Source organism: Chanodichthys erythropterus, chromosome 13 (genome assembly GCF_024489055.1).
Source record: "Chanodichthys erythropterus isolate Z2021 chromosome 13, ASM2448905v1, whole genome shotgun sequence".
Taxonomy (NCBI): Eukaryota; Metazoa; Chordata; class Actinopteri; order Cypriniformes; family Xenocyprididae; genus Chanodichthys; species Chanodichthys erythropterus.
The window spans coordinates 30,426,034-30,498,122 of NC_090233.1; the positions used below are offsets into that span (position 1 = coordinate 30,426,034).

The window sequence follows — 72,089 nt, forward strand, 5'->3', positions numbered from 1 at the left end:
ATTTAACTAAATCAATGCCACAGACAGATAGAGAGACAAGCTCAGGATTTCAAACTGATGTGCACTCCAAAACGTATTTGGGAACTTTAAAACCATTCATTTTGATTTAAGGTTCACCTAGCCAGGATATTCAGATGTCACCTTGCTCGTGGGTACACCGCGTTTCTTCCAAGTTTTTCCCTCGTTTAACACGCTCTCTAGAATCTACATGGTTGACACTCAACACATACTTTGAGTGTCCTGCAGCATTCCAGCCGGCTGTTATAATAATAGCTGTAAGTAAGACCCGCAGTAGTGAAAAGGGGGCGTGCCGGTAGCCCCATTGGATCAAACTGAGTTTCTTCCCCCCCCCACCCCCCCCCCCCCCCTGCTCTGGCGCACGAGGGGGAGGAGAGAGAATGAATATCAAAAATAAACCGCGTACGCTGTAGAAGCCCAAGACAGTATAAATACCAGCAACGCGAACATTCTTCACTTATACAGTTAGCCGGATGAGTATTTTCTTACAAGACTGTTTTTATGAACTCTCGAGACTTATTAAGTCAATATTAATATTAGGGGCTTCTTTTCATTTTCAGAATCATCTTTGTTTTAAAATAGAACTATCTGTGCGTCCAGTTTTCCTATTTTACAACATAACGTTTTGAATATTTTCGAATTCACTATTAAAATGGTATCCACAATAGTTTGTTATATACTTTTCTTAGTCAATCTTATGTCTCAGTTTGCTCTGGGTGAGCTAAACGAGGAAGAGGAGACTGTGCCAATAAACCTTGCATTCAGAAGAGGTGTTTTTTGGAGGAATGAAGAGAGACAGCGTTTTAAGATCAATGCCTTTGGCCAGCTTTTTGTGCTTGACCTGACGCCGGACAGCAAGTTCGTGTCTCCAGCATTAAGCGTCCAGCGCATTAAAGCAAAAGATCTCCCCGCGATTCTGGACGCCTCCAGGAGCGGAGGTGCTCTCAGGGATGTCACCCAGTATGGAGACAGCGGTGCGGACCTCAGAGACTGTTTCTACACAGGAACGGTCAACTCTGAAAAGGAATCTGTAGTTGCTGTCAGTTTATGTCACGGCATCCAGGGTACTTTCATAGCGCAAGGGGACGAGTACTTTATTCAGCCCAAAGCAAGTGCCAAGACCACCGGGAAATCTTTTACGCAGGTGCACGTAGTTAAAAGGCGAGTCTTTTCTAACATCCGGAGAGCCTCAAATATGGCCTTTGATCAAATGAAAGTGGACCGTTATGTGAAAGAGAGAAACTTGAACTCTAGTGAAGACGAAGACGGCAAAATGAGACGCGCAAAAAGATTTGTGTCAGCTGCGAGATACATCGAGACACTGATAGTGGCCGACGCTTCCATGACACGTTTCTATGGAGACGAGATAAAGGTTAGTCAACTGTCTTTAGATAAGTAGCAAATTCAACATTTTTATTTTACAAATTGAGTCATTTTATTTTGAATATGGCATGCGCAGTTAATATTACTTGCATAAACAACTTTTCAGTCACCTACAGTTCGTGTGTGTGTGTATGTATATGTATATATAGCCTATGTATATATAGCCTATATATATATATATATATATATATATATATATATATATAATTCTTATTTTTGTGTTTTACAAGCTACTATCTTTAAATAATACCCCTATTTTTGTCCTTAATGCGGACGACTGCAATATTTATGGTAGGAATATTTACAGAATATTTGTAGAAATGTTTTAACTGTTACTTATTTGCACCCGCCTTTGATACGGTAGGCTACCTAAATAAAGCCATTCATTTTACAGAGATCCATTAAGTCTCCTCCATAAGTTTCCAGGTGACATTATACGACATGATCTCTGTCTGAGCATGCGCGGGACGCGCGAGAAAAGTGTGCATTATCCGAACTCACAATTTTCGGCCAATACAGGCCTAGAGTGTTGTAGGGAGCAAGGATTCTGGAGTGAAGAACGGCCTTTTTTAAAAGTCGAGGCATGAAAAGGAAGGAATTTGTATAATTTTGGCAGCAGCAAGGGATGGGTTTTGGAAAGTGAAAGCGTCAAGTGTTTACCACGGTCGCTTGCAGCGGGGTTTCTCTCATTGACTGAAAACCAGGAGTGGTGTTAGATTGGAGTTTCAGAGCGAAATCTGTCTCTCCGCTCAGCATAGTCCGGTTTTCAGTCTGCACGTTGCATAGAGGTGGAGCTAGAGAAAGCCAAGATCAACCCCATGACGTCCAGAGAGGTGGAATTGGACAATAGACATCATTTGGCTCTTTAGTGAGCACCGCTTGCGTTGCTTGGAGAAATGCGAACCATAATGGAAGTGGTGTAGCGTTCTGCAAAGACCCCCCTCGGTAGAGATCGCGTTTCCGTCCAAAACGTAACTGCTTGATGGCGTCTTTTGGAGCGCTTTTGTAAAAAGAAACAGGCAGACTAATTTCATGTTTCTCCGAGATGCACGTTTCTGGATAATAATTACTTAGAACTATATGAAAAACACATTGTGTGTACACGTTACCCTCAAGGTCTGTATTGAAGTAGGCCTAGGTAAACACTGAAAATAGGGAATATGTGTTTATCCCTTTAGCTGATGTGCCACTAACTAAATGTATGAGTGCACTCAAAACAGCTGTCATGTGTGCTGTTTCACATTATCAAGTATTTTAGGGCAAAACTAAAATTCAGGGACACGTATCCATTGCAGTCTTCATTCTTATGCTGCATTCACAAGTCGATTTAAGTATCATAGAAAAGGTTTTAATAAAAACTAAAACGAAGTAGCTCTTCATGTTTGCTCTATGGTTTACATATGAAAAGTAACATAAATCAGGCAAACCACTAAAACTTGTGGTTTAAGGTGACCGGGGTTGGTTATACAGAATGTAACAAAATATGAATCTAGTCTGTGAGAGCAACAAAAAAAGAAGAAGGGGGTGAAAGGACCGTCTGGAAAAGAAGGACAGCCAGGAGTTGTTTTTGACCCATCGTATTGATAGAAAGAAGAACAAATGTTTAAATATTTCAGTCGCACAAGCCTTTAAATTTGGGCTACCCCTTTACTTTCTCCTCCAAAATGTAGTGTCAAGTTTAATGAAGAAAATACTTATTTTGTCTTTACTGAGTCTACTATGATGTGTGTGGCATCTGCATCAATTCGAATGATTGAGATAAAGCATGTGAATATGTCTAACATGGAAACTTATGCCTGTTTTTAAAAATTTTGTCAAGGCATAGTCTCTGTCCTAGAGTATAAGACTGAATACAGTCAATCAGACAACATCCTGTTTAACGTCAAAGAAATGTTGCTACTATATAACCAGGGCTGTATTTTTAATATCTTTGAGATTTATGCAGTGTACCCACAGACCATTTTGGTTTTATTACTAATTTTATATTCTCTCTCTCTTAATTTCTATAGCACTACCTCCTGGCAGTGATGTCCATGGCAGCACAGATCTATGCACATCCCAGTCTGAAAAATGCTGTTAGTCTGGTGGTAGTAAAGATGGTGGTTGTTGAGGATGAGGAGGTGGGACCTGAGCTTTCAAGCAATGGCGGTGTTGCCCTGCGTAACTTCTGCATGTGGCAACAACTTTTCAACCCAGGCAGCCAGAGGGATCCTGAGCACTATGACACTGCCATCCTGTTCACTAGAAAGGTGAGAAACACAAACCATTCCCAGAACAAAATAATCAAATTTTGAGTGAAACACCAACATTAATTGAGATTGCATCATCTCATGCACCATGTAAGTAACCTACATTGGTTCCAATAAAAAAAAGCATGACACAGCTAGACTTTCAATAGCAGATTTACTTTTAATATTAGAAATGTGTATGTTAATTAAGTTTTCCATAAGGAAAGATGGGAAATGTTTCTCTTCAACTTTTCCAGTCCTCACATTTTACAGCTTTTGATTAACTCACTTGGCTACCACTTTTCCAAAACAAGACATAATTTCATTTAGGCAATGACAGGGGTCATGATCGCAATGCTCAGTTGGGAACCCCTTGTCCAGTCTTGGAGACAGAAAACATGAGATTGTAGCTCTGCCAAATCCAGAGGGTTAGCACCACATAAAGTAGATGGAGGAGAAAAGAAAATTTGGCTGGACATCCAGCTGAGAGCAACACAACAGAACTCATGGAGGTCTCAGTCCTGCTGTGGCTAGGTTGAGAAACAGGTGGTTTTTATTTAGTGGAGGAGGTCTGTGTGTCTTTGGTCGTCTCACATGGCTTCACTGAGACGTCTTCCACAGTCAAGGTTATCCCTGTCTGGACAGGGAAGTGCTGGACAGGCTATTGGTCTGTCTGTGCTGTGTGGTCCAGCTATCTCACAGTTAATTTTCCCCTCTTGTTTTTTTTTCTAGTACGCAGTCTGCCTTGTATTTGCTTCATTTTACGATGGAAACACTGACAAATATGTTTTGCTGGCAAGAGCCTGCTTGGGGAAAAAAGGGCTGTCTGGAACTAATGGAGCGATGGCTGGATATCAGTGTCTCAGATGTGTCCCCCTCTCCTCTTCTCTCCTCTCCTCTCTTCTTGCTTGTCTTTTTTGTCTCACATCTCTCTTTCTCATTTGCCCACTTGTCACTCTCTCTTTTTGACCTCAGGATATTTGTGGATATAAGGATTGTGACACTCTGGGTGTAGCTGATGTTGGCACTATGTGTGACCCCAAAAGAAGCTGCTCAGTTATAGAGGACAACGGCCTCCAGGCAGCGTTTACTGTGTCACATGAACTCGGTATGTTCACACACATGACCAGACTCCATGTCCATAGTTGGACATTTCACCCTAACTGACTGTCTGGACAAGAGCATGTGTTCCAGACTTAGTCATTAATTCATGTAAACCAGCTGTTTTCAGCACCTAAAGGACACTGAGAGCTGTGATTAATAGGACCTTTGAGCAATTTCAAATTAAAAATTTAATTCTGATTTAAGTCAATATTTGGTTATATAATGCAGAATCGCATGTCAATATCTTAGGAGACAAAATTAAGATAATTCAAGGACATTACATTATGGTAGTGGACCAATAAATTATTGAATATACCTACTTACATATTGCAGTGGCTTTAGTTGTCAGTCCTTGTAAGTTCTTGTATTCCATCTATTTTACTTAATCGTATTCTCAGGAGTACGCTTAAACAACCCATACAGAATATGCACACACAAATAGGTGTACAAAATACAGGTAAATGTATGGACTCTGTTCAATGAATAAGCACCAAGTTGCAGGAGTGGCTACAGTATTGTTGTCAGTTTGAATGTTTGGTTGTAAGTGACACCCTCTGGAAAATCAAAAGCTTTGCAGCAGTGATAAACCTCAATAAAAAGATATATAGAGCTCAGTCATATGAAGGAGCACAGCAGTATGAACTACAGTGAAGTTAAACTGGCTGTACAGGTACATCTTTCTGTTTTTCTCTCCTTTTTTCAGGCCATGTACTCAGCATGCCACATGATGATTCTAAAAATTGTGAGAAATGGTTTGGACATCTCAATGGACATCATATGATGGCTCCTTTCTTCGTTCACCTCAACAAAACTCTTCCCTGGTCTCCATGTAGTGCACTATACATCACAGAGTTCTTCGACAATGGCCACGGTATGATCCTTTTCTTTTTGTCAGGATACTGTTTTAATCATTTCCCTTCTTTAGAAGTTTTAGGCCAGTGAAAAAGAACTCCCAGGAAAGCAGTACCATTTGTTTTCTCTTGTCTTTCTGAGTGTATCTTTTATTAATGGCTGGTTTTCTCTCGGTTATCATTAGGTTTTCAGTTTTTGTTTGGTTTTGGCCTTAGAACATAATGGTGCATATTTCCCAGAGACCCAGAGAAAAAAACAAAACGATAATAACATTCAATAAAGTTTTTGAGACATTTGGCTTGAATTGTAAATCTGTCATTCTAAAGTTAATGGAAACATGTCACAGAGAATCTCCTGTATAATTTTGATCTTAATGTGTGGTGAAAAATCTCTATAATGTAGATGCCTGTGTTTTATGAATTTACTTTCTTTCAGTGTTTTGCACGTTTCTTGTTTAAATGCCTCTTCTGTCTGAACTTACTCCCTAACCACTAATAATGGGCTGGTGGGACCACACTGTGTAATTTTGCTGAGAGTGTCAAAACTAACAGTCTTTGCAGAGCAAGCTCACTCTCACTCACTTCATCTACTCATGAATTATATGGATATATACACTACTGTTCAAAAGTTTGGGATCAGTACAACACCTGATTTTTAGTGTATCTTATGCTCACCAAGGCTGTATTTATTTGATCAAAAATACAGTAAATATAAAAAATATATATAGTTTATATAAAAACAGTAATGAAATATTGGTACAATATTAAAAACAGTTTTAATATATTTTAAAATGTTTTTTCTTTCTTGTGATAGCAAAACTGAATTTTCAACAGCCATTATTCCAGTGTTATGTTCATTCTAATATGCTGATTTTATACTCAAAAAACATTAGTTAGTTCACACAAAAATGTAATTTTTGTCATTAATTACTCACCCTGATGTCGTTTTTCATCTTCGGAACACAAATTAAGATATTTTTGATGAAATCCGAGAAGTTTTTTATCTCATAGAAAGCAATGTAATTACCATCATTCTAGGTCCTGTAAAGTAGTAAAAACATTGTCGATGTGACTGCAGTGGTTCAACCTTAAGAAGTGACAAGAATACTTTTTGTGGGCATAAACAAAACAAAAATAACGACTATATTCAACAATATCTTCTCTCCTCTGTCTTTCTGCTACGCTGTTTACATCCAGCGCTTCCAGGTTCTACATCAGAACGCCGGCTCATTATTGTCCGGCTCCTGCGTCAGCATCACACGCATGCGTCAGCCAATACTGAGTCGGCGTTCTGACATAGAACCTGGAAGCGCTGGACGTAAATAGCATTTTGTTGAAGTAGAAAACAATTATTATACTTTTGATCAGTTTAATATGTCCTTGCAAGTATCACTTTCAAAAACAATCTGACCCCAAACTTTTAAATGTTAGTGTGTATACATATTTTTTCTATCTACGAAGCTTGTGAAGTTGTGATATAACTTCATCAAGTGAAAGATATTTCAAAAGGGACTGCTTTAGGTTTCTGAAAGGACACCGCCGAGGGGGGATCTGTCCAGACTGCCTATTAGGGATACCTGGTATTAACTGTGGTTCAAATAAAATAGAACAATTCACAATAAAGATGAGCTCAGATAAGAAAAAGTAACAGCTCAGGAAATACGGTTGACATATTTTCTCCAGTTGTTGATTTATCTCTGTCGATATCTCAGTCTACACTCTCTTGTTCCCGCTCTTCCATTGACTCATCTTCAGTGACTCACACATTCCAGGTTTAACAACTGTTTTCCCCTCACAGAAACAGTATGCGTAGCTAAGCACATGCCGTCTTTACCGGTCCGACTGTTGCCACAGGTAGACTATGAACTGATACGACTTCAAGGCTGTTATTTTCCATTGTTGTTATGCCTGTATCCGTTTCGACAAAAGCCTTTCATTACTAAGCATTCATAACATTCATTTAGGTGTGCAAAGCTGTATTGAAACGTCCAAATTCTAAATACTTAAGAAATTAAGGTGTCCTCAATACTTTAAGCCTAATTAGATTTCACAGTATCAATCTTGGAAAAACACAAAGGGAGTCGAGGAGTCTGCACAATTGCTTCAAGGTGTTATACTGTCTCCATATCTTTATCCATATGGATAAAAATATGTTTAGGAATGACTCAGGGTAGACATTCCTTACAGTAAAATTATACTTTCTTTTGTTACTGATTTTTGTTCTAGAGTGAGCTAACTCCACAATAATAGGTTATATAATGGAAATCTCCAGATGGGAGACTATTATGTCTTACGCACATTGGGATTAGAGGAGGTACAGTGAGATCTCTCTGCTATGAAAATTGTCCCCTCAAGCTAACTTGCACACCTGTTTTAGACTCGCTGAATGTAAGAGATTGTTTTATTTGAAGTAAACACGCAGTCAATGGCAACAGGCTTCAAGAAAACAGTCCAAACCACCTCATAAGCATCATTACATGAGCTAGCAATTAAAGCAGTCTCTACAAACATACAGTTAAATAAGACCCTGCATGTGTTTTCCTCAGGTGACTGTTTGCTGGATCCACCAGAGAAGGCCATCCCTTTACCCACTGAGCTCCCCGGTCATAAGTTTGGTCTACACCGTCAGTGCCAGCAGGCGTTTGGGGACAAATACACCCAATGTCCAAATGCTCCTGAAGATCAGGCATGTGCACAGCTGTGGTGTCAAGAGGAAGGAAAGATACAGTGCACCACCAGGAATGGAAGCCTCCCCTGGGCCGAAGGTACACCCTGTGGGGAGGACAGGCGATGTCGTGAGGGCTTGTGTGTGTCGAGTGCACTGGAAGAGGCGGGAGAGGAGAAGGTATGCATGGCCAGGATGTGTATGTGCGTCATCCGGTTTTATCACACTTCACCTGTCAGCACGTATGCATCTAAAGTAAAAAAAAAAAAAATGACTGGAAACACCTCTGTACAGATTTACGGGCACCACTATTAAAAATATCTGACTGTTTAGGTGACGCCTTGCTTATGGGCCCTTGTGCTTCACCCTACTCTCCCTTAAAAACTGTAAACATTTGCACATACTGTCCCAATTTTCTCTTCTGTCTCTCTCAGATTATTGAGAAAGATTATCAAAGATGACACATTCTTTTCACCATACTGTTTACATGTTTGAAAAAGTCTTAGAGTCAGACTGTTCTTTTTTTTTCCACCTTCATAAAAAAAACGTAGTCCTCCTCTTGGATCCCAACCAGGCCCGTCTCTGAGCAGCTTAAAATAATCAATCTACTTTAAATCCAGCTTCTAAATGCCAAAGAGAGGTTTTATATAGAGGGAGCCTTTAAAAAGCTCAATTATTTTTTAGCCTTCCATTTAAGAAGCCGTTGCAATGTATTCAGCAAAGCCTCTTAAAAAGTGTGATTATATTTGGTGTAGTGTGTTTAAAAAAAACCAAGCTTGTGATCCCAGACGGCCTGGCTGTGAGAAGGCATCCCTCAGCCAACTCATAAAAAACTCTGACAGAAATGCAGTGTGGTATGCTCACATTCCGTCAGCACTACGCTTACTGGAAGTGATGTTTAGGAACACTTTGCAAGGCTACGTACATCAGGGGTCAGCATGAGCACTGTGATAGAATCAGATAATACACTGAAACCATTATTTATTAGCTAAAATTATTAGTTATCGAGACATTTGAAGTTTATAAATATGTATACAGAATAAAAATTGTGATTTTACAAACAGTATATAATATAAAAAAATATACATATAAATATATACTGGTAATAATTGTTCCCTTTCGAATGGGAACTCGCACTGCGTCCGAAGACACACTGGCGTTCCCCAATATGTCTTCGGACGCAGTGTCTCGTTCCCCTTCTCAGGGAACCATGGTTATGTTAAAATATAAAATATATATTTTTTTTTTAAGAAATTAATACTTTATTCAGCAAGGATGCATTAAATTGATCAAAAGTGTCAGTAAAGGCATTTATAATGTTACAAAAGATTTCTGTTTCAAATAAATGCTGTTCTTTTGAACATTTTATGCATCAAATAATCCTGAAATAATGCATCGTGATTTCCATGAAAAATATTATGCAGCCAGCCGTTTTCAACATTGATAATAATAGGCATCTTGTTTCTTGTGCATCAAATCACCATATTAAAATGATGATTTATGAATGATCACGTGACACTGAAAGTGGAGTAAAAGCTGTTGAAAATGGGATAAAATACATTTTATGTAAACAGTTTGTAAACAATGTAAACAGTTATTTTAATTTTTTCTTTTAAATATATTTTACAGTGTTACTGTTTTTACTGTATTTCTTGTTTTTTTGTTTTTACTGTATTTGAATTATTTTCTGCTTGGTGCTACATATTACAGTGAAATGTATATCTAACAGCCTCTATTTGTTTTCCAGGTGCCAGTCAATGGTGGGTGGGGAGAGTGGGGCCCTTGGGGGCCATGTTCACGGACATGTGGTGGGGGTGTGGAGTTTTCTCACCGTGAGTGCACTGCTCCAGTGCCACAGAATGGGGGATCGTACTGTGTGGGACAGAGGGTCAAATACCAGTCCTGCAATACTCAGACTTGCCCAGAGGACCATGGTAACATTTTATAAATAAACCTCCATACACACTTTGTGTAGCATAGGTCACATGAATGAAGTCAAGAGGTCAAAAAATCATTCACTTGTTATGATCAAATTATTCTTAGTGGTACACCAGTGACTTTTATTTTTTATTCACAGGAAAAAGCTTCAGAGAGGAGCAGTGTGAGAAGCATAACAGTGACCGTTACTTGGACATTCAAGGGAACATAAAGCAGTGGATCCCCAAATATTCTGGTGTCTCTCCACGAGACCGCTGCAAACTCGTCTGCCGAGCCAAAGGGAGCAATGAATTCAAAGTTTTTGAAGCCAAGGTGCACATCCGTTGAAAACATTTTCTTTACAATCTAATCTGATCAGCGGTAATGACAATATGTGAAAGAAATTTTAGTCTCTTCTGTGTATCTGCCTGCTCTGTTCTAAAGCTTTACTAAGATGTCAGATGATCTCTTTCTTAGACTTCCCTCTTGCCACAGGCCCATTGATATCTTTACACTCCCACTAAACTCTCATGCATGAAATATTTTCCCTGTTGTAAAATGTGAAACCTGAGCCCCCGTAACCTACAGTCCAGCTACTTGCTTAAGCTCTTGAGTGCACCTCTGTAACTGATATTTCAGATACAGCTGAAATGTAGTTGGTTTTTGCGTCATCAGCCCAGAGTTTTGGCCATTCCGCTTTACGTGGAATAGCCATTATGTGAGAACAGAATACACTAGAGCACATAGGCTGCCACTGCAATATAAATGCACATAATTTCTTTAAACATTTGTGTAGTGTTTCTGTCTATTCTAATGCTGATTTTTCATATGTTCTGGGCAGGTAGTGGATGGCACCACCTGCGGGCCAGACACCACATCTATCTGTGTTCAGGGCCAGTGCATCAAAGCAGGTTGTGACCAGGTGATAGGCTCAAATGAAAAGCTGGATAAGTGTGGTATCTGTGGAGGCGACAGTACGACTTGTAGGAAAATAAGTGGTTCACTGAACAAAGCTACGTAAGTAAAAAAAATAAATAAAAATGGTATAGTTAAGCATTATGCAATGTTAGATATGTAATACAGGGTTCCCACGCTTCTTGAAAGTACTTGGATTTCAGACACATGAAAACAATATTGGTCCTTGAAAGTGCTTGAATTAAATTTGAAATAAATTTTGTGAAAATTTGCCCCTCTTAGTCCTAGTAGCCTATATTTGTTTTGGAATATTGTTTTCCATTGCGGTATTTCCCCTTGCTTGTTATTCGGCGGGGTTTGGACATTTGAGCTGTGACACTTGCTGTGTCCAAAATGAACATTCTTATAGGGATGTGCGATTTTGATCGTGGACGATTAAAAGGTCTCCACGATCTGCTTTTGAAGAAATATTGTTGTATCGTGCTATATCGCTTTCTGTCAGTTGCAGTCCTGGCGCCTCTGTCTCAACATACTGTGTAGTACAAAGCGACATACATTCACATCACATGTTAACACAGCGGTAGAGTTATACTCACGGAACACTGCAGTTATTCACAATCGCAAAAGTTTATTATTTTCATGCATTTTAAAGCCTTGCCGGTTAAACACTTTATCTGCGTGCTCGTCTAACACAGGTTTTTCTGAGCCGAAGCGCGCGCACTCTAAAACCTTGTCAGACACTGCATTTGCTGGACAAAGTTATGCGAATCATCTTATTCTGCTAATACTGTCAATATACACAAGGTTTACACCATCGGTTACGTGTAAAGTTAAACAATTGAGAGAAAATCGAATCTGTCAATATATTAAATGCGCGCAAGAGCCTTAAAGGGACAGACAACAAATGCTGCAACTTGTCCTTAAAGGGATAGTTCAACCAAAAATGAAATTCTGTCACTCTAAAGTTGATCAAAACCTGTATTAATTTGTCTTGTGCTGAACACAAAAGAGCATATTTTGAAGAACATGGGTAACCAAACATTTGCTAGTACCCACTGACATCCATAATATTTTCTTTCCTACGGAACTCACTGGGGACCAGCTGTTTGGTTACCCACATTCTTCAAAAAAAAAAAAAACTTGTATGTTCAACATAAGAAATGTATTTGGGTTTTAAACAACTCTTACGGTGAGTAAAAAATGACAGAATTTCCTTTTTTTTTTTTTTTTTTTTTTAAATTTCTTTTCAATTTCAATTTTTTTTTTCAATTTCAACTACAGTAGGTTTAACAAGAAACTCATAAGAATTGTGATATATAAATTACAATTCAGATTTTTTTTTTCTCAGAATTGCAAGCTTATATATGATGTTTTATTAACAAAGTTCGGGAGGAGCAAGTTCATATAATTAACCTAATTAGCACAGGTGGAGAGCATTCAGTTAATCAACTTTAAGCCACAATTACGATCCATATAATCCTTTTTTTTTTTTTCACTCAATTGCAAAATGTATTTTTATAATATTCTCTCTATATTATAATGTTTTTACTGAAGTAATGATAATTAAAAAATGAAAACCAAAACTAGTATGGAATAATTGTTAAGATTAGGGATAAGAAAGTTGCAAACAGTTTTAATATATTTCCAAAATTAATGTACAAATGATTCTGTTCCTCTTCTGGGTTAAAATGGATGCAAATGCAATAGGATGATTAAAATGTTAAGTACTGTAGAGGTCTTTCATGACGCTCCATATGTAATGTGAATTTGATAGGTGCTTGATATAAAATAAACGGTGCTTGAAAAAGTCCTTGAAAGTCCTTGAATCTGGTGTTCATGAAAGAGTGGGAACCCTGGTAATATCAACTCTGGGAAAGGAGTAAGTTACTGATATAGCTGAGCATATTTAGTTTTTGATAACGATGTCCTGATATTAATATTCTGTCCAAAAATTATTCATGTTACTGTATGAACCAAATTTAAAATTCTACCACTTTAAGTGAGCATAAAAGACAGCAAAGGTGGTCTAAATATAAAAGTAGGGGAAATGAGCATATACAATTAAGTATCCAATATGAGTCAGTATATACCGATAAATTCAAAAGTCTAAGCTCCAAAAGGAGGTTTTCTTAGCGATACAATAGAAGAACAATTTTGTGTTCCCCAAAGAACCTTTCAGTGAAGAGTTCTTAAAAGAACCATTTTTTTGTCTTAGTGTAACGTTGTGTAGTAGTCCCAAACCACGGGACGCAGAGATAACAAACAAAGTCTTTAATGAATGCGGAGAATAACATAGGAGAACACTCCAAGTGAACTGAACATAACAGGCAGTATAAATGCAAGGCAAAAATAATGACAGACAGGTGAAAATCATACGTAACCAAAGGAATAAATGACAATATAATCAGTAACCAATGAAACCAAAACTAAACATAGCGGGGAAACAGGAACTAAAGGATACAAAACAGAATATCAATAAATGACACTTAAAGCCCGTTCACACCAAAGATGATAACTATAAAGATAACAATAAAAATGTAGTTCTAAAAGTCGTTCTCAATATTAAAGAATAGCAGAGTTCACACCACAGCTATAACAATAATGGCACAGGAGAAACAACATCGTTGGAATCACTTTCAGATTTATTTTATCCAGCTGATTAACAATAAAAACATTGACAGCCAATCAGAATCTATCCTGCTGTAACGAGTTTGAGCATGTAAAGTGACAGACAAATTGTGCTTAGAATGAACAGAACGATATCATCTGCTGGTGTGGACGCTAATAAAGTTATCTTTATAGTTATCGTTCTTGGTGTGAATGGGCCTTTAGTGTGAAGAAAATCTTAATAAACTAAAGAACCTTTTTCCATTATAAAGAACCTTTTGTACAGTGTGAAGTTTCCATGAATGTTAGAAGTTTTTCATAGAACCATAGATGCCAATAAAGAACCTTTATTTTTAAGAGTGTTATGTCAGCCAGTAACCAATATGGTACTGATACAGCATGCACATCACCCTAGTTCATGACATTCTGTTTGCTTATAATATCTCCACAGTATTGGCTACATTGATATTGTTACCATCCCGGCTGGGGCTACTAATATTGACATAAAGCAACGCAGCCATCGAGGCATTGCACACGACGGTAACTACTTAGCCGTAAAGGCGGAAGGTGGAACCTACATCCTGAATGGAAATTTCTCAGTGTCTATGGCAGAGCAGGATATCCCAGTGCCTGGTGCCATGCTTCGCTACAGTGGCTCTTCCACCACCTTGGAGCGACTTCTCAGCTTTCAGACACTTCGGGAGCCCATCACTGTCCAGCTGCTGTCCACTGCTGGGGACACCTCACCGCCTAGGATCAAGTATACATTCTTTTTGCCCAGGGATGTGCCTTTTAGCAAACCTGGCACAGAAAGCAGGATTTCGGCACATGTTATCTTGCCTTTTGGTGGAGCTGACTGGGTCTTGGGTGAGTGGTCTGAGTGCTCCAAGAGCTGTGGTGCTGGATGGTCCAGGAGAAGCGTGGAGTGTAGAGATGGGCAGGGATCCCTGTCTTACCTCTGTGATGCTGACCTGCGACCGGCAGACATCCAGCCCTGTGGGGATCTGCCCTGTCCCATGTGGCAAATGGGGCCATGGTCAGCATGCTCACGGACTTGCGGACCCGGAGAGCGCCACCGTACCGTGGTCTGTGTGGACTACATGGGCAAGGTTCTAGGGCATGAGAAGTGCAACCCAGATAAGAGGCCAGAGGTAGTTGTAGGGGAATGTTTTTACCAGGACTGCTAAAGCTGTCATTGTGTCCAGTTTTTGAGAATGAGGAGGTGGTGGGATCTGTTGTGTCTGTAGTGACTGAGAAAGCCCTACCAAGCTTCAGAAGCAATCAAAGGAGCTCTTAGGCATAACAAGGGCAGTTTTTATTAATTATTACCTATATCATGGTTTAATCTAATTCTCTGTCTTATTTTGTTTAATTTTATCCACAAAGGTAACCTCCCACGGAGACCTACCTCAGTCAATACAAGCTTCATAATGTTCACAGTTAGAGAGAAGTCCTTTGGAAAACACCAAAACCTTTGAACAAACCTGCTGAAATTCTGTTCAAACATCTGTCAGATACCTCCATAATGCAGTACAGTTGAATGAGTCCAAATTTAATGATATATCTGAAGGTGGTCACACAAATTATTCAAGTCAGAGCACCTTCCTAAAAAAAACGTCCAGGACTGACTTCATTTTAGTGTCTTCACACATGCTAGATGAATTGATTTCACACATTTAATTGCCAGCTTTGTAGCATTGAGTCTGTTTCATCTACTACTTTTAATACTGGTATTACCCTTGAAGGCTTTCAGATTTTTCATATTACAACACTGGAAGAAACAGTATTTGGAAGTGCATTCCTTTACTGGCCACACAATAGCTGTATTTGAACAATATACACAGAGAAGAGCTGTTGGAACAAATGTGCTAATTTTACATTTAAAATGTTACATGGTTACGACTGTTAATTTGGATGAATGATTTTAGTTTGTAATGAAGAATCAAAGTGGAATTGCCTTCTCTCACACACTGTTGTCTACAGCCATTAGTCAACAAGCTACCCCGGTCTGACAGCAACAGTGTACAGACTGCAAAGAGTGCCTTAAATTAGTTACTTTTTCTATTAGCATCCACTGGTGCACATTACTTAAAAGGGGTCATTATAATATAACCGATACTGACATATGTGACTTTACAGGAGAAAATAATTTATTGCTAAATGTTCATTTAGAACTGGATAATTACTGTATATTACTGGACACACATAATTGCAATGATTACTAAAAAGAAAAGAAAAGAAAATACACTATATTGTTTATTGACACTGTATAAACACATTTAAAAATCTATCACCCTCACACCCATCATAAGAATGAAAAAAAAATGTTGTGAGTAAATATATATATATATATATATATATATAATCTTAATGTAATGAAACAAATATAGGTCAAGAGTTTGTTTTAATGCAGTAGTACTGAGCAGACAGGCCTGATATTTATGAAATTTTTCCTTTAGCCAGAAGAACACTGATATTTTTCAATAAGTGCAAGAGCTGTTTCGCATATGGTGAAATGAGATTAGATTAGATATGTAGTTGCAAAATTACCTAGCCTATAATTTAACGGAATAGGACCTGTAAAGGAAAGAAATGAGAGAAAAGATTTGCATTCCATTGAGTCAAAAGTATGCAAGTTTTTGAATGGTGCATATTTGAAACTAAAGCATTCTATCCCTTCAGTGAAGGTCTGCACAATGCTATTGTTATAGCTTCCTTTTACAAGCTATTTATTTTTTCTACCTTTAACACCTAATGTTTTTTTCCCTTGATGCTGCTGTCTGTCTTATACATGATTGATGTATGAAATTAAATCAATTAAATATGTGTCTACATTAAAATTGTTCTTGATTCATTTGTAAGGCTCAAAGAGACAATTATCTCATAAAGAATTATTAATTTTACAAATTAATTATACAAATCATTCATAAAATATTTCACCAATGAACAAAAAAGCTGTATAATGTACATACAATAGAGAATGTATGGATGAAAAGCTGTATCCAGAGTAATAAAAGGCTGGGAACTAAGACAGATCCTGAATGAAAACACAGAGATGCAAATGTAGTAAAAGACTTGTGTGCATGTTTGGCATTTCAGTAGGTTTTGTTAGGGAGAAAGGTAAGTTTTATACTTTAATCAAATCTTATTTTAATAAGAACAGATCAGTACAGATTAGTCACAAAGTAACATAAACAACAGTCAAGTGTTGATTCTAAGTTATTCTGTTATCTCAAAAAAGAGATATAGACAACACTTGACAGAAGGGCTTTCCACAACCAGAAACATAATACTGTAGTCTGAAACAAAACTCTTAAATACTCTACAGATGATGTACAAAATGAAAATCATGCTTTTATTTTGTGTTATTGCGTCATCATAGCGCTTTTCAGGTCATCCCTAAAAAAATGAAAGGTCAGTCGCACAAGCCCCGTGAAAAGCATTCTGGGATACAGTATGTAAACATCAGCTTCAAACCTGTCAGAGGATATACCAATGCATTTTATACATAATGCAATCTTGAACAGGCTTCTTTTTTATGATTTTGCCTTTTAATACAAACGGGGAGCACTCGACTTCGTGATTTATCGGGATGTGACTATGCTTTCAACAAGCGACAGTACTTCTGTGCAAGTGTCAGAATGCTAGCGGCTAAGTAGTTAGCTCGCTGCTGGATCACATTCATGCGCTCATAGTTGAATTACATTTCAACGGATTCGTCCATTCTTCTTTTTTTACCGGTGAGCTGCACAGACATTCATCTAACTCGAGTAATGTTTTGTACACTGTGTTGACACTGACGACACTGTTTTAGTCATCGTCTGAGATTAGCGAGCTAGCCAATGAATGCTGCAGGTTAGCTGGACGTTGTTGTTTTTTTGTTTTTTTACTCTGAACGGTAAAACACGTTACTATTCTTTTTGAGTATATTTTCTGCCCAAGTTTCTGGTAGTGTCACATTGTTAACTCTTGGGTTTTTCATATATAGACCGTAACCCTACTCTCTAATTTACTTTACACACCGCACAATAGCAGGCCACATCCAACCTGTCAAAATACGCAGCTTTGGGGGATCAGGAATTCAATGTGCATCAAATGCGTGAATCTAAATCTTTGATATCGGCGTTGAGAATGATATTGTCACGGCTGCTACAGAATGAATGCTTGCAATTTAATACACAAACAAAAGCAACTCGTGTGTAAAGACACGCCCCTTTAACGTTCTCCGAGGATGAGTTTGACAGCCATCAACAAGATGTCATTTTGCAACGTCCTCTCCATTCATTACTTATGGATGAATTATGTCTGTAATTCTGCATTTTGATAATGACTAAGTGTATCTACTTTTGCTACATTTTCCTTGCACTAAAATATTTTACATGGATAATCCACGGATAAATTAACTTTTTTAATCATTATACATTTCGAAACTGACATCTTTATATTTGTTTTTGGGAAGCCTTCACCCCAAAATAAAAATGGTCTCATATTCACCCTCATGTTTTCCCAAACCAATATGACTCATTTTCTTCTGGGGAACACAGAACATATTAACTGAAGAGAATATTAGTGCAAGGGATCCCTTCTTAATGGCAGCAATGATTTTTTCATGTATGCAATTTTATAAACTGTGCAATACTCATAAATAATAATAATAAAAAAATATTAGTCATAATTCAGTGTTTCCCATTCATTAACTAATCTGTCCCTCCACAGTTTCATAATGAACTGAAAATATTAAACTTTCATAATAACATAAAAGGTCTTTAACGTTGTTTTGCACCATTTGGCAAAGAAATGTACTCTTACTTTCTTTCTTGACTGTACTTTTTTTTTTTACTCATTTCTTTATAATAATGTTAGACATAGCTTTAAAATAAACTGATTTCATGGATTCTAATTATTAATAAGTTTAATTGTCTTGAACATTGTTAAAAGATATATTTTGTAATATCTTTTCTGTTCTTCAAATTTGTTCATGGCCCCCTAATAACTCTTGGGGGTTCCTAGATTACAGCTAAAGTGGTGGTAAGTTTTTATCAGTATTTCAACCGTGTCGTCCAGTTGCTGCTGGAGCAGTAAATCAGAAAATGCAGAGGCAAAGGGGTTTTATGGCTATTTTATAGCTCTGCGCTTTCATTTGTCCCAAAAATCTAGTAAATTCTCTGTGACTGTGGAATGTAGCTTACCATTCTAAGAACTCAAAGTATTATCTTTCTAAGAATTAAGTGAATTTCTTAGATGTTTCTTAGCTTACTTCATCTCCTTGTTTAATTAGACACTGCAATTGTAAATGTTTAACAGTGTGAGTCAAGGACCAAAGATGATCTCTTCCTCTCTAAACCGAGACTCATTTGGACATCTGTATAGTTTAGACATATCTGCTATCACTCTGTTAGCTGTCAGCTAGATCCAAGCAATTCTAAACCAATTTTCTGCAGATGTTATTTAAGGGAGTTTATTTGGGCTTGGAAAAGTTACAAAATCAGGATTCTTCAGCTCTGAATCATTTTAAGTATGCTTGTGCTTTGTGTCATAAGGATCAGTGGAATTGAAAAAGTGCTGAAGGTGTAAACCCTTGTGTCTTCTGTCTGTATATCTAGCTTTGCTAGATCGGCAATGAGGAAGAATATTCCTTGCCAGTAACATAAGTGAGATTGATGAACTATTACTTGGGAGGACTTTTTTTTTTTTTTGTGATGAAGTCATTTTTGCAGTTTTTGTCCACATTATTATTAATATTTGTATTTATTTGTTGGCAATAACATTGGTCCAAGAGAGACAGAATAATAATGTAAATAATTGTACTTTTTATGCTTTTATATTTTCAACTTTAGCACAAATGTATTCTGTAATGATGCTGTATGATTTAACATATTTATTTAAATTATATTAAATCTAATATAATTAAATATGATATTAAATTATAATTTAAAAGTAGGCTGTGTGTGGATGGTATTTGGAGTTCTCATGTTTTTAATGATACTAATGTTTAACGATTAACCTATTAATTGATCGTTGTAGGGATAATTAATCTAAAAATTATTCATGATTTACTCACCCTTATGTCGTTCCAAACCTTTATGACATTCTTTCTTCTCTGGAACATAAAGGATATTTTGAGAAATGTCTAAGTGTTTTTTTTTTTCTTCTTCTTCTTCTTCCATGCAATGAAAGTCAATGGTAACCAAAACGGTTTGGTCATCATTCTTTAAAATATCTACTTTTATGTTCCACAAAAAAAAAGTAATGAATGCAGGTTTTGAATGACATTTTGGTGAGTAAATGATGACAGCTTTTTGTTTTTAATTTTTGGATGGAGTACTCTTTTAACTTTAATGACAGTCAGTTATGTATATTCCTGCAAACTTACACCCCTACTTCAAATATATTCAATTACGAATTCAAATAAATAAAAACCTATTGTAGCTCGCATAAAAATATACTTGCTTTTGTTAGCCATTTTGTGGGACTAATGTATCTTCTTCTTTCCAGGCAGCCCAGACTCCTCGTCCTACTGTGAAGGATGGGTGTGAAAACCTTCACTCACAACTCCCCCAGCCACAGCCAGGAGCTTTTGGATAAGCTCAATACCCTGCGCAGTGAGGGCCACTTCTGTGACGTCACCATTCGCGTACAGGGCCAGCTGTTCTCAGCCCACAAGGTAGTTTTAGCCTGCTGTAGTGACTTCCTTCGAGCAAAGCTGTCTGGGAAGCCGGCTGAAGAAGACACTGTAATCGTAGGCGAAGATAACAAACATGTGCTGGATCTTCAACACGTGACGGTTGCTGGTTTCACTCCTCTTCTGGAATATGCCTACACATCCACCCTGTCCATTAGTACGGAGAATATCATCGACGTACTCGCAGCGGCTAGCTACATGCAGATGTTTGCAGTAGCTAACACTTGCTCCGAGTTCATGAAATCCAGCATTCTATGGAACTCTGCATCCTCGGGAGCAGGAGGTCCTGGTAGCACCCAGCCCCCAGGTTTACACAGGCCCCAAGAGACCCCTGAAGGCCATGCGAGCTGCACCCTCGCCCCTGTAGATGCCCTCTCACCATCTCCGGTCTCATCCGAGTGCAGCGTACCAGAGCGGCCCATCCCTGTGTGCCGTGAATCTAGGCGCAAGCGCAAAGGCTTTGCGAGCCCGCAACCAGCATCCTCTACCTCTCCACAAGTCCCCAACCCCTCTCCCTCCTCTTCCTCATTCCCAGAGAGTTCAGCGCAGGCTCTGGAACCATCTCTGGCCTTCTCTTGGACATACCCCTTTGGTGTGGACCGGCGGTTTACACCAGAGAAGTCAAAACTACCTGAAGGTCTCCTGGAACCATCCGGCACGTCAGGGCAGGACTCTAGTGGACGGGCACTGGTGGAGTATCTTGCCTGCGAGGGCCCACGCAGCCTGGGTGTAGGGGGTGCGGCAGGGGTAGAAGAGGAGGAAGAAGAGGATGTGCAGGTAAAGGTGGAGAGGCTAAGTGACGAAGAAGTGCATGAAGAGGCTTCTCATCCGGTCAGTGCTCCACACAGTTCTCTGAGTGACCAGCAGACGGTTCCTGGGAATGAACATACCCAAGAAGATCTACTCATCAGCCCCCAGTCCTCATCCATTGGTAGGACTCCTTAAGACTCCTTCCTATTTGTTTTTTTTATAATGATGTTAATAATTAATGATATTTGTAAAAAAAAAATAATAATAATAAATAAATAAATAAATAAAAGGTTTTACCTTGAAAAGTACACTACTGTTCAAAAGGTTCGGGTAAGTAAGATTTGTTTTTGAAAGAAATTAATATTTTTGAGTGAAAATTCAGTGCAAATTCACTGAATTCACTGCTGAAAATTCAGCTTTGTCATCACAGGAATAAATGAATTTTAAAATATATTCAAATAGAAAAGAGTTTTTTTAAATTGTAATAATATTTTACAAAATTACTGTTTTACTGTGTTTTACTCAGATGAATGCAGCTTTGGTGAGCATAAGACAGTTCTTTCAAAAACATTTTAAAAAATACTTTTGAATGGTAGTGTATATTTAAAACACTTTTGAAACTTAAGATGTGTACACTTACATATGAAGTGACAAGCACATGACAAGTCATTAAATTGAAAATGACATATTTACCTTATATTTGATCAGATTGTTACTCTCTGATTATTTCATGGACTTTTGAGAACTTCTGAGGCAATATCTGTATAAAGAAAACAACAAAATATTAAGACATAGTTTTACTGGAGAAGAGGTTCAAAAACAACATTCTGCTCTCTCTTTAGGCTCCATGGATGAGGGGGTGACGGAGGGTCTCCAGTCCATGCAGGGCACTCCAAACACTACTGGTCACATGGAGGAGGATGAGAGGTAAGACTCCTTTGGGTGTCTGTGTTGTTTTTACAGAGTGTACTTTTATGGCGTCTCACATTTATGATTGAACTAAAGGGCCCCTCTGAGGAGGGACATAATTTTTTAGACATCTCATCATCGTTCCTCATGTATACTTATTTATAAGCAGTTGAGGCTTCTGTGATATTGTAGTGCTATTAGGACGAGGATTTCTTGCCAAGAGGCCAGAGAAGCTAGTTGGCAGGGTTTCTGGAAACTTCTTGGACCTGAATTTGCCTTTTGGAGTACTGGAAGAGTAGGGAAATGGTATGATGCAAAACAAATGGGATAGAAGAAGAAAAAAAAAGACACTGCTGTCCATCTCAGGACTGGAGTCTGCTTTTATATGACAACTTGATATGCCTGACTAAATGTGTTATATGTTAGCCTTAAACCTTTGTGGGGTGATCTCTGTGGATCTGTAGACAGAGGAAACTGTAGCAGTAGCATGAATACAAATCATAGAAAATACTCAATTCACAGTGTTCTCATTACACTTTCTTTATATTCCCACCCAAATTTACATGTATTCCTTTCAAGAGGTCATGAAGTGGAAAATCATGTTCCTGATATTTACACACATAAGAGGTTACTCTACAATAAAAACATACTACAATTACCATTCTGAAACAGACGGTTGCAATCATTTTAGTTGCCTTTGTTAATTTTCTTCTAAATCGGCCTCAAACATATACTGCTCTGTTAGGGCACAGGCCTTCTTGAGCATCAAAAAACGCATCACACATACTGTGAGGGAGGACATAAATACGGTCCGACGAAGTTCACCGATCACAGCAGTGAGCATTTACATGCATTTCTGAAAGAGGTTTGAAAGATTCTAAGAGAATTCTAAAGATTTGAAAATGCATTTTATGACCCCTTTAACAGATTTTAAAATGTAGGTCTAATGAAAACAAACAGGACACTTGTTAATCGATCTGTTGCACTAATGGTAAGATTAGAGAAGATGGTGACATCACACGTACACTACCATTCAAAATTTTTTAAATGTTTTTGAAAGAAGTCTCTTATGTTCACCAAGGCTGTAATTTATTTGATCATAAATACAGTAAAAAAAACAAAACAAAAAAAACGCTGTAACATTGTGAAATATTATTCCGATTTAAAATTTAAAATATTTTCTGTTTTAATATATTTTTAAATGTAATTTATTAATTTTCAGCATCATTACTCCAGTCTTCAGTGTCACATGATTCTTCAGAAATCATTCTAATATGCTGATTTGCTGCTCAAGAAAAAGATACTGAAAAAAAATTGAAAATTGTTGAGCTGATTGTTTTTTTTTTTTGTAAAAAAAAAAAAAAAAAAAACTAAACAAAAAACAATGCATTTTTTCATTGTATGATGTGTACAATGTTCAAAATAACATTTATTCGAAGTAGAAATTTCTTTTGTAATGTCCTTACTTTATCAAATTAATTTCTTTAAAAAAAAAAAACAAAAAAAAAAAATCTTACTGATCCCAAACTTTCTGGAAGATGGAGACACATGTGTTAACCTTTTTCCTTATTTAGTCACTTTTTTTCAGTGTAGGAATGATCATATGATGCAGAAATTTAAATTTAGAAGGCAGCTGTGGTTGCCAGAAATTTAGCATACAAAATAAGGTAGCTACATTTTAAGCTTTACAGATTTAACTTAAAGGTGCCCTAGAATTAAATATTGAATTTACCTTGGCATAGTTGAATAACAAGAGTTCAGTACATGGAAAAGACATACACTGAGTTTCAAACTCCATTGTTTCCTCCTTCTTATATAAATCTCATTTGTTTAAAAGACCTCGGAAGAACAGGCGAATCTCAACACAACACCGACTGTTACGTAACAGTCGGGGTATACGCCCCCAATATTTGCATATGCCAGCCCATGTTCAAGCATTAGACAAGGGCAAAACGTCTGGATGTGCACAGCTGAATCATCAGACTAGGTTAGCAAGCAAGAACAATAGCGAAAAATGGCAGATGGAGCAATAATAACTGACATGATCCATGATATCATGATATTTTTAGTGATATTTGTGAATTGTCTTTCTAAATGTTTCGTTAGCATGTCCCTAATGTACTGTTAAATGTGGTTAAAGTTACCATCGTTTCTTATTCACAGAGACAAGAGCCATCGCTATTTTCATTTTTAAACACTTGCAGTCTGTAAAATTCATAAACACAATTTCATTTTTTATAAATCTCTCCAACAGTGTGTAATGTTAGCTTTAGCCACGGAGCACCATCAAACTCATTCAGAATCAAATGTAAACATCCAAATAAATACAATACAATACTCACATGATCCGATGTATGCATGCAGCATGCATGATGAACATCTTGTAAAGATCCATTTTGAGGGTTACATCAGCTGTGTGAACTGTGTTTATGCTGTTCAAGGCAAGCGTGAGCTCAGGGGGCGGAGAGCGTGAGCATTTAAAGGGGCCGCAACCTATATATCGGTGCATAGTTAATGATGCCCCAAAAATAGGCAGTTAAAAAAATGAATTTAAAAAAATCTATGGGGTATTTTGAGCTGAAACTGCACAGACACATTCAGGGGACACCTTAGACTTATATTACATCTTTTAAAAAGAAGTTCTAGGGCACCTTTAAATTCACAGTTAAAAAAAAAAAAAAAAAAAAAAAAAAAAACTATTTCATTTACTGATATAATGTTAATTTACCAACCCTAATAAACTACTAACATCTGTTCCCTTTCGATACTTCACTCGTACTGCGTATGGGAAAGGTCTCCCTTTTTCCCCGCTGCTGAAGCCTTTTTCAATAACGCAGTGTAACTGCACCGTCATTGGTTCACTCATAGACAAGTTGTTGAACCAATGACGGCGCGGCATAGCTGCGCGGCCTATGGCGACAAAGCGCGCGAATATTCCCGCCGAAATGGGCGGGGTTAAGGGCTATATAAGCAGACGTTTCGCCATAGGATTTCAGTGTTTTCTCCTTCAGCGACGACCTCATCATCTCCTCGCTGATCTCCGCCTGAAGCCGAGAAGCTCGCCGCCTTCCTGACTGCTCTCGCCGCCGTCTGAAGAGGCTCCCGCAGCGGACTCGCCTGGACTCGCCGGACTGAGGACAGCGCCGGCGCCCTCTCCGACTGCAGCGTCAGCGCCGTCGCCGAGTCGCCGCCTCCCGCTTCCCGCTCCCGGCCGCTTCCTGTGTGTCCCCTGCCGCCATCTGGCGCGCCGTCTTGAGAGCTTCACCGCGGCTTAACGCCGCTCTAAAAGAGCGTATTTCAGCGGTTTTCACCGCTTCTAGAGCTTCCGCGGCCCTCGCCGCTCTAAAAGAGCCACCCAAGTGCCGTTTTCACGGCAACGGCGTCTTCTCAGATGCCCCGCCACTCGTGTGGCACGTGCAGGGCCCCCCTGCACGACGGTGATGGTCACAGCGAGTGCGTCGCTTGCCTGGGCAAGCCCCATGCAGACGGCGCGCTCGCTGGGGACTCATGCCCGCACTGCGAGTGCATGAGTCTCAGTTCCCTGCGCTCGCGGGTCGCCTTCTTCACAGAGGGTGATCTCGCCGCTCGCGCCCTCCCGTCTCCTTCCTCCCGCGAGCCGGCTAGGAAGAGACAGCGGGGCAGAGCGACCCAGCGCCAGGAGATAGGCGAGCTCACGCCGGCCCAGCTCCCGCGTGCCTCGCCCTCTCCTCCGAGGGAACTCTCTCCCGTCCTGTTCTCTCGGCCTGAGCAGCGTCCCTCTGCGGAAGCGAGTGACCTCGTCTCATTCGGTGGAACAGACGACGAGCAGGACGACTCCATGTCTCTTGCGGCTTCCGAAGCAGAAGTGTGGGCTGGCGAATCGGACGATCCCGCCCCCCCGCCTCCCTTGGAGCCCATTGAACATGGCCAGGGCATGGATGCCGAGCTCTTCCGCATCCTATCCAGAGCCGTAGAAGAGCTGGACCTCGACTGGGCCCCACCTGAGGAGCCGTTGCGCAGTCGCCTTGACGAGTGGTTCCTGCCTGGCCGCCGCCAAGCCCCTCGCCAGTGAGCAGCGCCCTTTTTTCCCGAGGTCCACGAGGAGCTGACGAAGTCGTGGCGCGCTCCGTACTCCGCCCGCCTTCATACCACGCACCGCTCCGCCCTCACTGCCGTCGACGGCGCCGAGGAAAAGGGATACGAGCACCTGCCACCCCTTGACGAAGCAGTGGCTGCTCACCTCTGCCCTCCCGCGGCTGTGGGATGGAAAGCTAAGAGGTCACTCCCTTCCAAGCCCTGCCGGACTACTTCCACCTTAGCTGGTCGAGCTTACACTTCGGCAGGACAGGCCGCTTCTGCGCTACACTCCATGGCCATATTCCAAGTCTTCCAGGCCAAACTCCTCCGCTCTCTGGACGAGTCTGGGATTGACGCGCCGGCTTTCAAGGACCTTTGCAGCGCTACTGACCTTGCCCTGCGAGCCACGAAGGCTACGGCTCAGGCCATCAGCCGTTCCATGGCCAGCCTGGTAGTGTTGGAGCGCCACCTGTGGCTTAACTTGACGGAGATCAAGGACAATGACAAGACGGCCTTCTTAGACGCCCCGGTCTCTCCCTCTGGTCTCTTCGGCCCTGCAGTGGATGGCTTCACTGAACGCTTCACAGCGGCACAGAAATCGTCTCAGGCCATGAGACATTTCCTGCCCAAGCGCTCCAGCTCTGCTTCCAGCCGCCCCAGGACTGCGTCGGCTCAGCAGCACAAGCCCGCTCCACCTGCAGCACCGCAGTCAGCGCCACCTAAGGAGCAACGCCAGCGCTCGCGCTCTGCCAAGCGCCATCCCTTCCCGAGACGCCAGGGACCCCGGCCCAAGATTGTGCTGGACCTGGTGCCTCCGAAGTCATCCTGATCTGCCAGGAAGGAAGAGGATGGGGAATCGTCCCGTCGCGACCGGACCACCCCAAAAGCTCCCACGAACATTTTCCCCTCCGCCTCGTTTAAATCCGGGCGTGGGAAACATGTTTCAAGTGACAACTGGGCCCACAACTGTTGCGCCCACTCCAAACGCCGTTTTCACGGCGAACAAATTTTTATATCATGTAAAAGAGAGCAAATTTCCTCTTCCGCTACTCTCGGTGTACAACCCCCTCAGCGGCGGTCTGTCACACGATATCATTCAACCCCTTGCCACTCGGGCCGAGGCTTGGCAGGCCATCCCCGATGTGTCAGATTGGGTCATGGGGATCGTAACTCAGGGTTACTCGCTCCAGTTTGCACGCCGGCCCCCTCGCTTCGGCGGGGTGCTTCAAACTTTGGTCAATCCGGACGACGCCCATGTCCTCCGAGCCGAAGTCATGACGTTGCTAAGAAAAGGAGCTGTGGAAATAGTTCCCCCGCGGAAAGCGAGTCAGGCTTCTACAGCCGCTATTTTCTGGTCCCCAAGAAAGATGGTGGTCTCAGACCCATCCTGGATCTCAGACTTTTGAATCATTCCCTCATGAGACGGAAGTTCAAAATGCTGACACTGAAACAGATCCTCGCGCACATCTGCCCCGAGGACTGGTTCTGCTCGCTGGACCTGAAGGATGCGTATTTTCACATCCAGATAGCCCCTCGTCACAGACGATTCTTGAGATTCGCATACGAGGGAGTGGCATACCAATATACGGTCCTGCCCTTCGGGCTGTCTCTGGCTCCTCGCACTTTCACCAAGTGCATGGACGCGGCACTTTCCCCTCTCAGACAGGCGGGAATCCGAGTCCTGAATTATCTCGACGACTGGCTCATTCTAGCCCGTTCGCGAGTCGAGCTGGAACACCACAGATCCGTGCTCCTCAGCCATTTACAATGCCTGGGTCTCAGGGTCAACGCAACCAAGAGCTTGCTGTGCCCCACTCAACGAATATCGTTTCTGGGAGCAGTTTTCGACTCAGTCCATATGACGGCAGTAGTCTCGCCAGAGCGCGCTCTGATGATTCAGCAGCTCACAGCCTCAGTCAAGAACAGAGCCTGCCTCCCTCTGAAGTTTTTTCAGAGGCTGCTAGGGCTAATGGCTTCCGCCTCTCCGGTACTACAGCTCGGCCTTCTTCGGATGCGGCCTCTTCAGTACTGGTTGAAGTTCCGGGTTCCTCCCAGCGCTTGGCGGCACGGCCGCCTTCGCCTCAAGGTCAATCAGGCCTGTCTTCTAGCCCTGAAACCTTGGACGAACCCTGTATGGTTCAAGCGCGGAGTGCCCTTACAGGCGGTCTCACGAAGGACGGTGCTAGCAACAGACGCCTCCAACTCTGGTTGGGGCGCTGTGTGCGATGGCAGACCGGCCTTCGGCTCATGGAGCCAAGAGGAAAGCCTTCTGCACATCAACTGTCTAGAGATGCTAGCAGTGATGAAGGCCCTTCAGTTCTTTCAGGCTCATTTGACAGGGCGTCACGTTCTAGTCCAATCGGACAGTATGACAGTGGTGTCATATTTAAACCACCAGGGCGGTCTCTCGTCCAGCCGCTTATGCGCTCTGGCGAAACGTCTACTGGAATGGGCTCTTCCGAGGCTTCAGTCGCTCAGAGCGACTCATGTTCCTGGCAGGAACAATCTGGGTGCAGATATGCTGTCACGGAGCAACGTCCCCTCCGACGAGTGGACGCTCCATCCCCAGGTTGTCCTCAGGATTTGGGAGCTCTTCGGGAAGGCAAAGATAGACCTCTTCGCCTCAGAAGACAACTCTTATTGCCCAACATTTTTCTCGAAGGAGGTCGACGCTCTGGCCCATTCATGGCCCAGCACGCTCCTTTACGCTTTTCCTCCGATCGCCCTGATCCCTCAGGTCATCAGGCGCATCAGAGAAGACCAACACAGAGTCCTTCTAGTGGCCCCGCTCTGGAGGAACCAGATTTGGTCCTCGGAGCTGTTCAAGCTCTCTCTGAGAGCCCCGTGGCCGATCCGCCTGAGACGGGACCTCCTCTCTCAGGCGAACAGGGCAATCTGGCACCCACAGCCAGAGCTCTGGGCTCTGCACCTCTGGTCCCTCGATGGGAGCCTACTAACCTCCCCAGGGACGTCCTAAATACCATTTCTCAGGCTAGAGCGCCGTCCACGAGACGCCTCTACGACCAGAAATGGTCGGTCTTTGCTGACTGGTGTTCGTCACGCAACATAGACCCAATGGAGAGTGACGTATCTTCTATACTGTCTTTCCTCCAAGAACGCTTGGAAATGGGGCGCACCCCTTCCACGCTCAAGGTTTACGTAGCAGCCATTGCAGCGTTCCATGCTCCTATTGCTGGCCAATCAGTGGGACGAAACGGACTTGTCATCCGTTTCCTGAGGGGCGCTAGGCGATTGAATCCTCCTCGCCCCCTCACCGTTCCCTCCTGGGACCTGTCTTTGGTCCTCAGGGCCTTAAAAGGAGCCCCATTTGAACCAATGGGCTCAATCGACCTCAGGCCATTTACGCTAAAAACCGCCTTGCTGTTAGCACTGGCCTCGGTTAAGCGTGTTGGCGATTTGCAGGCCCTCTCTGTGAGCCCTGCATGCCTCGAATTCGGGCCTGGAGACTCTAAGGTCGTTCTGAAACCCAGGCATGGCTACGTCCCTAAGGTGCTCTCAACGCCGTTTAGAGCTCAGGTCATCTCGCTCTCTGCTCTGCCCCCTTCGACGGAAGAGCAAGGGCTGGAGTTACTCTGCCCTGTCAGGGCATTGAGGACCTACATAGAGCGATCGCAGTCTTTCAGACAGTCAGATCAGCTCTTTGTCTGTTTTGGAGGCCGCACCAAAGGATCTCCGGTCTCAAAACAGCGCATTTCTCGTTGGATAGTGGACGCTATTACGCTGTGCTACTCCTCACTGGGAGCCAAATGCCCCATAGGAGTCAGAGCCCACTCCACTAGAGGGATGGCCTCCTCATGGGCTTGGTCCAACGGAGTTTCCATCCAAGACATCTGTGTGGCGGCCGGCTGGTCTTCGCCGTCCACCTTTGTCAGGTTTTACCATCTCGATGTCCCGACCTTACAGGCTCGAGTCCTTTCAGTGTGATTAGCGGCCTCAGATGAGCTCCGCCTCACGCTATCATGGAAATAAATTTCCTCTAAGTGTAACGCAAGGGTTCGGTAAGGGCTTGCCCTCTCGCTTGTCTTTTTGGCCCCCTCTCAGGTGTCCAAACTTCAAGCTATATCGTTCCCAGCCGTGGCACGGCGTGGTTGAATTCGTTCCCCATACGCAGTACGAGTGAAGTATCGAAAGGGAACGTACTCTGTTACTAACGTAACCTCGGTTCCCTGAGATACGGAACGAGTACTGCGATACTTGCCGTGCCACGAGGCTGCGGCTCAGGGTCGTCGCTTCAGTCGAATGACACTGAAATCCTATGGCGAAACGCCTGCTTATATAGCCCTTAACCCCGCCCATTTCGGCGGGAATATTCGCGCGCTTTGTCGCCATAGGCCGCGCGGCTATGCCGCGCCGTCATTGGTTCAACAACTTGTCTATGAGTGAACCAATGACGGTGCAGTTACACTGCGTTATTGAAAAAGGCTTCAGCAGCGGGGAAAAAGGGAGACCTTTCCCATACGCAGTACTCGTTCCGTATCTCAGGGAACCGAGGTTACGTTAGTAACCGAGTACGTTTTTTTAATACACTGACAACCACCAACAACAAATAATGATGAGAAAATCACATGATGACTTAAAGCTCATCATAAGATTTTCCACATGCTGAGAAAGTGTGTACTAATAAAAGGTGCACAGTGTCATTCAGACACTAAACACCATCATGGTAACACACATGACATTAAAAAATAAACTAGTATTGATAAGGTGTTAGAAGAACTGTCAACTTATTTCATTTGAATCTAATCTAATCTAAGGATTATTTCTTGACATAAAACAGCAAATACTGAATGTGTAATAGTGAAATAATCAAAACATAACTTTGTCTATGGAAGCGGCAATAATAATCTGTTCCATTATATGACGTGTTATATTAATATCAGATAGATATTAAGTAAGCATCTGTAAAGTTTACTCTGTTATTCTCCCAGTTTACTGGACACTTACATTGATGTATTTTGAGAGAAGTGGATGAATTCACGTGTTGTAAATGTAAAAAAAAATCTATAGTCTGTTGCTGTAAATTGATTTACAGTTTAGTACTGTTAAATTATGGTTAACTGTTGTTGTTTTTTTGTTGTTGTTGTTTGTTTTTTTTTATCTTACACCTTTAATCCTTTTTAAATCCACAACAAAATGAACACTTATATGTGTGTTAACAGTGCAGCAATGCTTAAGTTGCTTAAGTTAATTAGGTATTTAAGTGACTAAGTGAGGACTGACCATTAGTGATGAATACCTACTGTTAACAAGTACAATCACTGAAGGATAGAGAAACAACAACACAAGAACTGCATCTGACTTCAGTCACAGCCTTAAATCAGACATTAAATCTCTCAAGATATGATTAAGCAACTGCACAAACAGCATTACCAGCTTCATTTATAACTAACTAATTACATTATTTCTGTCAAATGTCTACAGAAGTTTTTATTGGGAATTAACAGAGTTTTAGATGTTTTGGTTCATATGATGTTACCATTTTGGTGATCAGTGTTTGCTTTAGTTGGGCTCTTGACCCCTGACTTTTAACATTAGATTTTCTTTGGCTGTTGTGGCTGTTTTTGAGACACATTTGTTCTAGCAAAAAAAGTCAAGGAAAAATGTGATCAGGTTATTTTTTGATAACAACATAAACATGATGTAAAGCATGATTCACTGATTTCGTCACGTGCTATACAAAATAAATGTTATAATAATGTTATATTACTACACCTTAATTTTATGTTGCTACCACCACTGTGATTCTACAGCAAAAGATAAAGCAGTGCTTAAACAACCAGTTATGAAAGACTTTTAAATTTATTCACAAAAATAAAAAACTGTGCCATTTAGACAAACAGAGACATCAAGAATCAGCATATAAATCTCAACAATGATGACAGTCAACAAAATAGATTCGCTCTGAACATCACAAAACAAGCTACTAAAAAGTCATAACAAAAACAACAGCAAAAACAAAAGCAAAAAGTAATAATTAAGAGAAAATAACTCAGCGGCATAATTTATTCATTCTGCACTGCATGCTGGGAGTCATAAATGAGTCTTGTAGTATGCTGGTACCCAGCATGCATTGCGGCATGAAGCTTTTTGGCTTCATGGCTTGTCACCATTGTTGAGATTCTTATGCTGATTCTTGATGTCTGCGTGTGTCTGAATGATACACATGTTCAAAACGTTTTGAGTACAAACTGTTTTTAAAATGCTTCATATTATCTGATTGTCATGACACTGATGTATTTCATGCTGTAGAATCACTGGGATATCATAATCAAAAATATAATACATAACCCATAAAATTATTGATTAGAAAGACATCAGTGTACTAGGCCGTTACATGACTTAAACCATTAATAAACAGCTAAAGCAATCTGATCAGGTTTTCTTTTCTTTCTTTTTTTTTTTTTTTGCTATAATAACACATGTACCTTAAACACACAGTTACAGCAGACAAAGAAAAACTGATGTTGAAAAGACAAGGGTCAAGAGCCCAACCAAAGCAAACACTGACCACCACAATGGTAACATCAAATAAGCAAATAAAACATCAATATTTAAACCTCTGTTAATTCTCAATGAGAACTTCTGTAGACATCTGACAGAAATAAAGTAAGTCTGGTTAGTAATAACTGAAGCTGGTAATGCTGTTTGTGGAGTTGTTAAATCAGATCTTGAACTTTTCATTTATTCTTTCATCTTCAGTTAATTTCATCCAAGGCTGTGGTTGAAGTCAGCTGTAGTTCTTGTGTTTCTCTTCCCTTCACTGATTCTGCTTGTTAACAGCAGGTGTTCATCAGTGTAATTCACTGTCTTAAGTGGACTTTATTAGTAAACTAATGTAGGGAATAGTGAATGAGGGTATAGGGTATGATTTGGGACACAGCCTCCGAGTGTCAACTTTGAGCTCTGCTACTGAGGCTACTTTCTGGAAAACAACAGATATTACCCAGAATGCATTGTGTTGTACAGCATATTACTGATTACTTAAACAACAGCAAATATCTGTAAAACAACAATTATTTCATTGTATAATGAGAGACCATTGCCTGTAAAATTATATTTAATTTTAACAGTGTATTAACAGTCAGTGTGCAATTGGCTCATCTAATTAGTCAGTCTCTTTTCTTCTTTTCTTGTTGCTTTTTCTCCAGGCTAGAGAATGTCCAGTACCCATACCACCTGTACATCAGTCCCTCCAACCGCCCAGGACTCAACGGTCCTGAACGGCCCTTCCAGTGTCCTACATGTGGCGTCCGCTTCACTCGAATACAGAATCTCAAGCAGCACATGCTTATCCACTCTGGTGAGAGAGCCTCTGTTATTACAGGATTCAACATTGACAGGGAAAGTGCATGTGAATGCAAAGAGATTTTGTTTTTCTTCAAACACTATTCTCTTTATATTCCTGATGCCTCATCCAGTGCTTAATTTGAGCTGGATCCTGCCGAATCCTATTTCGGAAAATGTCAGATTTTGGAATTTTGCGTTATGGCATTAACAAGTGCATTGCATGGTGACAATGCATGTGCGTGTAAGACAGAGCTTGCATGGGTTTGTTTTGCGCAGTGAGCAGCGCAAAGTGTGTATAGGCTACCTGACGACTTATTTTATTAAAAATACATTCATGTTGCCAAAATGTCAAAAAGACAGTCAAGTATTTTTCATTTTTCATATCCGTGAGTCAAGCTGATGGTTATTCGGATCAAAAGAGATCCCAAGAAGATGGAACTGCACCCCTGGACAGTTCTGCTAATACTAATCAGGATAGCGGGAGACACGAGCAACGGGAGTTAGATCTGTCAGAAATCAATGTAATGGAATCACTGATCAACTAAATGACACTTGGTCTCAACAAATATGTGACAGGATAAAACACTAGGCTGTAGTTAGGGCAGTGCAGAAACTTGTGAATGATACTCTTATTTAGTTTCACTACCACCATTTAGTGACGTCATTGTATGTTCCGGGAAAACTGAAGTTGTGTGGTCAGTGTCGGTCACAGCACCTTTTAATTGTTGTTTTGGATCCGGCAATTATTCATTTACAAACGAAGCACTGGCCTCATCCCATTTTTCTAATGATTAATGTACTGAAGCTTTATTGTTAAAATGTTTTAGGACAGCTGAGTTAAGCTTTCAGACAAGATCCTGGAAAGGCTTAATGTCGGGCTCTGTATTACATAAAGTAGAGTACAACATGATTCACCCTAATCGACTTGTTAGTTTACACAGAGGTGGCGTCTTGTTTGCTGTCGATTATCCAAACAGAACTCCTCATCATAGCAATTAGTTATGGACTGGTGAAAGTGATTTTATGCAATTGATTTAGTTGTGGTTTATGTGGCCAACATGCCTAATGTGATGCATTGCTGGAGTGAACCTTCACAATAAACATCCTGACTTCTTAGGACAATGTGTTTGGTTATTTTGTGTTTTATTTTATTTAGCAGTTAGCACACAACAAACTAAAACAGACAGATTCTTGTTATGGCCCCTTCAGTCTCATTGAACTTCATTATCATCTTTATTTGCTAATTATCTCCTGTTTTCTGATATGGTAGACAGTAATCTTTCATGGCTTCCCTCTACAGGTATTAAGCCATTCCAGTGTGACCGCTGCGGGAAAAAGTTTACGCGGGCTTACTCCCTGAAGATGCACCGGCTGAAGCACGAAGGTAAACGCTGTTTCCGGTGCCAGATCTGTAGCGCCACTTTCACTTCCTTCGGTGAATATAAGCACCACATGAGGGTGTCTCGCCACATCATCCGCAAGCCTCGGATTTACGAGTGCAAAACGTGCGGCGCCATGTTTACCAACTCCGGCAATTTAATCGTACACCTGAGGAGTCTCAACCATGAGGCGTCAGAACTAGCAAACTACTTCCAGACCAGGTGAGGAGGAGCTGAACATTCTAAGAAAATATGTAGAAGTACAAATTTAGTTTTGTACAGTCGGCCGTTCATCTCATGTTGAGGTAGCAGATGCGTTTTTGAATTGGGGGGAGAAATAATTTAATTGTATTGAACAATGTGTATTAGGTGAAACACTTTACAATAAGGTTCAATTCGTTGACATCAGGTAATGCATTAGGTGTCATGAATTAACAGTGATTGTTACTTTTATAGCATTTATTATTTAATTTTTTTAATAATTTTTAAAAAAAGATGTTCAAAAAATGTTCAACAAGGCTGCATTTATTTGATTAAATACAGTAAAAATAGTAATGTGAAAATTTATTACAATTTAAAATAAATGTTTTCTATTTGAAAATATTTTAAAATTTATTTTTTCTTCGCAAAACTGAATTTTCAGTCTTCAGTGTCACATGATCCTTCAGAAACCATTCTAGTATGTTGATTTGGTGCTCAAGAATTATTGCTTTCTTATTATTATCAGTGTTGAAAACAGTTGTGCTGCTTATTATTTTTGTGGATAAATCAGTCAAAAAACAGAATTTTAAAATATTTTTTGGTAACAATGCATCCTTGCTGCATAAAATTATTAATTTCTTGAAAAAAAAAACTGTCCCCAAATTTTTGAGTAGTATTAATGTATGTTTATAATACATAAACCAATGTTAATGGTAATTGATATAATTTGAATTGTACATTTCAAGTTATATAAATGATCTTTAGTTTATGTATTATGAACATACATTAATTAACAATGACCAATAGTATATTTATTAAATAACAGTAACCTAGATTAATAAATTCTGTAATAATTGTTACTTAGATCATGATACCTAATACATTAGCCAATGTTAACTAATTGAACCTTATTATAAATGATTAGAGATGAAACATTGTGTATTTTCAAAGATAGCTGAAGATGACAGGCTTTTCTCGTTGAGCTGTGACTGACAAAATGCTTCTATCAGATGAAATGTCTTTCCTGCTGTGAGTTATAACAGGTTTACCCCAGGCCAGGCTAACGCCCAATTCCATTGTGTTTTATTTGGAAGAAAGTCATTAATTACTGAATAGAGCTTTCAGGAAATCACTGAAATCTCCTCTATTGACTGTTCTGATCAGTATTATGCCAAGTATAATATAATGTTTATTTATTTCTGAATAGCTTTAACACATGGGCACACCCTTCAGTTTCTCCTGCATTCTATTCTTAAAATTGCACGTGTATTTCTCCTAGATGTGTTCTCCAGAGAAAACCAACTAAGTGACTTTTCCTGTTTGAAAACAAGTATTTTCAAAAGGAAATAATCATGGCTTTGATTCCATTTTGGAAGTAGTGAGAGCTGGACTGTGCATTAGGAAAAGAAGCGGTGCGATGTAAACAGCTGGAGCAGGCAGGGAAATCAATCCTACATCAGCTGAATAGGTTTTTTAAGTGAAGTTCTCAAAAAAGCTCAGTGGAATCACTGTCTGTAAGTGATGTTCTTCTGAGGTAATCTTCATGACGATAGCCCTTCATTAAAGCAGAGGGAAGGGAGTCCGGTGCCTTTATGTATTGAGCTCCTGCTACACGTAGACTCCCTTATTTCATCCAACTGTTTATTTGATTTAAGCCTTCTCGCTTTTAGGATCTCTTTGGTCTATTCATCTTTGTCAGGCACAAATAAACAGTGTTTTTGAAAGCTACAGTGGTGAGGCAATAGTTTGGCTCTGCCGTGTGCTTATTAAGAGAGGGAGTGGTCGTGTAGTGTATCCCAAAGAAGTTTTATTTATTCTGATCACTAGAAACAGCCGGCATTGCGGCCATACTTTTCAGAGATATTCGGTGGACTTTTAAGTGTAATTTTAAGATGAGCAAACAGGTACAAATTGGAAAGTCCTAACTGGGTTAGATATCTCACATGATATTTTTTTAAATGATTTTGAATACGTTAAAAAATGAATGCCTGTCAATATTTTGCTTTTAAGTTTGTGCGAAAGAATTCGGAAATCATAGTGTCAAGACTGCGACAACTAAAGAAATAGGAAATGATGTCATTAGTATCTAAATCCTATTCATGGATTAAGCTATTAGTGTTTGAATTGTGATTACTCGCTATATCACTTTTTCTGCCAAGCCACAATCCTCAATCTAGTTTTGAAGCTTCAATTTTGACTTTTCTTTTAGATAGCTGGAGTGTTTTTGCCAGAGGACATTTTGCCAAAGTTTATTGCTAGACTTGAACATGCTAGGACTGGCTGTTCAGTGTTCGTGGGGGGGTTGGGAAATCCAAAGAATCTTAGACTCATGTACCAAACGGAACAGAATCTTGGATTAAGCATGAAAACGTGCTCTTTTGTTTTGAACCTACTTTTTGTTTTTTGACCAGTAAGTTTTTGACCTTGCGCCTGAGTGGTTTGACATCCTCTGATTGTGGCTTCACAGAGGAGATTGAAAGCAATAACTTTGCCCGTTTTTCTGTTTTAGCCTTTTTTATAAAAAAGTTTGAGCTTTTATGCTAAAAAATCAATGAAGGTACTAAGATTGGGAAAGATGATTGTAAATATCATTAAACCTGTCAGTTTTATCTTATGTTAAGTTAGTATTGATGGCAGTGATGATTTTCTGATCACTGGCGCTTCTCTCCCTTTGTTGCCCTAGTGAGTTCCTCCTCCCAGACTACCTGAGTCACATGCAAGAGGAAGAGGGGCTGGGACACTTTGAGATGAGTGAGCAGACCTTTGAAGCTTCTTCCTCCTCTTCCTCAGTCCAAACACCAGTTATCTCTCAAGTTTCCTCTACCATGAACTATGACAACCACACTTCTGCACCACCTTCCCAAACCCCAAACCCCAGATCAGGGCACGGAGGGGAGGGTGCACCAGGGGACCATCCGAAGTCCACGGCCGCTGTTACCTCTCTACAAGACCCAGAGGAAGATGAGGGAGAGAAGGAGAGAGGGGGGAGAAAGAAGAAAAGACTTGTGTCAATTACAATTGAGTGAAAACGTTCCATACGTTTAAACCTGTATGATAACAGTCCTGTTGCACACTCAGTACTTCTTTTGTTGATGTCTCATTATGCTTTAACAGCTTACAGATCTGATTTGTTACATTATCAAAAAGTGTAATGCCTTTTGATATTTGTTCATTCTGATTTGAAATTCAAGTCAAATCAAGTCACCTTTATTTATATAGCACTTCATACAATACAGATTGATTCAAAGCAGCTTTACAGTCATAAACAGAAAAATAATGATTCAGTGAATAGTCATTTGTTGTTTTGTTTGTTCCATGCGTTGTAATATCACATTTTTCATTTGGATTTACTTGCAGATCTTTATGAAAGAACATCCCGGTTGTAAATTAAAAAACAAAAACTTGAATCAAAAAATGTGACTTTTTTTTTTTTTTAGTAACCCGTTAATATCTGTGACTATAATGAATTTGTTCCATGGAACATTTTCTTAATTTTAATTTTTTTTTTTTTATTGTATAATTTAACCACCAGTCTGTTGGGGAAAAAAAATCTAATTGTATAAATGTGATGTTTTGTTTTTTGTTTTTTGCATTACATTCAAATATGACTGATCTCTTTTTATTATTTTATTTCCTTTTTTCCAATTTCATGTCCGCGCCTTAACTATTAGCAAACTGCCCCTTCTGACTGTAAACAAACCTGTTATAAACTGGGAAGCTTCGACACTCGGAGGACCGTTCCTAAAAATGTGAAAGACTGTGCTACTTCTTCCATGTGTGTTCAGAGCGGAAACAAAACACTGAACCTGACTGGCACAAAACAAGCATGAAACCTTGTTAATGGGTTGTTGTGCGTGGATGGTGACTAATCTAATGTGCTTTAGCGTGTTGTGTTGTTTTGAATGAGTGTATATGTGAAGAGTAGCCCTGTTTTCCTAGCCCTCTTTTCTGCTGTATGTGTAATGCTGCTAAAATTTTGTAAACTGTGCCTCTTGCCCAGCTCTCCGAACCACTCGTCAATTCGATTGAAAGAGCTGTACATGAATTCTTTTGGTTTAACATTCTTCGTTTGATTGTGACATATGGAAGAAATGGGTCACAATTTAATAGAGTGGAAGGTGATTTTCCATAGCCTTTCCCATTTTATTGCTGTTGGAATTATACTATGGAATTTTTCTCCATAACTTGATGCCATAGTTGTATGTGCCTAACAGTTTCCCACACAAAGTTTATGAACATCTTGTGACTATGGCATGAGCCTCGATTGAAGATGTAACTTGATTGCAACTTTGGAATATGTAGCATTTGTTTTGTTTGGTGATTGTAATGATCGTGTATCTTGCGTTCAAATCCGCTTCCTCCATGTGATATTGCATCTGGCAATCAGACTCGAAGCTGCTCCATTCCAACATGATTTTGTAGGGAACAAACCTTTTAATAGGCTTTGTGCAATATTGTTTTGGATGATTCACGTGTTCTAAAATGAAATTATTTGAATTAAAGCATTTTATACCGCAGTGGACAATGAGATGAATGACTGAAGATAATGAATAGAGGAAGGGGGTTAGTCGAGCTAAAGCATGTACCCTTCGATAAACAGTTCATATGAATTGTTAGTGTACAGACAGCGAAAGAAATCACATTGTGTTACAAAAACTAGGCTGCAATATCATTCTCTGATGTCATTTCCCTCGAGACGGTCTCCCGCTTATCTCACTCTCTCCATTTTTGCAACAGCGGACTGTTGCGAGAACTCAATTACTTCATAGTCTGAGAGTTTGTAGTGACGCGTTTATCCAATAAGACATTATTGGCTGTCTGTCCCAGATTGCTCTTTGTGCTACTTGCATGTTTTCCGTGCAAAAAAAAGACATATGGGGGAAAAAAAAATCAATATAGCATGGGTTGATTCGTTTGTTGGATGTTGTTTCAGATATGTGCAACTACCATTTTGTAAACAATATTCAATCTTTGGTGTTCAATTGTTTGAGCAGAAAGAAAACGTGATATTTCAGTAGTCATAATGCTTTTTTTCCAGATTCTGTATCAATGACAGTTACCTTAAAAAGTGTCAATTTGTACATTTGTAATATCAATGTGAGTGTGAGTAGTTATTTGACTTGAGCTTTGTAGTGTTCGCTTTTGTGACCATGTCTTATTGGTATATATACTCTATATTCTTTTTTAAAGCCTATAGTTTTAGTCGTTATCTCGTGCCTTTGGATATTGGATCTGTATTGTATTTTAATTGGCTTAAACATGCATTGGTATGAATTCATAATGTTTTGTAGACAGAATGCTGGTAGACTTCAAATGTAGCTTGAAACTAAAAATATTTTTGAAGTGCTATTCGACAGGTTTAAACTGTATGTTTTGTGTTTATTTTCATAAAGACAAATGTATTAGTCATTTTGTATCCTTTCAGTGGTTCTTATCATCCGTTTCTGTGCCAATTCAGATTTATTGAATGATGTTTTGTAAAAACATTATGTACATTAAGATTTACAGTAAATGGTTACAGCCTGACACTCCAAGTTTGCTTTAATTCATTGCTTCCATTCTTATTGCTAAATACTCATTCTGGTTTATGTTCTTAAAATAATCCTACACATGTACACTACCATTCATTTTTTTTTTTTTTAATTAATGAAAACAATACTCTTATTCAGCTAGAATACATTAGAATGATTCCTAAAGGATCATGTGACACTGAAGACTGGAGTAACGATGCTAAAAAAAAAAAATACATCACATTTGGCATCACATGAATAAATTACATTTTAAAATATATTAAAATAGAAAAGTAATTATATTCAATTTTTGCGGTGCTTTTATTTAATCAATTTAGCCTTCATGAGCATTAGATACTTCTTTTTACCAACCCCAAATATTTGAACTGTAGTGTAGAGTTTGTGCATGTACTACAATTCAACTAGGGAAATAAAGTACAGTTGAAATTAGATTCTTACTGTATATATGTGTATGACAACACCATGTACGTAAACTGCTGAGGAAGTTATTTGCAAGGCTATTGAACTATAATTAATTAACTTCCCACTCAACATTTTTGCGCATGTACAATGTTTTTCTAGCTCAAAACAATCTCTGGTGTGTGAGAAGGGATAGAAATAAGGAAATTCTTGGCAACCAGGTGCACAAACACATGCTAAAAGAAACAACGAGAGGCTTTTAATTTTTCCTTGGCCTCCTAGATGAAGTATTTGTGACACAGCACAGTATTTGCAGACTCCAAGCACCTGCTCTTGATTTGGTGTCCTCTGACTGTCTGACCCACATCAACTCTGGAGGGGTGGTTAAAGAAAGCCCTCTAAATGGGTCAAGTCAGATAATATTCACAAAATGGGTTTTGATTCATTGTGACTGAACTACTATCTTAAAATGTCAAAAATTGTCTGTGACATTGACCACTTTTCCACTGTTGTTGGCCACATGGGTACTTGAGACAACACGCCTAATATCATGACCTAGTGTTTCAATAATTTACTGCGTGAAAGACATCAATGGCTCTACTGGTATAAATCTAAGGGCACATCTTGTGCCAAACCTTTTGCCTCCTGCACCTGCAAACATTAGTCAAATAGAGTTATAACAAACACCTTTTGTCTGCCTTTTATCTGCAAAGCTTAGATGCTATTTTGTGGTGATGGATTGGAGTTCTTCAATATGGCCCCACAATCCTTTTTATTCTTTACCAAAACACATCAATATCAAATATAGACTACTATATTTCTGTGTAAACTTTGTTCAAGATCTGAACATGAACATGTTATTTATCTTTTTGCTCACTACGATTCGATATTTCAGTGTACATATTCTGTCTAAAGTCTTCCCATATTTTTTTCTGTTTTCTTAATCTTGAGTTACATATGGCATTTATCTATAAACTTAATCTTGATTTACACCAACCATTTTCCCTAATGTACCTCAGCACTGTTGGGGAAAAAAAAAAACATTACATCAGTCATGTTATAAAGTCTATTATGAGTAGATTTATTGAAGTAGAACTTGTTGAGTCTTAAAACAATTTAAGACATTACTTATTTCTGCCACTTTGCTAATTTCAGCAACACTTCTTTCCAAAATCCTGCACTTTCAAAGTCATCAAATCATCAAATGCATATGCACACAATTATTCACAAGCAAGAGACGGTTTCTGACTGGCTGAAAAAGTGCAGGCTGCTCTAATGACTTTTTTTGCTGCTGAGCAAATGTTTTTTTTATTGTCCTGTAATTTCTCAGGATGATAATCTGTCAGGTAGGGACATTTTATGTGTGGTATTCCAAAAAATACATTACAGCACCTTTATGTTTTCATTGCTAATGACATTTCAAATGAGTTTTGAGTAGAGGCTTGAAAAGAAAAAATGTTCCACACTGGTCAGTGATCTACGGAAGAGGATCAGGGCCAAGCAATAATTAAAAAATAAAACCATCTCGAGATTAAAGTTGTTAAATTTCGAGAAAAAACTTGTTAAATTTCAAGAAAAAAGTCGAAATAAAATGTTAAGAATAAACTCATTAAATTATGAGAAAAAACTTGTTAATTTTTGAGAAAAAAGTCGAAATAAAATGTTGAGAATAAACTCATTAAATTATGAGGAAAAAACTCGATCAATTTCGAGAAAAAAGTCGAAATAAAATGTTGAGAATAAAGTCATTAAATTACGAGAAAAAGGTCATTAAATTATGAGAACAAATTTGTTAAATTATGAGAAAAAAGTTGTTAAATTTTGAGAAAAAGTCTAAATAAAATGTTGAGAATAAACTCATTAAATTATAAGGAAAAAAACTCGATAAATTTCGAGAAAAAAGTTGAAATAAAATGTTGACAATAAACTCATTAAATTATGAGAAAAAAGTCATTAAATTATGAGAACAAATTTGTTAAATTATGAGAAAAAAGTCAAGATAAAATGTTCAGAATAAACTCAAAAACTCAAAAAGTCGTTAAATTATGAGAACAAATTTGTAATTTAACGAATTTGTTCTCGTAATTTCTTTTTTCTCGTAATTTAATGACTTTTCTCAACATTTTATCTCGACTTTTTTATTTAAATTTAACAAGTTTTTTCTCTTAATTTAACGTATTTGTTCTCGTAATTTAATGAGTTTATTCTCAAAATTTTATCTCAACCTTTTTCTCGAAATTTAACAAGTATTTTCTCGAAATTTGACAACTTTAATCTCGAGATGGTTTTATTTTTTTATTATTGCTTGGCCCTAATCCTCTTCTGTAGTGATCACATAGAGAGCTCCATTACCACTGTTATGTAATGGCCAATCCTAAGTGAATAACTGGAAAGTGTTTCAACATGATTCTTGTTCCAGTGACTGCTATTTCAAATAATGCCTCCTTTTTTATAAACACCTTGATCAATTTTCTTCTCTTAATTGCCAAAGATTCTTAGTCAAGTAGAAAGATTTAAGAATAGTTCCTGCAACAGTAAAATCATATTTATCAAACAGGATCCCAAAAAAACACTACGTATTAGATATATGCTAAATGTTCTCCAGATGCAGCTGAGGTTGTCTAAAAATGATATAAACGCGATTGCGTAATGTATAAACACGAGTCTGTTTTAACATCTGGCGCTGATGTGATTTACACAGCAGATTTGTCAAAAGACCACTGACCAAGACCATTAGCAAGTGCCATTAGTCTTTCAGATGTGGACAGCACTTCATAATCAGAACTGTGATGCCTCGACGAGTTTGATTTGCCACCAGACAGACTGTTCTTTTCTTCCAGGCTCTATTCATTTACCACAAACATAATGTGTCTATTGGGAACACATATCCCGTTACTGAAAAACTATATTGACTGAGCTTAACCCAAATGAAGATTGTAACACTGTACGCTCACATTTTTCTCTCTAATGTCTGCCACCGTTATGATCTTATCCCTCTCTGAGGTTATTTTGCCAGTGTCCACTTGTGCTGGATTAGGTCGCGCTGTATAGTTACTGTTCTTGTAATGTCAGAACAACAAGGAAGCTTCAAATCGAGCAGTAGATTTGATGAAAACAGATTCCAAAATAGATGGGTCATAAAAGAGATTTTCCCTGAAACTTTCCCTTACAAAAATAAGTTTACTTCAACTTCATTTTATTCGTTCATTTTATTTACTTCAAGTAAAGTTTAAGTATATTTTTATATACTTGAACTCTATATTTGTATACTCTATGTACACTCCTGAACAAAATCTTAAGACCGGGGGAAACATTTCAAGTACTCGCATTTTGCGCTATTGGATCATAACCAGGTTGTAAGTACTGCTTTAAAATGCTAAAAGAAGAAACAGGAACAAGAGACAAAAAATAGAGAGCATGCAATTTATTGAAAACTGCATTTAAACTCAAACAGGCTGTTCAGCAGCTGATCAAAAGTTTAAGACCATAGCCTTAAAAAGTAAAAATCTGCACAAAAATAGGGCTTTTATGTCATTCTCCTTCAGACTTCACACTGTCTTGATCTCCTGATGGCAAAGGCAAAAAGGTCTTCTGTCTTTGAACGTGGCAGGATTGTTGAGCTGCACAAGCAAGGGCTCTTGCAATGCGCCATCACTGATGAGGTTGGACACAGTAAGATGGTCATTTTACATTTCATATAAGATCCTGAGAGTTACGGGACAAAAAAGTAAAGTGGCAGACCCTAAAAGATTTTACCTGCACTGAGTTGAAGGATCCAACGGGCTGTCTGTGAAGACACAGGCCAATCCTCGCCCCAAATTAAGGCCCTTACTGATGCTGATTGCATCCCAATAACCATAAGACAGCTTCTGCGAGAGAAGGGCTTAAAGAACAAAAAATGTCTTCAAAGGCCATGTCTCCTCTCATGCCACAAACTTGCCTGTTTGGAATTTGCAAGGGAGCACCAAACATGGGACATTGAAAGGTGGAAGAAAGTTTTGTTCTGACAAGAAAAAAAAAAAACCTGGATGGTCCTGGTGGCTTCCAACACTACCCGCATGACAAGGAGTTCCCACTGGAGGTGTTTTCTATGCGGCACAGTGGAGGAGGCTCCATCATGATCTGGGGTGCTTTTTCCTTCAATGGAAAAATGGAGCTTCAGGTTGCGCGGGGCATCAAACGGTGGCTGGTTATGTGGACATGTTGCAGCGGGCATCCTTCTTGACTGATGGCCCTCGTCTGTGTGGTAATGACTGGGTCTTTCAACAGGACAACGCTGCCGTTCACAATGCCTGCCTGACGAAAGACTCCTCTTAGAGCTCTTTTGGACCATCCTGTGTGTTCCCCTGATCTAAATCCCATTGAGAATGTTTGGGAATGGATGGCAAGGGAAGTTTACAAAATGAACGTCAGTTCCAGACCATGGATGCCCTTCGTGAAGCCATCTTCCCCACATGGAGCAACGTTCCCACCAGCTTCCTGGAAACAGTCACATCAAGCATGCCCAAACAAATGTTTGAAGTGATCAACAAGAACAGTGGGGATACTCAATACTGAGTCCTTTTTTGACACTTTTAGTTCTGTTGTGGGGTTTTTTTGGGCTAAGGTCTTAAACTTTTGATCAGCTGATGAACAGCCTTTTGAGTTTAAATGCAGTTTTCAATAAATTGCCTACTCTCTATTTTTTGTCTCTTGTTCCTGTTCTTTTGGCATTTTAAAGCAGTACTTACAACCTGTTTATGATCCAAAAGCGCAAATTGCGAATACTTGTAATGTTTCCCCTGGTCTTAAGATTTTGTTCAGGAGTGTAGTATGTATACTAATATCAATGTACTTAAGTGTACTATTTCAGTACAACTTTGGACTAAACTTTTAAGGTATACTATTAAGTATACTTTAAATGTCAATGTTGAGTAATATTTTACTGTATAGTGTATAGTATACAGTAAACTATTATACTATAAATGTATAGTAACTACATTTTTTGTTTGTACTGCAAGTATATTACAAGTGAACTTATAGGTTACTGATAGTTTACTAGAATAAAACTTAATTTTTAGTTTATGAAAGTACACTTTGAAGTATACTCTCAGAATTTTAGTAGTTTTATACTGCTACTTGTAAGTTCATTTCTTAATATTCTAAGACAGTATATAAAACTAAGAAAAATATTTAAAGGCTACGCAATCAAAAGAGCAAACACAACTACAAGCCAATATATTTGGAATATTATTAGAACTTCCAGATCCAGAAATATAATTTTATGTGTTACTGTAGTTGGACACTTAGTAGTTGGAAATTTAGCAGTAACTACTTGCATAACTGAAATGGGAAAGAAACTAAGGTCAAATTATGTTTATCCAAAATGTTTGACAAATGTTTCAGCTTCATTTTCAAAACAAAAAAACCTTTACGTTTGTCCACAACAAGTCCTAGTGGTAGAGAGAAAAAAAAGAAAGAAAAAAAACATTGCAAATGAAAGATTATGCTAAAAAAGCAAAATGCAACTCAAACATAAGGTGTAATAACAACTGATGTGAAATCACATATTTGTAGCTGACTACAAGTATACTTACGGAAGGTAGATTTTACCAAATTAGAACAGTTAAAATCAATTCATTATTTTACATTTACACTGCAATTCAAATTAAAATACAAAGTTTATTTTATTTCCCCCTTTAGTTCGTTCAGTTTATCAGTAGGTGTTTGAATGCTTGGTGTTTTTATATTGTGCCAATCATTTCTGGTGGCAGTTTCTCTTGACATCCATCAACACCGACGCTTCTTACTGCACAATTTGTTCGCTCATTGAACAAAGTAAGTGTACAAGATCAAGCATGTTTTATTAGTTTTAGGTTTAAGTCAAATACAATACTTGTCACTGAAATGTACTAGATCGGAAGTAAAACTAACATCTAAACATTCAAGTAAAGTACGGTACTTTAATATGTAATGTTTGAGTAGACTTTTAAGTCATAGAATCTGTGTGGCTATAAAGTTAATACCAAACTGTCAGGGAATAATACTATGCTTTTGAGATCACTGCCATGTACAACAAATCAAACGTCAAGACCAGGCAGGCTACAACATTTTATGAAGCCAAGAAACTGATATAACTCCTCGAGTGCAATATAGGGATGACCTGAAAATGAATGGGGTGTTATACCAACAGATTGTGTAATGAAAGGTACGTCATGATCACATGGAGTTGAGCTATTTCTCCACGTTTTGTCTGTTGAAACTTGAGTCTGGATTTTTAAGAAAAAAACCCTGATGACCTATAATAACAAAGGCAGCTACATATTAAACACATTAGGTGACAGAGAAATGTTAGATTTCCTTTTCTCCTCCTTTGTATGATATGAAATTAACATTCCAAGGAACTGGCGTAGAGAGATAACGTTTACCCTGACTAATTTTTCATTCTGAGCCCAAGAATGTTTTTGCCTCAACAGAGCAGTTTCTTGGCACGTCACTAAACTGTAATATACACTCAGACATACTGTCATCTGATGTTTGGTGCTGTTGCCTAGGAAACAGTCCACGTAGCTCTGCTTTGGAGTGAGTGGAAAGAGTCTGGAAGCAGGAGTTCATCTCCTTCATGTCACTGAAAAAGCAGCCCACAGATTAAATGATGAGAAGTGCTACCTGTCACAAATGATGAGCTCATTCTGTCGTCATTCAGATATACTGAGCTAATCCTACGTAGATGTGCCAAACTCAAACTGACAAACAAGTTCAAAACTGTAGCTCAGATTGTTAAAGATGTCAAGCCTAATGGTCAGTTGAAACATAACATTTGGCTTCTGCAATTGATACTTATTTCTTCTGTGATCCTTTTTACTTTGTACCAATACACCGATCAGGCATAACATTATGACCACCTTTCTAATATTGTGTTGGTCCCCCTTTTGCTGCCAAAACAGCCCTGACCCGTCGAGGCATGGACTCCACTAGACCCCTGAAGGTGTGCTGTGGTATCTGGCACCAAGATTTTTTGTTTGTTCAGGACATCTGGGGAATTTGGAGGCCAAGTCAACACCTCAAACTCGTTGTTGTGCTCCTCAAACCATTCCTGAACCATTTTTGCTTTGTGGCAGGGTGTATTATCCTGCTGAAAGAGGTCACAGCCATCAGGGAATACTGTTTCCAATAAAGGGTGAACATGGTCTGCAACAATGCTTAGATAGACGGTGCCTGTCAAAGTAACATCCACATGGATGACAGGACCCAAGATTTCCCAGCAGAACATTGTCCAAAGCATCACACTGCCTCCACCGGCTTGCCTTCTTCCCATAGTACATCCTGATGCCATGTGTTCCCAAGGTAGGCGATGCACATGCACCCGGCCATCCACGTGATGTAAAAGAAAACGTGATTCAGACCAGGCCACCTTCTTCCATTGCTCGGTGGTCCAGTTCTGATGCTCATGTGCCCACTGTTGCCATTTTCGGCGATGGGCAGGGGTCAGCATGGGCACCCTGACTGGTCTGCAGCTATGTAGCCCCATACTCAACAAACTGTGATGCATTCTGTATTCTGACACCTTTCTATAAGCATTAAAGGTGCCCTAGAATTAAAAATTGAATTTATCTTGGCATAGTTAAATAACAAGAGTTCAGTACATGGAAATGACATACAGTGAGTCTCAAACTCCATTGTTTCCTCCTTCTTATATAAATCTCATTTGTGTAAAAGACCTCCGAAGAACAGGCGAATCTCAACATAACACCGACTGTTACACAACAGTCGGGATCATTAATATGTATGACCCCAATATTTGCATATGCCAGCCCATGTTCAAGGCATTACACAAGGGCAGCCAGTATTAACGTCTGGATCTGTGCACAGCTGAATCATCAGACTAGGTAAGCAAGGAAAACAGCGAAAAATGGCAGATGGAGCAATAATAACTGACATGATACATGATATCATTATATTTTTAGTGATATTTGTGAATTGTCTTTCTAAATGTTTCGTTAGCATGTTGCTAATGTACTGTTAAATGTGGTTAAAGTTACCATAGTTTCTTATTCACAGAGACAAGAGCCGTCGCTATTTTCATTATTAAACACTTGCAGTCTGTATAATGCATAAACACATCTTCATTCTTTATAAATCTCTCCAACAGTGTGTAATGTTAGCTTTAGCCACGGAGCATAGCCTTAAACTCATTCAGAATCAAATGCAAACATCCAAATAAATACCATACTTACGCGATTAGACATGCTGCATGACGAACACTTTGTAAAGATTCATTTTGAGAGGTTAAATTAGCTGTGTGAACTTTATACTGTTTATGCTGTTCAAGGCAAGCGCGAAATCCGTGGGCGGGGAGCGTGAGGAATTTGTGGGGCCGCAGCATGAGGCGGTGCATAGTTAATGATGCCCCAAAATAGGCAGTTAAAAAAATTAATTTAAAAAAATCTATGGGGTATTTTGAGCTGAAACTTCACAGACAGGGAACACCTTAGACTTATCTTGTAAAAAAAAAACGTTCAATGGCACCTTTAATGTCTTGAGCAATTTGAGATACAGAGATACACATGCATCAGTGAGCCTTGGCCACCCATGACCCTGTCGCCGTTTCACCATTGTTCCTTCCTTGGACCACTTTTGATAGATACTGACCACTGCAGACCGGGAACACCCCACAAGAGCTGCAGTTTCGGAGATGCTCTGACCCATCATCTAGCCATCACAATTTGGCCCTTGTCAAACTCACTCAAATCCTTACGCTTGCCCATTTTTCCTGCTTCTAACACATCAACTTTGAGGACAAAATGTTCACTTGCTGCCTAATATATCCCACTAACAGGTGCCGTGATGAAGAGATAATCAATTCACTTCACATGTAAGTGGTCATAATGTTATGCCTCATCGATGTACAGTAGTAGTGCACATTTCCTCATTTGGGGATCTTGATTTTGGTTAAATTGTTAAGTTAAGCAAGCGTTATAAAACTAATGGTCAAGTGTTTAATTTCTTTCCACATGTGACTGTTTTCAAACACTTGCCCAGTCTGCCACTGCTTGGATAAACAAGTAACCCCGGCCCAAACCCATACCATTGGTGGATCAAATATTATGATGTTGCTCAGATTGCAATTCCATGGTTCCACAAATGACACAGAAATTACACACGTCATCTTTAAGTGATAGTCCATTTTTTTTCTTTTCATTTCTTTGCGTTCCATTATTTCATGAGAATATGTATTCATGAGTTATTTTATTGCAGTTTTCCATTTGCATGTTGGAAAGCAGATGGAAAACTCAATCTAATGCAAATGACATAAAGTTTCACATAACACGATAAGAGTGATATTTTCCAGAAGGGTGTCAGTAGATTGGGAGTGTTGTAGATGGGAAGAAAAGAAAACTTCACTGTCCATGTGAAAGAAGCACAGATATAGAGCGACTAAAGAATTAAATTTTAAACTTAAAGTATACTATACTGAAATATTTAAAAAATATTAAAGTCGAAAGCACACTTCTGGCACACTAAACTGCAGGCTATTTGATCATTTCTTATTAGGTCACAGTTTTAGAAGAACTTTATGAAACAATGCTCCCAAACCCCAATTTTCCAAAGAAATTCAAAAATCAATTCCTCTACGCAATGTCCAGAATGAGGTTTTTAAAGCTCCCGTAGTTGTAAAAAAGTAAATATGCAGAATAGACTACACATAAAAAATTCCAGAACGTATGCTGAGTCACTTTAATAAGAGCTGATATTTTTCTATTCTATGTGATCCAGCAGGTTTGACGCAAATCAGTATCTCTCCTCCCTTCCAAAGATATGTTTGTTATCACGGCAGCCAAATGCTGCTCTCAGACAGTTGGAGGAGAATTCTTCATCATTTCACAATGATGAGGAGACAACAAGAACTCTTTGACATTTCTCACAAATATGAAATGGGTCCCAGCAGACAGAAATATGCCATTCAGTAAACTAAGTCATATGGTTGATATTTTGAAGATGTGGTGTCATAATTCTGATTGTTTTGTGGTAAAAGCTAGAGTTCTATGAAAAAAACTCTAACATTTATAGCTAACAAATGATCCCCTCAGTAACAAAATCCATCAGACCTCTTCTGTCTTTGCAAACAGTCTCAGTCCTGCTTTCCACTATTGCCCTGTGATAACCATCACTGGCCCATGTGTCTGGAGCAAAACCCAACAACGTCACGCTAGGAAGTGAATCAGCCTGCCCCTCAAAAAAAAAAAAAAAAAAAAAAACAGAAACAGTGTCCAGCCAAGTGTGGTCCTTCCCATCATAAATAAGAAAAACGTTTTAGGAGAAGGAAAGCCATCAGGAGGAGCGACTGATGACACTAGCATGTGTTCACTTCCTCCCCAGTTGCCTAAAGCCATTGTGATCGCTTTCACAGACAGCAGAACCCAGGCATAGTCCACCCACCGACTGTCTGACCTTTATATAAGCTCAGCTGTGGGAGGCAACCACACTTTTACACTCATAAGCACAAGGGAAAATGTGTCAGGATACAGAACAATGGAGTAGAAAAGAAGGCAAATACAAATATATGTGCAAATTGACAGAGAGGAGTCAATTACCATGAGTTACAAACTGCAGAATAAGTGTCACCTTTTAAGTCTCACTCTGGCAAAACACTTGTTTATATTGTATTTAGCAATTAAATACATTTTCTTCACATTAAAGAGTTGAAGCTACGTATAGCAGAAGCTCACACTCTCAAATGTTTCATAGCAACCATTTTGGTGGGAAAATATTTGCCAATATACTGTGCCTACTGATAATATTGCTAACTGTGTCAAATTTAGCAATCCTTTGAGTTTTTGATCTGATTTTTTACCCACAATTGTCTACATGTAGTGAGATATAAAATAGATAATTTAAAAATTATTAATTCAATTATAAATATATAATAATGTGATATAAATAATGCATAAATGCAACAATGGTACTTTTCTATCCACCAATTTTAATGCTATTCACACATTTAGTAAATTGTAGCTAAATATTCCAAATGATTTTCAATGTAGAAACTCTGACTGAATATACCGCAATCTTTTCTAGCAATACCGAGAAGGAATTTGTAGAGGTCATCAATACTACTCTGCATCAGACCTCTAAATATGCATTTTCAGGTATTTCACAGGCAGGTCATTGAGGTCTAGGAATATTCCAGGAAAAAATGTTTCCTTGCTGGAAAAGCTTCTCAAAAATGACAAAGCATATGTACTTGTATTAATTATAACAGTGGTGACATTTTGCAACCTTTAAAGCTCGGCATTACAATTTTGCAGGCACACACACACACACACACATATGCTTTGGTCTCTAAGGATTAAACGGGAGGGAAAGACAAGCTGTTCTTTCACAATGCCTGAATACGGACACATAAACCTACACATAAACAGATGAAAAGAGCTTCTTATGGGTAAGATTTTTTTGAAGTTGCATAAAAATTGAAGAGATGAGGAATGTGCTACTGGATCTAACACACACAGACACGTTTATGCATGCTGGACAATGTTCTGCTTAAATAGTTCACATCTGGACACCAATCCTCAATCACCCACACGGCCAGGCTCTGCAAAACACAGTGGAGTGGAGTGAACTGTATCAAGAGAACAGTGAGTTCAGACGGCCTCATTCAGCCAAAATATTATCCCTCTCTCTCACACACATGCACATAAACTGCCATGGATCTTTGTTTCTCATCACAGTACCATGTGTGGCTCTGCTTATGACAATAAAATAGATAAAAGGAATAAAACTGAGAGGGAAAAAAGTGAGAGGAAGAACAAGAGTAGAGCGATGAAAGAGAAGAGGATTGTTGTTTATGACTTGCAAAACATAAATCCTCTTCGAGAGAGAGATGACATGATGATGGTTAAAAGAAAACGTGTGGATTTAAACAAAGGCTTATGATACTTTGTAGCACAAGGCAGCAAGTTCTAATTCCTCCACGTCTTCTGAACATTGGCGTGTGTCCCTGAGCAAAGCACTTCACTGTGTTTTACTATATACTGCAGTATGGTAACACCTCTTTGCCCACACTTCCTTTTTTTCCACAGGGTGTGCCGATGTTCTTTCATATTATGCTAAATAAACACTTGAAATAGCCATAAACATCTGTTTTCAGGCATCCTCTCCTCTTGGATTGACCATTTAGAGGTTGCAACATGTCTGCATGTAAAGATGGTAAAATCATCAAGTGTTCTATGCATGTCATACAAGTTTATATCTGCTCTGTGGAACGAAAGGAATGTTGTTAAACTCTAAACTGTAAGTACTTGGTTGACCATGATAACTGCATCATAAAGCACCATGTCATTCATTTTTAATACTTGCTTTTTAACGAGAAAAACACATTATATTAGCCACCAGGGACGAGCAATCAATCCTTTCCATACTGTTATGCTAAACTATTTGAATGAAAATAAACTAATGAAATAAAACAGAACCATATGCAGAGAAAAGAAGTGAGAAAAAACACTTTTTGCACTGTTGGGATTAATGATGAAGCTATTCATGCTACTCCTTATATAGTCCACATGGCTGTCCCATCTGAACAGTGTCTGTAGTCTAAATATCCATAACTTAAATGGATTATATTGTCAACACAACTGTCAGACGAGGGTTTTTACAACCTAGCGGGACACAGATGATTGCAGGAACAGTGACTCCTAGTGGTAACATAGACAATTACATATAAGTTGCACTTATTCTGCGGTATTACAATAAATACAATTCCCCGGAGAACAGAAGTCCTGAGTCAGGACCTTTAGTACCTTTACCTTTAGTATGAAGACATTCATACTGCTGAGAGGCATTACAACACATAGAAACACATAACAAAGTCAAACAAAACCTGCTCACCTGCTGGGTGGAGAGGCCCTGCAGCAACTAATGGCTTTAATAATGACTTCATCCCCTTCATGTACTCAGGTGAGGTCATCCACAACAAAGACGCCTGCAGCAAAACAGATCAATGAAAGGCGTCGAGGATATGAGCATCTGCCCTAGATAAACACAAGCCCTCCTCTGACCTCTAGCCTAGTACAACATTAGCGGCGTTGCTGTCATTTGCTGTCAGAAAGTACATGGGGTGATGAATGTTGAAATGACAGCAGTGTAAATCATGTATCACGTCATCTTCTTTTGAAGAATAACTGGGTAGAAAGAAATCGCTGCAGTAGGGTTTTTTTTTATGACTATATAGGGCTCCAAGCAAATGCGACAATACCCTTAAATTTAGTCAGGAAAGTTTTGTGTGCATCTTTAAGTGGTTCTTCGTCATGTCATCTATTTAGAGTGTGTGGTAGTGTTTAATGCACGCAACAGGGAACACAGCGCGAGCCGCAATGTCCAGTTTGCACACAAACAAATCTTATGAATCACGAAACTTATGAATCAGACCCACTCAGTCAGTGAATCGGTAGGAGTCGTTACTGAGTTCACAGCTGGCTCCCTCACTCAAGTGCTAGTCATCATCTATCAGGCTCCTTTGAGAGCGTGATTCACGCTCATGTGCTTTGTTATAAACTGGATGTAATATAGCTTACATTCTGTTGCTTTTTTATGAAATAAAAGTGATATATGATGAACAAGACATTCAGAGTACTGGTCATTTAATTTAATTTAAAGCTGCAATATGTCACATTTTTACAGTAAAATAATCAAAAAACCACTAGGCCAGTGTTATATATTTTGTTCAGTTGAGTACTTACAATATCCCAAACGTTTCCAACTATTTGAAAATCATGAGAAAACTATTGATATACAGCTCAAATCTAAATCTAATTTTCTTGATTTTTTTGCGAGTACCATGCTTTACATGCCTCAGAGAAAAACACTATTTTGTCAAATAGCTAACATAGCATAATCAGACGCAGCTTTGTTTTTAGTAACAGTAATACAGAATTTTCTCCATCATATAACACGTTTTAAAATTAATTGCATGCCATTTATCAACACAAGCCATTCAGTATTTAATATGATATTCTAAAATCAATCTAGCTTACTGCAGTGTGCAACAAGTTTCTCACAGCAGCCGCCGAGCGAACGCACAGAGTAACGTTATTACATTTTCAACACACTCAAATGTATCTGATATGATAAACAGAGCTGCATTACCTCATACTCATGACCGGAAAAGTGGAAGCAGCGCCGGCGACTGCAGCTCTGCTTCATACTACAGTAACGTTAATAATCACATCTATTTCTGCCCGAGTCCAGTCCCAATTTATTTCCACTGGCTGTGATGTGAAGACTACATGTCCCAAGATTCCAGGCTCAAACTTGGCGTCATCAAGCAACGGCTTTATTTTGAATATGCGCCCCCTAAGGTGTAAAAATTATTTTCAGGGAAATGCACGGCTAAAGTAGTTCTAGCAAAGACTATAGAATAACACAATACACTTGTATTATTATGAATGGGAGAAAGTGCAATGCGCAAAATGGCGGAATAAGTACCGCCTTCTAAATAAGAGCCGCCGACTGGTAAAGTTATCGCGTCACTGCTCGCCTCTGAAATGAGGCACAAGAGACGCGCATTTAGGACTGCGCATGCGCATTAGGTTGATCCAGCATGAAAAATACCGTTTTTTGTCATGATTCAAGCATTTAGAAACAATATTTATGAGACAGTTATTGTCAGATTTCATTGGTGATTTCAAATATGAAATTTAATTAAAAGCTTGGCAAACAGCTTTAGAGAATTTGATGTTTCCCCATTCTAAGAGATAGGATGGAGATTAACTTATAGTTTAGCTATTAGTAGAGACACTGCTGCCTTTAGAGACTTACAGATCAGGTAGGCTAATTCACATATATGCTGCTTATTCATTCTCTCTCTCTCTCTCTCTCTCTCTCTTAACTGCATTAATAACTGTATCAACCGTATTATTCTGCCTTCGTTACTAGTTCTGAAATGACGTTTGGGAATTAGCAAAGGAGGCGTGATGAGATGCGTAAGAAATTAGTCCCACACACGAGTGTTTTAAGGACAAAAACCTGACAAATGTCTTGAAATACAACATCGGAAGTCTTGTGTCTTGAGATGTGGTAACCGCAGTATAAGCGGAATAATTGACTCTGGGCCTTTGAATTCTTAGAAAATAATGCACACCCAAGGTGGTAATGCGGCCAAGACACCTCGGGTGTGCATTATTTTCTAAGAATTCAACAGCCCAGAGTCAGTTATTCCTTACATAATTTATTCACATGCAAACATGATATCAGAGATAAACATCAAACATTTTAAAAACCAATGAGAATTTAGCCGTCACAATAGTTTCCCTATTGTGCCTTGATCTATTGTGCAGATTTTGCTAATCTCAAACTATTTTGATTCAGAGTTTAAATTACTGTAATGTTCGACAAAGTGAAATTAAAGATATCAGTTTTGCTGAGAATATTGGTATTCAAAAAAATCATTCAAATATTTTTCAAACATATTACTGTTTATATGAGGTCGAGGTGAGGTTGAATCAATTGGGGAAACTTTGTGTGACATATTGAAACCATAATCACAACATTTATTTTTTCTATATTTTGAATGTGTTATTTTGTTAGCTGTGTGAAGCACTGATGGCTATGTTACGTGACCTCATTGACACAGGGTTCCTAATCTCTTTAAGTACTGCAGATTTCAGAGGAAATAATGAACGTATCACTGACAGCAGCACTCTGACAGAGAATGGAGCGTGGCCAAACCAGGATGGATTTCCCAGACGGCCCCTTTGCTGTCCAAAGCAAACACAGGTCCCACTGTCCCTGAGGTGTCAGGCTCAACGTGTACAGTGAAGCTTCAGACACTAGGTCTCTTTCAGATTCTGTCAGACTGACACAGGAAGAGCGATGGCACAGGCATAGACACAGATCATGCCAGATTTAGATCCTATTATACACAAGTTTTAATTAAGAAGTTGTTGATCTTGAAGCTTCAGCCTGGCATAATTTTACAGTGGGTCTTTGTGAAGGTTAGAGACAGGGATTTATTTTCTCCACATAATTAAAAAAGATATGAGGATTGTTGCCGTATCAGATACCGTTTCCTACATTGATCTATTATATCCGGATTTTTTTTTTATTAATCCAGCAGACTTATTATCACAAAAGGACACTGAAAGTGGCCATATGCAGAGGTGGAAAAGGGGGAAAGGATTTTTTTTTTTTTTTTTAATGATTCAACCATTCTGAAAATACTCTTTGATCACTCTTCTGCATATCTTGCCACAATGTCTCTGGTATTTTTCTTTCAAAGGGTTCTCTTTTGAAGAAAGCTTTTGAAGAGAGTACTGAGGCATAGTGGGCATCCTTGATAAGACGGAGACTGAATCCTACATCACAAGACTGTGTTCCCGCTGCACAGTCAAATCTTTCATCAGAGCATCTGAAGATTGAGCCATCAAAGCTAACAAACTCATCTTGTTTCTGTCTCACACTGAGTCACACAGAAGTGATGGCCCTTATTTATGTTCAAATTAATTATTAAACACAAATATTGATCTTTTGCATGGTTAATATTTGATCATATATGCTTTGAATAATGAAAGACATCTTAATAATAACAAAAACTACTAAATAAAATGATAATGATGTCAGAAACACAAGTTTGAATCCTGCTTATGACATTTCCTGATTCCGTTCTTTTCCACTCATCACATTGCTTTAAGAAAAAGGGCCAAAAAAACCTAATGATCAGGACATTAAAAAACATAACTGCAATACATTGGTTGCGTCCCAAATGATGCACTATACACTATGCACTTATACACAGTGTACTTATGCACTATGTACTCATCCATGTAGTGCGTGAATTGTATAAGGTTATTTTGTCATTTAAAGGATTAGTTCACTTTCAAATTAAAATTTCCTGATAATTTACTCACCCCCATGTCATCCAAGATGTCATTGTCCTTCTTTCTTCAGTCGAAAAGAAATTAAGGTTTTTGATTAAAACATTCCAGGATTTTTCTCCATATAGTGGAATGGCCTCCAGACGGTTAAAGGTCAAGATTACAGTTTCAGTGCAGCTTCAAAGGGCTTTAAATGATACCAGACGTGGAATAAGGGTCTTATCTAGAGAAACAATTAAAAATTATATATGTTTTAACCATAAATGCTCATCTTGAACTAGCTCTCTTCATCTTCTTCCCTATTTGAATTCCAGCAGTGTATACACTGCTAAGTGTATTACTGCCCTCCACAGGTCAACGTTTGAACTAATTGTTATATAATTGCACTAGCATATTGTATATAACAATATAGTTCAAACTTTGACCTGTGGAGGGCAGTAATACACTTAGCAGTGTCTACACTGCTGGAATTCAAATAGAGAAGAAGAAAAAAGAGAGCTAGTTCAAGATGAGCATATATGGTTAAAATGTATAATTTTTTAAAAAAAAATTAGAAAATGAGTGATGGTTTCTCTAGATAAGACCCTTAAAGGGGGTCGCACAACGGACGCATAGCTCGGAGCCGCGCAGCGTCGCGTCATTGGCAACTCACAGGTATCGCACACCGGCAGCGCACATTATATACGCGCGAGCTCAATTTTGACTCGACTCCTGATAGAAGAGCTGCACAATGGGAGTGTTTTACGTCAACAAAGAAACGTTACATGCCTATGCTTTAATATTTCGCACTGAGGTTAGTGTACATGGAAAAATGGCACAACAAAGCAAAAGGAAAGAAAATGCTACGTTTATTATCCTTTTTAATTCAAGCTGTTAAACTTAGAATGTGAAACTGATGTATCTTGCAGCACAGGGTGAAGTCAGTATGTACATTAACGACAATTTGAGAGAAATATAATATACATTTAATGTAAAACAATGTACATGGCGCTCTGTGGCGCGGCAGGATTTTAAACAACTTCCTGAGTCGTTGCTGGGCGCCGCGGACAGGCGCCGAATGTCGCCGCCGGTGTGCGTACTCTCATAGAAAACAATGCGTTCGAATTTTAAAGACCTGGCGCGGAGCTACGCGTCCGGTGTGCGACCCCCTTTATTCCTCGTCTGGTATCGTTTAAAGCCCTATGAAGTTACACTGAAACTAATTTTGACCTTCAACCATTTGGAGGCCATTGAAGTCCACTATATGGAGAAAAATCCTGGAATGTTTTCCTCAAAAACCTTCATTTCTTTTTGACTGAAGAAAGACGACATGAACATCTTGGATGACATGGGGGTGAGTAAAATATCAGGAAATTTTAATTTGAAAGAGAACTAATCCTTAAACAACAGAGTCTGATACCCCCTCCCCCTCCGATACGCAATTAAAACTGCGGCAGTTGAGTGCATGTAGTGTCCAACATTCCACACTTAGTTTTTTCCTTTAATTTAGTGCATCATCCGGGTATTTAAAGTTGTTTTCTCTTTTTGGAATTTTCTGTGTGAACGCACTACTCGTACTATTGGTGTTTAAAAACATCACAGAATAGTGCATAAGTATTCGAATTAGGATGCACCTATTGTTTTTGTATTTGACATTTCTGTTTTTATCCAGTTTTATGTTTGAATGCTAAAATACACATAATAATAATAATAATTCAATAAATAATAAATTAAATAATACAAAAATGCCTGTGAGTTTAGAGCTTTTGAGTGTTTTTTGAAGGTGCAGTGTGTAAATTTGCGAATTGCAAAATAGAGAAGCTACGGTGGCCAACACAGGACAAATATGTTGTCATCTGAGGTTTCATGGTGTAATGCCGCTTTAGGTAAAGTCCTCTGCATAGCTCAGCTGAAGTGTACATCGTGAGCACCCTTCAGTCGGCAATAGGCAAAAGTGACCCGACAGCAATAATATCTGGCCCACGCCCGCAGGCAGATTTTTTAATAGCGGCCGCTTCTGAAATAGATCTTCGTCTCATGGTGCCTTCTTCTAATATTATCAATGTGTCTACACCAGACGCGCTGCGCCGCAACAACTGAAAGCTGTCTACACTGAACGCGGCAAACCAACCATTGCAAAGCACTTAGACTATATCAGAAATATAACGGGAATCCATTTACTGTCGGGAATGTGTTGTGCCGCGCCGCATCCAGTGTAGACAATATCATTATAATAGGTTCTATTATCTTTTGTAGCATCAGTGTCGGTGTTATATTCTTTGAAAACAACTTCGTTGCAGATAAGACACACCTGCTTTGCATTCACAAAAGTAGGTAGGATAACAACTTTCCTCTTCAGACTTTCCTCTTCAGTGCCATTTTCTCTCACCAATATTAACATCACTCTACACATGACGTAACAGCGTACCTCCAGCATGCAAACAATAAAAAAAAAATGCAGTTTAGTATGTAAGGATGCCAAGGAATAATTCTGAGTGTAAAAGTAGGCTATGTAAAATAATTATTATAATAAGTTAGGATCTATTGTGTAACAAGCAAATTAAAATGTCACACATTTATTATTCACATTATGGAAAGAGGAAATAAAACAGGCTAGTTCATTAAGAGCATGACTCAAACATTAATGGGCTTATTTAAGTCATTTTTATCCATTCTGCATCACCCACATATGTGTGTTTTAGCAAAGAGGTCTGTGTTGCAAGTTGGAGAATGAAGATACTTGCCAGGTTATGTGTCACTACTCTACTTTATTCATTTATCTAGTGTAAAACCTGGACACTACCACACAAATGTGACTTTTAAAGATTGCCCTACTACAGGATTTAACACAGAGTAACAGCTCACTACCAGTTAAAATACACTGTAACAGTTTTTTTTCACAGGCAATTCTAGTTGCATTTTTCAATTTATTTTGTAAATTATCTTTTGACTATGTTCTGGCCCGCCATGTAGTGGCGAAAATTTTTACTTATACTTAATTGCCAACCTCTGCCCTACGGTCTCGTGGATTTAACGGACACGCGTACACGGCAGCCATTGTAAGTCCACAAGACCGAAAGTGCAAGTGTGCCATTTGGGATTCAGCCTGAGACAGCAGAGAGTAGCTAGTCGAGCAAACACACTCTGTAGAGCAGTTTGTCTGTTTAGGGCTACTGTAGAAACATGCCAGTGCAAAATGGTGACTTAACATGTAAGGGGACCCGCGGTGTATGTACATAGAAATGGCTCATTCTAAGGTAATAAAAACATAACGATTCATTATTTTAGGTCTTTATACACCACTGAAAACATAGATATGTTATAGTGCATTTCTGTCAATAGATCCTCTTAAAATGTACACATTGCACCTTTAAATAAGAAGTCTGAACAATAATCTCAACAGAAGCTTTTCTGTTGCCGTACATTTTTAATAAAATAAAAATGATAAAGTCAAATTATAAATCTAATCCCATATAATGTATGGATTTTAGAATATATTTTTGCTATTGTATGATATTAAGAGTTTTTGTTCCAAGAGTGTGTACACACAGACACGCACACACACAGTATGTTTGGTACAGTGTCTAGTCATTTCCTTCAAAGCATCAAAGGCTCTGTTCGAGGACCCTGAAGGCTTCCTGTATGCTCTGATAATCAAGTTAGAGCACTAAGCTAACCTATCTGCTTCCTGACTTTAATTAGAACGGCTGAAAGAAGCCCTGCCTGCAAGATTTACACACACAGGTCTATCAAAGGCCACTTTGTACTGAGCACACTAAACAACAAAGAAGGGCATCGCCTCAAAGCCAAGAAGCAGACCTCTGCTGGCCTAAGACTAATCCTGCTGTATGGAGTCCCCTTACAATATGGTATTGTTTTGGATTAGAAGGCAAAACCAGATTTGGTTTTAGAGTAGACCAGAGTCTGATTAAACTGATTTTAGCTTTGGAAGAGCTTTTTTATTATCTCGTGCCATTGTCTGTCTAATAGACTGCTGATGAAAATCAAAGACAATTTCTGTATAGGAAAGTGTTTGGCAAGCAACACCACCAAAGTCATGCTACAATGAGGATCTTGAACCTTTTCTATCACACTTCAGTATTATGAAATTATGACATCAATCACAAGAGTTAGATTCCTGTGAACAAAACATTAGTTGAACAGGTAACTGGGTTGTCATTATGAGCACTTTTTTTTTGTTTCTTTTTGATGTTTATCACTGCCCAATGTCAAAAATATGAACAAAAATATATTTTTACAAAAATTATTCAATGGATACACTAACTTTAAAATACAAATAAGGCGATAAGTATGCTTCATGTTATGGTCGATAACCAATAAAAAGATTATTACTGCTTTGCTACAAAAAAAAAAAAAAAGAAAACTTGACCACTACAACTGAATAACTTTCATGCTACAAATAAATTAAGGGATCTGAACATTATAAATAGATTTTAACTCTTAAAAGTCACCATGAAACAGAAGTTTCAATACTCTTTTCTTCCCTATTGTTACGTATATCCAAGTAAAATGGCTTGATCAAGATGCAGGGAAGGACTTGATTTTGTCCAATGGGAAACTGATTGTTGTTTGTTATTATCGCTGTGATCTCATGTGTGACAGATCATCCTGCCCCTGTGCCAATAAACACATCAGTGAAGAGAAGTCCCTGCAAGCAGTAGGGGAAGTTGTTTTGTTTAAATATTACAAGAACAAAAGATGTTTAAAGTTAAATCATTTAAAATAATAAATGCTGCAATACCATAAAAATAAGAATGGTCAATTTGGATTTCATTGGGAATTTATTCAATCAACATATTCAATCAAAGGGATTGATTTTTGCCATCATCTATCACCATTCCTTTAAGTTTCTAGATGATGATCTAAATCTTCAAACATTAGCCGATATTAATTAGCTGATATTAATCAAATATTAGCCGATAATGTCCAATATTGGATAATGATGCTGTGCCGATACAGTGATTCCCAACAAAATAAAATTTTCAAAGCCTTCTTTTAGGCACAAAACAGCTCACAAATATTTTTGTTCATTTGCAAAACAGAAGATCATTCACCGTATTAATTTGAAACGTATAATTTAATTAAAGTCACAATCAAGATCAGGTTTACAGATGTGCGTACTAGTGACTGGAAAACTGCCAGTAGCCTACTGATAATTTCCAACAAACGTAATCATTCGTTGCAGGCTGTTTTAACAGATCAGCTATGCACATATCATAAACATTATGAGGATGGGCTTTGGAAAAAACATTCAGACCCTTAAAGAGCAGTAAAACAAGCCGTTTCTCAATATTCTTGTCAGTACTTTTGTTCTCGCTGCCCAAGTACTGTTCCAATTCAAAGTTCACATCTGGTCAAGTACAGGTCATATTGATGTGTTTTCATAGCTGGAAGGCAGAGTTTGCACTGATAAGCATTAAGAACAGTTGTATGTATTATTTCTGTGATTTTATAGACTAAACTCACCTGAAACAGCGAGAGACAGGAGTTTTGCAGATTGTCAATTGTTGTTCCTTCTTTTCCATTGCAACTTTGCTGTCTCTCGCTCGTTCCAGGCACGCCCATTAAAACACGTTATGCATCATTTACATAAATAAACTATATTTTGTATTATTTTGTTAAGGAACACTCAACCTATTTATTTCATTTCAAACCGTGGTGGTTATATGAAGACAGTATTATTTTAATTCCAACATTTTGCTTTGGTTATATATATATAGTCTCACTATTTTTTATTCAGTATTTTCAGATTCTTTTTAACTGTAAAAATACATTAAAATAAATATACATTTATAAAACAAAGATGTACTGTAAGCACTCAATAGAAGCACTAGACAGACTATCGGCTTACCATGGTTGTTAGCTGGGTTATGATCTTATTGCAAAGGCCATAATTACACATGGTTACTGCACCAACACCATAGTTAACCATGGATCATTTTGTAGTTACTATGGTTTTACTACAAAAACCATAGTTAAACCATGGTTCATTATGTAGTTACTATGGTTTTAAAAACCATAGAAAAACCATGGTTCTTTCGTAGTTACTATGGTTTTACAAAAACAGTTTAACTGTGGTTACTTTAGATAAACCATGTTTCATTTTGCAGTTACTATGTATTCATTTTCTAGTTACATGTATTCCGTTACTCCCCCAACCCTGGATTTGAACTGTACTTGGCTAGATGTGAACTTTGAATTGTTCTCCTAAATCCACAAGAACAAACGTACAGACAAGAATATTGAGAAACGGCTTGTTTTACTGCTCTTTAAGGGTCTGATTTTTTTTCCAAAGCCCATCCTCATAATGTTTATGATATGTGCATAGCTGATCTGTTAAAACAGCCTGCAACAAATGATTACGTTTGCTGAAAATTATCAGTAGGCTACTGGCAGTTTTCCAGTCACTAGTACCCACATCTGTAAACCTGACTGGCTTGATTGTGACTTTAATAAATTATACGTTTCAAATTAATATGGTGAATGATCTTCTGTTTTGCAAATGAACAAAAAATATTTGTGAGCTGTTTTGTGCCTAAAAGAAGGCTTTGAAAGCTTAATTTTGTTGGGAATCACTCTATATCAGCACAGCATCATCCAATATTGGACATTATCGGCTAATATTTGATTAATATCAGCTAATTAATATCGGCTAATGTTTGAAGATTTAGATCATCATCTAGTAACTTAAAGGAATGGTGATAGATGATGGCAAAAATCGTCAATTAATTGGGCCTGTACTGTAGGCTAGCATGAAGCTGACTAACCAAGCTAAGTTTCAGATTAGTTTGCGCCAATCCTGGGTTTTAGGTACCATGAAAGGGACTTAACTTTTAGCGGTGTTCATCGCCATGGTAACTTATGCTGCGTTCATGTCACCTCGTATTCACCGGAATCTTGAAATGACAACACGTGACGTTATATTCGGAGTTGTTCACGGCACCACTATAGAGTGCCCCAGGGATGACGCGTTTTTGTAGGCAAAACCCGGAAGCGAGTTAGCATTTTAGGACTTCCGGTTCCAACGCCGTATAGTCTATGGGTTTTTTGAATGGGTTTTTGGTAAATCGCCTGAAATAAGGTCTGTGGTTAACAAAGCCTCTAAATACTTTCATGTTTTGATCTATGACATAAAACACACCAGTTATAACCCACTTGTGATTTTTTAAACTTTTACTGTGTCTTAAATTCGGCGGTTGCTAACAAATTGCTAAAAAGGACTACTTCCTTTGGCGGGGACTTTAGACGTCATCATGACAAACAGGACATTTGGACAGCAAAGTGGATAAGTATTCATACACAGCGCATATATAATCAGTGAGCATGTTTTTAAATAGAGTTGTTTTCTAAATGAAGTTTGAGGAAGCTTGGTGGTAACAACGTTGATCCGCGACCATGGTGTGCTGTAGTTCGTTTATAGCCTACTGTTAGCCTTTTATATCTGACGACTTTATTTAGGCTTCAAAATCTATAAATGTTGTGTTAACTTGTAAAGATTATCTTGATAGACAAAACATGTAAGTGTCATAACCCTTTGTTAAACACAGAGCTTATTTTCTGCGATTTTTCAAATGTCTATGGGAAAAATGAATAGGCTTTCAGTCGAGGGAACCCGTGCGCTGCTAACTTCCGGGTTGGCCTACAAAAACGCGTCATCCCTGGGGCACTCTATTGATGAATACTCTAAATGAATCTACAGCGGTCAGGTGGTACATCGGCCACGTGGTACATATGGGAGCTTTCAGAAAACTCCCAGCTTACAAGCTGTAATTACGAGCTCTACGAGGACCTGAACGCTTTTTACAAGCTAGAATCTCATAACTACAGGAATTACGAGGCCGCGTGAATGCACCTTTACGCTCCACGGCTAACCTGCTACGGGGAAGGTTATGTTTTGGGTTAGAGATCGCAAACTGAAATTGGACCAATCAGATGTAAGATAAGTGACACTGACACACCCAACACAATAAAGTCACTCCCCCAGTTTATCTTCCTCCAAATTAAAGGGCACTATAGTAAAAACAAATATTTAACGATGAAATTGTATGGGTTTTAATGATAATTGCTTAGAATTATTTTATGATTTATATATGATTTGTATAATTATATGATCTATATTTTTATTAATCCATTACACACATGCAAGTTTAGTTTAACAGTTATTAAGCATTAGTTTCAAAGAATATTAATATATATACATCATATGTAATATAAATAAGGTGTAAATATACTCTTTAAATATGACTACATGTGACCTTGTATGTTTGAGTATCTATCGTTATATATTATCAACTATATAAAATAACTTCACAACTTTCACTTGCACTGATAGAGAAAGATCATTTCTTTTATTTGTTCTCTTTCACAGACAAGTATTTTCCATTAGTGTAAATGTGTTTAAATTCTTCATATTCAGCAAAAGAGTTTTAAATCGCGCTGGCTCTCTGACCAGAAGTGAATCATAGTTTATCTCTGTTGCAAGGCATATGATTGGCTGTTTGTCACTGATGTCACGGATTCATGTGCACGCGCTCCACAAACTAGCCTGAGTTGACAGAGTTGATGATCGGCATCGTGGTAGCTAAACAACAAAGCCGGAGAGGAGTGTTTTGTCAACTCGAAACTAATCCTATAAACCTGAGTTTGTTCAACTACCATCATGGTACAGGCCCTGATTTCTCTGTAGCGGTTAAACACACCATAATTAATCTTTTGTATATTTAACAGGCGATTTTTGGTCTCATGAATCTATAATTTGTTCCGTAGCAAATCGTTTTGGCTGTTCGAGGGCCGAAGTGAAGTTTCATAACTATATATTTAGGCGAACTTTACCATTGTAAAGCACTAATTTTGTACATTTGACTGAATTGTTTGCTTTATTTCTTATTGTGCGGTCTTATACCTTTTATAATGGCTATATGATCATTAAAACTGACATTTAAAAAAGAGAGGGTTGTGTTTTGTTATATTTCATTTTTTTATTACAGTGAAGATCAGAGTATGCGCATATGTTTAATATTTTTAAAATGGAAACGAAAAGAGACAGGGTTGTTTAATGTTTCGTTTTCTTATAAATACTTTATACAGACATTGAAGTTAATCAATGAATGCGTTTCCTGAACCACATTTGAGGCTATATATGTTATATATAATAATAATAATAATTTTATATATATATATATATATTTATTTATTATTATTTTTTTTTTTTTTTTTTTTTTTTTTTTTTTTTTTTTTTAATAAAACGTAAAGAGGCAGAGTGGTGTTTTATAACACATTTCGTTTTATTGTTGCCTAAAATACACAGAGATAACCGGAGTAGAGCGAGCTGCTATGGCCATTTGCAGAATCACCGGGCCTGCGTCCTCCAGTCCACCGGAGTCCGTTCTCCTGAGTCGAACTAAACAAGTCTTAAGGACGTAAGTCCGAACTTTGCGAACTTGAGAAACGCCAACAGTCTCCTGGACGCACACCGGAAATATTAAGAATACGTGCTTATTGTCCTTGAGGACGGTGTCCTTCAATCAGTGCGCGCCCTTCTGGACCATCTGCGTAAAGCGGTTGGTGATTGAGAGCGTCGTGTCGATGAAACGCTCCACGCAGCTAACCAGACAAGTCTCAGTTCGTGAATCCAACTTGGAGCTCGGTTTATCCATGCACTTATCCCAGCAAACATCCGTAAAGTTGTGAACCTACGAATAAAGCGTTAAACACTGTTAAAACCTGCCACAAACACTGGTGTTGAGTGAGAGTACAGCGGTACCAGAAGAGTTAACGTTACCTACCTGCGCTTGAAACTGAGCTTTCTGCTGCTCCACTGCAATCAGACGCTGGAGCTCCGCAGATTCGGCGTTTTCGGATGAACTAGCTGACGGCATATCAAAGCTAGAATTAAAATCAGCCATTGCAAGACTTTACTTACAGATTATATCCACAGGAGAATGTGAAGGATAAAGCAAGCAACTGCGGTCGCTGACAAGCATGGACGTAAAAGGAACTACTTCCGCCGCAGAGATATGACGTCATGACAAGGTTAAAACTGAAAGAAATCTGGTTTCGACAAAAATCTCTTATGCCCAAAAAAAATGTTGAAAGTCCTTTTAAAATAAAAAGATTAAATTGTAAACTTGCAAAGTTTATTGGAATTATTTCACATAGTTGCTCCTTTTGTCATCACTTTGAAGAAACAACTCTCCATATATTATTATTATTTATTATTTATTTATTTATTTATTTTTGGAATTGTGTTTATTGCAGTGTTGTGGGCTGAATTATCTACTTTTGTAAAAAGGAAACCCGGAAATGTGAAAAGGGTCTCTTTTCATATTTTTACATATAAAAGAAAATGCATTTTTTTTGCAAGCCATGTTTTTAATTAGCTCTCTATTCATTTTTATATTGTGTAATTTAATTGTGTGTGTGTGTGTGTGTGTGTGTGTGTGTGTGTGTGTGTGTGTGTGTGTGTGTGTGTGTGTGTGTGTGTGTGTGTGTGTGTGTGTTTGTTTGCCTACTGTACCCCACAGCGATAGACGGCGTAATCGAGTAGTTATAGTGAAAAAACGGACTCCGCTGTTACAGAAACAGCTCCTTAACTGACCTTGTAGTTATAAACAATCATGGCGAGCTTGATTCGTTTGAGCACTGTCTGCCAAAGAGGAATAAGACGTAAGTTAACATTTTAACATTTTATCCGGATGAATTATAATATTACACAATATGGCAGAGAGAGGCTGTTGTCATGTTAACACATAGTCATGTATTAGCATCACATAACTATTAGTGACAGAACATTTTTTGTCTTTTAAGTTGCTGATATTTGTACTATGTATACTGTGATATTTTTTATGTAACGTTATAATATACTACATGCAGCTGTGCTTCTCTGCAACACACACCTGTCTCGTGGATTGGTTGCCTATCAGAAGAATCGAGATGTAGAGCCTTTTCGTTCGGCTGCAGGGAGGATCCACGCAGCTTCATCACACTCAAGTGAGCGATGGTGACTGATCAAATAAGTGCAAGAATGTAATCAGAGTTTTTCAGCCATTTTCTGATGCATTTATAACGCTAAGAATTATGTTCTATCATTAATGAATAACTACACAGGAGCAAATGAGTAACGCAATATTAACATTCTAGTAACTGCTATTAACTTTTTAAGAAACTGAATAACTAAGTAAAAGTGCTCAGTTGAATGAGGTAGTTCATTATTAGCTAATCAATAACTACTATTTTTTCATACGTCCCAGTAAGAACTACTATACAGATACATAATTAATGTGAATAATGCATAATGTATATTTAATTCTAAAGTGAAGATCATGGTAACCCACTAGTAATGTGACTTATGTATTACCAGTCATTCAGAAGGAATTACTTATTATTTGAAACAGTATTTTAAGTGAAAAGCATGATAACTCTCTAGTAATTACAAAAGTCATTGTGAACTTTTGAAGTTTTTGGATAGTAATTGCTTTAGATACATTTAGTAATACTTGAGTCATTACTAGAGTGTTACAATGATCTTGATTTTAGTTCCAAATGGCCAGTAGTTCCTTTAGAAGGAAGTAGTAACACTTGAGTCATTACTATGCAAAACCATACAAAAACCTCAAAAGTTTACAGTAACTTAAGTCATTACTAGGGTGTTATCATGCTTTTCACTTTAATACTGATCATCCAAATAATAAGTAATTCCTTCTGAAGGATTTTGTAATACTTGAGTCATTACTAGTAGGCTACCATGATCTTCACTTTAGAATTAATTATACATTGTGCATTAATCTCAGTTATTATGAACTTGTATATAATAGTTCTTACTAGTCCTCTGGGAGGTATGAATTTGTTCCTGTGTAATTATTCATTACAAAGCAGTATTCTAAAGTGTTAGCATTTAATGTTGCAACAATAGTGCTACATTAACAATAAACTGAATTTCCTTTTGTGCTAAAGTGAAGACACTGTTTCTTGGGCTGTGTCCGAAATCACCCCCGTCCCTATACCCTTAAATAGGGGACAGCCATTTGTAGTGGGGGGACAGCCATTTGTATTGGTGTTCGAAAACATAGTGGCTGATAGAGTGCACTCATTCAGTCCCATAATGCATTGCAATAACGAGTGGATGGCTGTGTCCAAAATCTTAAAAATTCTGCCGTCGGAGGATGCATTCCAAGGTACAGTAGGAAGGCATCAAGGCACTTCCGAATCCAATGTTAGCTTCACTTCTTGTCTCCTGAGACACTTTCATCATCTGATCGATTTTTAAAGGCAGCGTAGATGTATCCTTCACTGCCTTTGATATCCCACAGTCCTGTGCGTTCCAATCCGTGATAGTAAAGCTAAAAAAGAAGGATGGTGTCTGAAAGTTGCGGTTGGTGGTCAGTTTGTGTGTAAATGTACATTTTTGACCAACGTTTTCCACTTTTGATGTCATTTCTTGCAAGAAATTACTATTGTAGTAATTAAATATTTGCTTAGTCATGACCAAAGCTCTCTATTTTGCCTTAGATCATTAAACTGTTACGCTGCCTCAGAAGTTTGTCCAAAATCAGTTTCGTGAGGCACCTTTGTACGCAAACACTGCCTGCAAAGTCATTGCCAAATAGGGCAGTAGGCAACAAGTCAGCTGTCAAGTTTTTGGACACATTCCTACAACTGATGTACTTTTCAATGGCTAGGGAATACCCATAATGACGAATGAGTTCCCACATCTGACAAGAAGATGGCACCCATCCATCCATCCGTCCATTTTCCAAATCACTGGTCCAATGTGGCTACAGTGTAATACCATACAGGTAAATTCCTTTTTATTTGAAGTTTTCCTTTTATATAAGGTTATAAAAGCTAGTTTCCATGACAGAGTTCAAGATAAATCTTTTCATTACTACTGGAGCTGCCAGTGTGCTAAGTTTCAAATGATTATTAAAGGTAGGGTTGGCAATCTTCATCATAAACACTTTTTGTTATTCTGGTTGAAACTTTCTTCACTTTCTGATAGCCATCAATAATAGAAGTGGTCTAAATGTTAAAGGTGCCCTAGAATTAAAAATAGAATTTATATTGGCATAGTTAAATAACAAGAGTTCAGTACATGGAAAAGACATACGCTGAGTTTCCTCCTTCTTGTATAAATCTCATTTGTTTAAAAGACTTCCGGAAAACAGGCGAATCTCAACATAACACTGACTGCTACGTAATAGTCGGGGTGTACGCCCCAATATTTGCATATGCCAGCCCATGATCGAGGCATTACACAAGGGCAGCCAGTATTAACGTCTGGATGTGCACTGCTGAATAATCAGACTAGGTAAGCAAGCAAGGAAAACAGCGAAAAATGGCAGATGGAGCAATAATAACTGACATGATCCATGATAACATGATATTTTTAGTGATATTTGTAAACTGTCTTTCTAAATGTTTCGTTGCCATGTTGCTAATGTACTGTTAAATGTGGTTAAAGTTATTGTTTCTTACTGTATTCACGGAGACAAGAGCCGTCGCTATTTTCATTTTTAAACACTTGCAGTCTGTATGTCTGTATAATGCATAAACACAACTTCATTCTTTATAAATCTCTCCAACAGTGTGTAATGTTAGCCAGTTAGCCACAGAGCATAGCCTCAAACTCATTCAATATCAAATGTAAACACCCAAATAAATACAATACTCACATAATCCGACGCATGCATTCAGTATGCATGGCGAACACTTTGTAAAGATCCATTTTGAGGGTTATATTAGCTGTGTGAACTTTGTTTATGCACTGTTTAAGGCAAACGCGAGCTCTGGGGGCGGAGAGTGCGCGATTTAAAGGGGCCACAACCTGAAATCGGCTCGTTTCTAATTATGCCCCAAAATAGGCAGTTAAAAAAATTTATTTAAAAAAAAATCTATGGGGTATTTTGAGCTGAAACTTCAGACACATTCAGGGGACACCTTAGACTTATATTACATCTTTTTTAAAAAAAAGTTCTAGGGCACCTTTAAAAAAAGTACATATCTTCTGAGGAAGTCTCAGGCTAAAAAAATGTTTGTCCAACAATGTCCTACCTGCTTGTCAACATGTACTTCTGCACACCCTGCCTGTGGTGACATCACATGTCATCAGCACGTTCCATGATGAGGCTATGCAGAGTTGTAGTCGCACAGTCACAGAGTGCTGCAAACAAACAGCTGCCTTTTACAGTTCAGGAGGAACTGTAAGCTTATGCTGCGTTCACATTATGTCATAACTTTAATTACAAGATGGTAACCCGTGATGCTCTACCCGGAGCTTTTCACGTCCTCAGACTTGGATTTATCAACAACAAATTGAATCTGCAGCAGTCAGTAGTCAG

The 72,089-nt window shown here is 38.6% G+C and overlaps 4 protein-coding genes across 7 annotated transcripts in view; 3 read left to right on the forward strand and 1 right to left on the reverse strand.

The window, feature by feature from the left end:
• The first annotated feature begins 343 nt into the window (after window positions 1–343).
• On the forward strand, window positions 344–16,464 carry adamts8a (ADAM metallopeptidase with thrombospondin type 1 motif, 8a). The gene is made up of 9 exons (XM_067408428.1): window positions 344–1,390; window positions 3,411–3,650; window positions 4,605–4,737; window positions 5,437–5,604; window positions 8,131–8,429; window positions 9,997–10,183; window positions 10,327–10,499; window positions 11,008–11,183; window positions 14,140–16,464. The coding sequence occupies exons 1-9, from the start codon at window positions 671–673 to the stop codon at window positions 14,873–14,875; spliced, it is 2,832 nt and encodes a 943-aa protein (XP_067264529.1). The 5' UTR covers window positions 344–670; the 3' UTR covers window positions 14,876–16,464.
• A 662-nt stretch (window positions 16,465–17,126) lies between these two features.
• Window positions 17,127–57,231, forward strand: zbtb44 (zinc finger and BTB domain containing 44). Of its 4 annotated transcripts, none has more exons than XM_067407722.1 (6): window positions 17,127–17,428; window positions 20,184–21,301; window positions 21,963–22,047; window positions 33,255–33,406; window positions 34,694–34,777; window positions 57,159–57,231. In XM_067407722.1, exons 2-6 carry the CDS (start codon window positions 20,215–20,217, stop codon window positions 57,182–57,184), a joined length of 1,434 nt encoding a protein of 477 aa, XP_067263823.1. In that variant the 5' UTR covers window positions 17,127–17,428; window positions 20,184–20,214; the 3' UTR covers window positions 57,185–57,231. The 4 variants fall into 4 exon arrangements, with proteins under 4 accessions (XP_067263823.1, XP_067263820.1, XP_067263821.1 ...); XM_067407719.1 differs by lacking the exon at window positions 57,159–57,231 and adding an exon at window positions 37,657–40,494 and having other exon boundaries at window positions 34,694–34,994; XM_067407720.1 differs by lacking the exon at window positions 57,159–57,231 and adding an exon at window positions 37,657–40,494 and having other exon boundaries at window positions 20,188–21,301; window positions 34,694–34,994.
• A 9,775-nt stretch (window positions 57,232–67,006) lies between these two features.
• Window positions 67,007–67,752, reverse strand: timm8b (translocase of inner mitochondrial membrane 8 homolog B (yeast)). The gene is made up of 2 exons (XM_067406592.1): window positions 67,539–67,752; window positions 67,007–67,445 (listed from the first exon to the last, which is right to left on the reverse strand). The coding sequence occupies exons 1-2, from the start codon at window positions 67,656–67,658 to the stop codon at window positions 67,278–67,280; spliced, it is 288 nt and encodes a 95-aa protein (XP_067262693.1). The 5' UTR covers window positions 67,659–67,752; the 3' UTR covers window positions 67,007–67,277.
• Window positions 67,753–68,268: 516 nt separating this feature from the next.
• The window catches only part of sdhda (succinate dehydrogenase complex, subunit D, integral membrane protein a), a 5,647-nt gene continuing 1,826 nt past the window's right edge, over window positions 68,269–72,089 (forward strand). The window contains exons 1-2 of the mRNA XM_067406591.1: window positions 68,269–68,418; window positions 68,626–68,742. Of these exons, the coding sequence (XP_067262692.1) occupies window positions 68,370–68,418; window positions 68,626–68,742 (166 nt within the window). The 5' untranslated portion in view covers window positions 68,269–68,369. The remainder of the gene's footprint in view (window positions 68,419–68,625; window positions 68,743–72,089) is intronic.

What these genes read in the sequence shown, in the direction of transcription:
- adamts8a (XM_067408428.1), top strand. Translation starts at nt 671, where the DNA reads ATGGTATCCACAATAGTTTGTTATATACTTTTCTTAGTCAATCTTATG. An exon ending in TCTATGGAGACGAGATAAAG is followed by an intron (nt 1,391 to 3,410) that starts GTTAGTCAACTG and finishes TAATTTCTATAG; the next exon opens with CACTACCTCCTGGCAGTGAT. An exon ending in CCATCCTGTTCACTAGAAAG is followed by an intron (nt 3,651 to 4,604) that starts GTGAGAAACACA and finishes TTTTGACCTCAG; the next exon opens with GATATTTGTGGATATAAGGA.
- zbtb44 (XM_067407719.1), top strand. Translation starts at nt 20,215, where the DNA reads ATGGGTGTGAAAACCTTCACTCACAACTCCCCCAGCCACAGCCAGGAG. An exon ending in CACATGGAGGAGGATGAGAG is followed by an intron (nt 22,048 to 33,254) that starts GTAAGACTCCTT and finishes CTTTTTCTCCAG; the next exon opens with GCTAGAGAATGTCCAGTACC. An exon ending in GCACATGCTTATCCACTCTG is followed by an intron (nt 33,407 to 34,693) that starts GTGAGAGAGCCT and finishes TTCCCTCTACAG; the next exon opens with GTATTAAGCCATTCCAGTGT.
- timm8b (XM_067406592.1), bottom strand. Translation starts at nt 67,658, where the DNA reads ATGGCTGATTTTAATTCTAGCTTTGATATGCCGTCAGCTAGTTCATCC. An exon ending in AAGCTCAGTTTCAAGCGCAG is followed by an intron (nt 67,446 to 67,538) that starts GTAGGTAACGTT and finishes CTTTATTCGTAG; the next exon opens with GTTCACAACTTTACGGATGT.